Genomic DNA, 71,509 nt, shown 5'->3' with positions numbered 1-71,509 from the left:
AGGAGCGCGACGGAAGAGGAACAGCATGAGAGGTGAGCGGGAAAGAGAAGGGAGACATTCACTTGGCAAATGTCCACAAAGGTTATTGTCTAAATTTTGTCGACATTTGCAACGAAAGGAGAAGATACGCGGCCAATTTTTTTCTGTCTGCTTTTTAGACGAAGCGCCTGTTTGATGGTGCGTTTCTATGACCATTTCACCTTTAAAAAATCCAGCCCGAGCACACGGCGTAGTGAGAGGAAATAAATTTAGCCGCTCATCCTTCTGGGGAAAAGACTGCGAGATGGAAAGGGGGGGGGGGGCTTTGGAAAGACGTCTGTAAATTCGGAATAGAAAACCCAGATCCAATGCAGTCGAAATATTGGACAAAAATGCCAGCAACAATGTTGGGGCAGGAATCGGCTGCATTTTCTGGTGGTTGTTGCGACCGGGCGGGGGCACCCGATCCGAGCTCCGTGGCCTCCGACATACGAGTGGTAGCGTGTATGATGCGAGCGGCCAGCCGCTGTTGCAGCCGTGAAGAAGTCCAGAAGCCGTAGGCTAACGTAACTGTTTACTTCATAGCGAGAGGTGAGCCGAAGCCAAAGAACAATGCCCCGACGGGCGAGGTTACAATACAGGACTCGAGCAGAGCGACAACATCGATTCGCTGCTCTAACAGGAATGAGTTACAACGCTTGGGCAGCTCTATTTATACCCAAAAGCGGTAACGGTCAAACGCAACAAGTGGGAACACGCACAACACTCTTTCCAGAGTTCGTAAGCCGTTCATAGCCTCGGGCACGTTGAGTCCGAGAGAGGGGAGAGAGGAGGACTCCGTTGCGATCGACGGGGCCTCTGTGTCCTTGAAGAGCGTGGAGACGAGCCACGCAGGCAGCCGCCGAAGTTGTGAAATGCGCGAGAGCAAAGCGTCTGACGCGGCTTTGTCGCAACTTGCCACCGACATGATGGCGCCTGTTTTCGAAGGCGCACGAGTGGCTTCGCCGCACAGCCTAGGAGTGATGCGGGGAAGTACTGCGGCGCTGGCCCATTCGTAACATGGTCCACTGTGGCAAATTTTCGAAAAAGAAGAGGACGTGCAAGAAATGGTGGCATCAATTTAAATGTAGGGCCTGGTCAATCTTGTCTCCATCTATAAAACATGAATACATCTGTGCTTCAGAAGAATGTGGAGATCGCCGCGTGCCCTTGAGTGATGTGTGAATAGAAATTCCAGTTTTCGCCGGACATTCCCAGTAACACCGCAGTTAAACCCACACACACAGCGGTATATGCCAAGTGTCAAAACTGGCTCTATGGTATGGAAAGTATATAACCGTTTATAGAGAAACGGACTTCAGGCGTTGTTGTACATACGCGTGGTCTGAAACAGCTTTGTAGACGCGTGAGGATGAGGTGCAGGAAAGTTAGCACCATCCTTATTAGAGTAAGGAGAGCCGGGATGACCATCCATATGAGGAATGGTTATATTCAAGTTCCCCTCAACCTCAAACGGACTTCAACGTCACAATACAAGATGAGGTTGAGGGGAATTCAGGGAGCGTGTGTCGCTGACGCAGGGATCCAGAGAGTTATGTGACAAGTAATTAGTAAAGGTAAGGTTAGAACTGAGCTGAAATTGGGGTACAAGATTCAAAGCAGTTAGTATTCGTGGATATTTTTCGGTGCGGAAATATCTATTACATAAAACGTTTGGCGGTACAGGGTAAATACAAAGAGAGTATGCAGACAACCGCACTTACAAGCTTTCCATTTCGCGATGTGCACTATGCCCGGGAAAACTAACCTGCATCTTAAAAAGATGTCTCTTCTAATATAAGTGCAAATTGTTTGCAAAAGCAGCGCACAAAATTTTAAATTATCCATTTCTAACTGGTATGTTTGGTCCCCGAGCGCCATACATTTATATTTTTTTGTCCACCACTGCAGTACTCCTCATTTCGCAAGTCATTTTTGCGATTGAAAAATTCCGTTAAAACTTTAAACGTTGACGATGACGAGTAAAGGGTTTCTGAAATTGTTTTGGCGATACATTCACAGATCCCTCGAATTTTTACTGCTAAATTTTATAGCACGTAACGTTAACTAGGCAGGAGGTCATTCCACATGCATTAAGTGTACACGATGTCATCGGACCAGATTTAGACTAGCAAATTATTTATATGCCGGTGCTATCCAACAAGCATCCGTGAAAAAATCGGGTTCATGAGGAGTATAAACAATCAAGGGAGATAGTTTGGCTGGGTTTATCTATCTATGGCGGCAGAGCGCGCGCAGACTTCTTGAAGAACACATCCAGCGATAACGGCGGGCCGCGGCCGCGGTAGGGCTGCGGGCGTTGAAGCGTCAGCGTGGCAATGGCAAACACCGGCTGCATGCTACTTGGAAATGTCACGCGTCATACGTGCTTCCAAAGTGCAGACAGCTTAGGTAAGAGACGCCGCGCGCAGGAACGGGAGTTGGAAAAAAAAAAAAAAAAACCACCACAAACGCGCAAAGTACAACGAGAAAGATTTTAATGACGAGTAGCGCGCGGTAAACATTTGCCGGCGCACGTTACTACTTAACCGTCTGCACGGAGCGCATGGGCATGCATCTCGTCCTTGGACCTCGCAAGCTTGAAGCTCGGCCCGACGCGCATGCCTTGCTTGGGTTTGCTGTTTTGCCGCCCTTCCCCGGTTACTCACTTCTTTCCAGAGCGCGCAGAGGCGGTGGCGGTGGCGGGAGTCACGGGACCTGTAGAGAGGGCGCACAGGGAGGTGTCGCGCCGCGCTTTGACTTGACGTTACCCTGGCAACGTAGACACCGTTGCGAAGGCAGCTCTCTGTCCATGTACTGTCTTCAGTCTCTCACTCTGTGCTTTTTATCGCTCGCACTGCTGGTAGAACAACGAGGTTTGGGGGAGCGACTCAAAAAATTGCCCACATGCGCTATCTATTGCTCGCACAGTAAAACAGGCACGTTCGTGCTAGCATTTACGGTGACAATTGGCAGAGTCATAGAAACAGTATTTTCACTTACGCGCGGCAAAAATGCAAAGGCAGTGAAAGTGCTTTTACGAAAGCCCTTTCGGTGCCGCCCTGCGGTTGCTAATGAGACTCCCCCGTTGACCTTGGCAGTGAACACATCCCACAGTGAGTGGTCAGAACTTGAGAACAACCGGCAATGTGCACGCTGAAGGGCGCCGTGAAATCTGCCAGCCTCTCTCTTCCGAACACAAGGTTACGTGGGAATGAGTTTCAAAAGGCGGGGATGAAAAAGAAAACCGTATAAAGTTCATGAGCAACCATAGCGCAGGCTGATCGGTCAACCAGTATAGTCTGTTTGTACAGGCGTGGGCTGGATAACACGCACTCGTTTTTGTTTTCCAACGCTTCGCGCTGTAGAACGCCTCTCGGTTCAAGGAGACGTGGAGGCTCGGGAGTTCTCCTTGACGGGCAGTAAGAATACACGAAACCAACAGCCATGTAAGCGTCGCTTAAAAAGAAAGAACTACTACCTCCCCTCGCGGGAACCCCCTGTGTAGATAAGACGCATAGGGGGTTCACGTTGCAGCGTTGGACAGCGGAGGAACGGCGCTGGAACGATGGAGCGGAGCGGCGCAGGCACCGCGTTTTATAGCGCGCATAACGGTGAGGAGACGCGCCGGCGCCAGTGCGTCTGCCGCGGCTATGACGCAACACAATCCAACACAATCCACTTTAATCTAATCCAATCCAAATCCAATCCAAGCCAAGCCAATCCATTCGAATCCAATCCAATGCCCCTCGCTACAGTGTACTAGAACACTGTACCCTCGCGAGAGAGTGTTGGCTATCGGAGAGGAAGGGGGTGAGCGGCGGAGAGCGAAGCTGGCGCGGCGAGGAGAATGGGAGAGGGGCGGACGCCGGCAACAACGACGCCGACGCCGGATGGAGGGACAAGGCGGGTGAATGAGATGCGTGGCATCTAACAAAGTGCGGCGAATCCTTGCATTCCACGGGTGCCCTGCTAAGTATGCCCCTTCTCTTGTGCGTGCAGGCTTCGCGCTGTCGGTGCTGACGACGGTGGTGCTGGGCCCGCTGTTCGGCAAGCTGATGGGTCACCTGCTGGCGTACCTGCTGATCGCGCTGTCGCAGGACGTGTCCATCTCCTACCTGGTCTCCATCTGCGCCGTCTTCCTCACCTTCCTGCTCGCGGAGCACGCGTTCGTCGGCAGCGGCATCACCTCCATCATCGCGCTGGCGCTCACCGCCAGCGCCCACAGCGCCTCGACCATCATGGACCCGCTGGTGCTGAGGAAGTGAGCGCGTCCGTCCCGCGCGGAAGACGAGCTTTGCGTTGCGTCGAGTTCATGACGACTGCTAATTGAAACTAGAGCGTTAATGACATTCCGGTGGACACAAGGCCAGGTTTCCTTTTGATACTTTGAAACTCCAGGGAGGAAACGGACAAGGCCACCAACTCCGATTGTAGCTAAAGAACCAACTCCGATAGAAGTTAAAAAAGGAGCACCTGTATTCATATTTCTGTCACGGGTGACGCACTACGCTTAGGCAACTTTAGCTTTTGGTTTATCGTCGCCGTTAAAGCTTGATTAATTGTAGGGTTCAACGCACCGACGCAACGCAGGTGATGAGGCGCGCCGTAGTGGAGGGCTCCGGATTAATTTTGACCACCTGGGGATCTTTAACGTGTGCCGAAATCTCTAACACACGAGCGTTTTTACTTTTCGCCTACAATCAATCAAACTTTCACGGCGACGATAAACCTAAAGCTAAACAACCCCAAAGCCCAGTTAAGTTCGATCACAGCGTCTAAGAATTTTTATTTTCACTTGGGACTTTTTATAGTTCATCTTTGTTATTGATTTAACAGCGAAGCTGTTAAGCCAATCGTTGTTTTTCGTGTCCGCAGTTAAAAATATCAAGAAAATGCCGAGCGCCCATTAGCGCTCGCACGTGAGCGCGTTCCTCACGGCGACCGCCCGGCAGTAAAAAAAAATAAAATACCGAGCGCTCGTGTGTGCGTGCTTCGCGGCAACCGCCCAGCGTCCCTGCCGCACGTTTGTCAAGGCAAGCGTACCCACTAAGGGAGATTAGCCAAGATTAGCAAAAAAAAGAAATAGCGCCTGCCATGGCAACGTGATCGGAACGAGGAAGATTCCAGCGTTCAATACTTAACACTTGCTCGGAACGAGACACACCCATCATAGCCTACACCTCTCCAAGGTGATGTTCAATGATTATAACTTCAAAAAAAAAATTGAAGCTCACACTTTTCACAACAATTATAGAGCAAAGGTCGTTGTGGCAGAGAAGAAGAAGCAAATCAGCTGCAATCGTGGATTAAATTTCTGTCGTGATTGTCGCGAGGATTACGTACAGCTTTGCTACACGGCCGCATGCAGACAACTTCTCTTCAACCGAATACACAGAAATACCGCTCGCCAACTCAGAAAGGATCTCGCTTCGCGTCAAAAGTGCTACAAGGTTATCTGGGTAACTGGGCACGAAGGCATGCAGGAAATGAGAGCGCACACGCACTCGTTCTAGCACCGGGCGCCTGAGCTTGCACGTCCGCGTTGAGAGGACGTAGGACGCAACCAGGACATCAAGAACCAGTTGACACCAGAGATATCCTACGGACAGCCCGTCAAAACACACAGAAGCCCCAACACACAAAACACTCACGCGCCGTGAATCCGCTGTATAGTAAAGCAAATTGGGACAAACACGCTACCTACTGTACACCTAATCGATTTCAGCGATTACCAGGTACTCCCAAGTGTCCTAACTGCGGGGACTACCATAGCGCCTATCATACAAGTACACAGAACCCCAAACTTTCCCTTGGGGTTCTGTGTAGCGCGGAGGTGCAAAGGACACTCATTGGAACGCGCTGAGAAAGCCCTGTCGGCTATCCCGAAAGGTTCTGACTAGGGGATCCTTGTGAAAACAGTTATTTTCTTCCTCTTCTTCAAGTCTTACGCGTTAATGTGAGCTTCCTTTATTTTTTACTTCCCCGTGCATGTGGGTCATAACAACCTGAGACCTCAGTCATTGGCATTAAACCGCAAAACCAGCGAAGAACGGCCGAACGGCATCGTGAAGACCGCTGTTCTCCGGGTGTCTCCATATGCGAGCGATTACAGTAAAAGCTCGTAAATTCAAACTCGGTTAATTCGAACTTCCGGTTAATTCGAACTCACGCCCTTGTCCCAGCACAGCCCTCTATATTTGAATGGGGGAAAACTCCCTATAATTCGAACGCGTCGGTATCCAGAAAGGTTAATTCTAACTGTGATGTCCTGGTCGCCATCGCTCCTCCCAGAAGAAGTCGTCCCAGAGGAATTGCAAAAACAACAGCGTGGCGCACGCGCTATGCTCCTTCAACAGCTTATTTCGCTTCTGTATACAGGGCGCCGGCCACCAGCACCAGTGCTCCGGCGCATGCCATTATTATTTACGGGACATTATTTACGAAATGGCCTGCCACAAACGCGTAGTAGCGCCTAAATCGCGATAACGAGTCCGGAGGTGACTTCTTTGTGTTCTGCCCGCGCAGTGTGGCGCGATTTCCATTAATTCTAGCGCCCGCCCGCTAATTCGAACTCCGCTTAATCCGAACAATTTTATGGTCCCCTTCGAGTTCGAATTAACGAGCTTTTATGTATACCTGGCCGCCGGTGTTCGCCGCCAGCCGCCCCACGGGGAGCCCACGATCATTTCTGGCCGTTTTTGTGGACATGAGGAGAGGGGGAGGGGAAACGGGCGCCACCCAGAAAAAAGAAGCACGAAACAATCGCCTGATAATCAGGCTTGGCTGCAGCCTTAGAAGACTCTTGTGGGGCGGCGGTGAACTCAGTCTGGCTCGTACAGTGGGCGTTTTTTCTAAGCCTAGCTTCACCGGTTTTTTAGCGGCGAAGCCCCTTATGGGCTGCGACTGTTGGCGTCTCCTGTCGTCGTCGTCGTAGTCGTCGTTCGTCTCATGTAGGCACGGTACTAAAACACCGGGAAGCTCGTTTACGCCTCGCGCTATAACGTAACGCGTACTAAAAATTAGCAGTGGCTTAGCTCGGCTATGCCAGGATATCCGTAGCGTGATCTAAGGTTCAGCTGGTTATTCTTAGGTTTCCTGGTTGTCTAGGATTAGCTGATTATCATGCTTACTGCTGCTAAGACGACTTCAATCCAATCCAAACCAATCCCGTCCACTCCAGTCCAATCCAGTCCAGTCCGGTAAACTCCAGTCCAGTTACTGCTCCTCGCGCATGCGTAGCACGGCTCTCCAGGAGCGACGCGAAGCGGCTATCAAGCGGCTACGGCGCATCGTCAGACTGGGCTACTGCGCAACGGAGGCGCACAGCTGGGCACGTGCCGGGGCCAGTGCATCTGCCGTGGCTATGACGTCACTCCTCTGGAAGGCGCAGACCGGAGAATCATCATCATCATCACCAGCCTATCTACGCCCACTGCAGGGCAAAGGCCTCCCATTAATCTCCAATTACCCCGGTCCTGTGCTAACTGCGACTGATTTATCCCCGCAAACCTTGATCTCACGTGCTCATCTAACTTTCTGCCGCCCACTGCAACGCTTGCCTTCTCTAGGGATCCACTCTGTTACACTTTATGACCAACGGTTATCTTGACTTCGCATTACATGCCCTGCCCTCGTCCATTTCTTCTTCTTAATTTCTACTAATATAACCTTAACACGCGTCTGTTCCCTGACCTACTCCGCTTTCTTCTTGTCCCTCAATGTTACACCTATCATCTTCCGCTCCATTGCCCTCTGAGTGGTTCTTAATTTATGTTGAACCCTCTTAGTGAGCCTCCAAGTTTCTGCCCCGTAGGTGAGTACCGGTAAGATGCAGCTGTTATACACTTTCTTCTTCAGGGACAATGGTAGGCTGCCATTCATTATCTGAGAATGTCTGCCGTATGCACTCCGCCCCATTCTTATCCTTCTAATTATCTCTGCCTCATGGTTGGGATCTGGGGCCATAACTTGGCCTAAGTAGATATATTTGCTTACCACTTCCACTGCTTCACCGCCTATCTCAAACCGCTGTGGTGTGCCGAGGTTATTGATAATTATTTTTGTTTTCTGCATATTAATTTTCTGGCCCACAATTCTACTCTGTTTGTCCAGTGCGGAAAGCATGCTTTGCAATTCGTCCCCCGAGTTTCTTAGCAAGGCAACGTCATCAGAGAATCTGAGGTTACTTAGGTATTCTTCATTAACCCTTACTCCCACCTGTCCCCAATCGAACATTCTGAATACTTCTTGAAACATGCTGTGAATAACATTCGAGAGATTCTGTTTCCGTGTCTGACACCCTTTCTTATAGGTATTTTACTGCTCTCCCTATGGAGGATGATGGTAGCTGTGAACCCATTGTAGATATCCTCTAGTATTCTTACATAATGCTCATCTACCCCCTTGTTCCGTAATGCCTGAATGACTGCTGAGGTTTCGACCGAGTCAAATGCTTTCTCATAATCTATGAAGGCTATATATAGGGGTTCAGTATACTCAGCGCGCTTATCTATAACCTGATTGATCGTGTGAATATGGTCTATTGTTGAATAACCTTTACGGAACCCTGCTTGTTCTTTAGGTTGACTGAAATCTAAGGTTGCAGAGATTGTTTGCGATTACCTTGGTAAGTACCTTGTAGACGACTGACAGTAAGCTGATCAGCCTGTAATTCTTTAAGTCCTTCATGTCACCTTTATTATGGATTAAGATGATTTTCGCGTTCATCCAAGATTCCGGTACACTTGCGGTCATTAGGAATTGCGTAGACAGGTTTGCCAGTTTTTCAAGTACAATTTCTCCGCCATCCTTCAAGAGGTCTGCCGTCATCTGATCCTCACCAGGTGCTTTGCCCCCTTTCATTTCTTTCAAAGCCTTCCTTACTCCTTCGGTCGTTACTGGTGGGATGTCTATCTCCTCTGAGCTACTGTCTCGTTCGGCATTATCCTGTATGTCCCGGCTACTGTACAGATCCCTGTAGAACTCCTCGGCCACTGTGACTATTTTATCCCTATTTGTGATGACATTGCCTTTCTTGTCTTTAAGTGCATACATTTGATTTTTCCCCACGCCAAGATGCCTCTTCACTGCTTTCAGGCTACCTCCGTTCTTTAAATCTTATTCGATCCTCTCCATATTATACTTCCTTATGTCAGCTGTCTTACTCTTATTAACTTCGAAAACTCCGCTAGCTCTATTCTGTCAGCTCGGTTGGAGATTGTAATGGTTTGCCGTTTCCTAATTAGATCTTTCGTCTCCTGGGAAAGTTTACCAGTATCCTGTCTAGCCATCGTACCCCCGACTTCTACTGCACACTCCGTGATAATGCGTGTAAGGTTGTCGCTGGCTTCCTGTGTACTAAACTCTGTTTCCTCGGTAAGAGCTGAATATCAGTTCTGCAGCGCGATCCTGAATTCTCCTTCTTTACCTCTTACTGTTAGCTCATTGATCGGCTTCTTTGTTGCGGTCCCTAAGAAACTAGCTTGTTGCGGTCCCTCCTCAAATCTAGCCTAATTCGAGATCTTACCATACGGTGGTCACTACACCTTACCCTTCCGAGCACTTCCACATCCTTCACGACGCCAGGGTTATCGCATGTAGTCTATTTCATTTTTATGCTCCCATTCGGGCTCCAACGTCCACTTCCGGCTCTCCCGTTTGCAGAGACCGGAGAATGTGCAGACCCAATTCTCTACACAACCGTACTCTAATTGGATTGGATTTCCAATCCCATACAATCCAATTTAATCCAATCCAATCTAATTCAATCCAATCCAATCCAATCCAATGCTCCTCGCGCTTGCGCAGCACGGCCCTTTAAGGTCCACGCAAAACTGCTCAGCCTCGGCCAGTGTAGCTTAAGCTACAAAAAACACTGGGGCATCGCGCTGGAGCGCTTCGTAACACGTAGCAAAAAAACACCTGGACACTCGTTTACGCCTCGCGCAAGAGAGCTTCGTGCTTTAAAGAGACTGTTACAGCAAAGCTGTACCTGTACCCCCCAGTGGTTTGTTCTCCGTTGGCAAAAACGCCAAGGCACCAAGAATACACTTATACATTGCATGCTTCGCCTTTACCCAGGTTTCACGGTAGTGGAGATGGCCCGGGATTTTTTTTTTCTTTTACACCGGTTTTCCGCAGCATGGAGGTTAACGTCGCTGGCGCTAACATTCGAAACATCGGGACGCTATCGGCTGCAGCCCGTCCGACCTCAATGTGACGCTAGGGTGTGCTTTTGGCTGAAGTGTTTTTATGGCTGAAGGGGTCTATGGAGTGCTCTGTCTTATGCCATACGAGTGCTCTGTCGACGTACACTGCCGAGTTATCGGGGCGAAGTGCCCCTACATGGCTTTATTTCGGACTAAATTTAGCCCGATCGTGGTTTTCCTGGTTAAATCTGGCACAATCTCTGCTAGACGCGTTGTGCCGCGAAGCCCGAGGACGCGCGCTCGATCCCGACCGCTGTGACTGCTTTTCTGGTGGAGGGCAAAAACGAAAAGGGCATGTGTTGATATTTTGGCACTCGTTAAAGATCCCCTGGTGGTCTTAGTCAATCGGTGGCCACCACCATACGGCACACCTGATAGCCCACGTGTTTCTTGTAAAGCATATACCCTTGTAAAGCACAGCTGCAACTGCAGTCTGCAGTGAGACGACATTTCTAATATACACTAAATACGTGCATTATACGTGCACTATCGTGTACACTTTTATGCCACATTAAACATAGGGCATAAAGCCATTGGCAAATACTCTTGAAAGCTGTTCAATGTGCACGCGAAATTCTAGAGCGCCGAACGAAAGACATGGCTTTATACATGTCTTAACACCGATTTACAGTCGACACGCGTAGCAGATTCGCGGTCGTTCCACATATCAGGTACGCAAGCAAATGGGGACTGCACAGAGCTATAGGGATAGTGAATTGTATTCCTAAAAGGAACCGATGGAATTTTATTTGCGGTGATCATGATCTTTCAGCATTGATGGCTGCTTCGAATATCTTTTTACCGACTCATTCAACACCCTACAAACAGGTTGCCATCCACATGGGTGTAAAACTACGAACACGGGTTTTTTTTTTTTGTAAAGGGTGTAATCACATAGGGCGCATACGTAATGGGTGTAATTACATGCCAATCCATTCCAAACCTTTTTTGATAGGATCAGGGCGTGAAAAGTTCTGTGCCTGTGTTTTGTGCAACCACTAACTCAAACTCGGTTCACTTGAAATTTCTGTTACCTGGTAGGCCTTTCGCACGCAAAAGAAAAAAAAAATTCCCAGCTTGTTGTGCACGTCTACCCTGCAAAAGTTCAGAAAAACAGCATTACCTGGACCCCGAGCGAACTGTCTTCTCTTGGGGTCATGTCAGCACGCCAATTCAGATCTCGGGTTATTCAGATCAGGGAGAAGTGTCGAAATCTCAGCCACCAGCGCATCTACAATTTTCGTGGACACTTCTTCTCGCGCCGTGCATGTTTATCATTCATCTCTATAGCTGACCCCCTAACACTCTTCCGCAACTGTCCATATCTGCCTCTTACTTTCTAATGCAGCTTGGTTAAGCAATTCTTTAGCTGCAGCTAACGCCTAGTATTAGCGGTCATCCCGAATGAGGAGATTTAATTGTAGCTGAGTTTCAGGGACGAAACAAAAAAAGTTGTGTGGCGATTCGGATGCAGTGGCGTACGCGTGATTTAATTTGGACAGAAAAGCGAACCCAGTTTGAGGAAAAGAACACGGAAAGCTAGAAAAAGTAGAAAGAAAAGCAACGAAAAAGCCAGAGAGTCTAAACGCGGAATCCGTTCGAAATTACACAAGAAATCATAGGAAATTTAGAGAATTGTCCACTAATTCGTAGCATTCTTATACCACCTGTCTAGAGTGTGAGTTCTTTACAGCCAAATTTTTTGGTTTATCGAAATTCTGTTTGACCAATCATGTACATTTACTCTATTATAGCGATTACAGGTGGAACTTCCACCAAATCTGCATTTTTGTGGAAATGCAGGGTGTTACACGGTCCTGGCTCTGGGGGCAAAAACCTGGATTAGAACCTGGAAGTGTCGTGAGCGTAGTCTGCTTGACCTCCCGATTGCTTTGATCATTTTTGCTTTTCTTCAGGGCATTGCAAAATCCCTGTTCGTCGCTGGGCGAGAAGACATCAATGCCACGCATGCGCATTGCTTAGCTTGCGAGCAAAAATGTATTATAAAGTATGTATATCAGTATACTCTGTATTTGGTGATAGGCAGAGTTGGTGGCCCTGGCCATTTTCCGCTCCCAAACCTCCCGATCTTAAAATTATTTTTTGGGAAGGGGGAGGAAGAGATTTATTTTGCAAAATCGGGTTAAGGGGGTTTTATTGTACGTGTAAAGGGAATGTAAACTCTTTTCGAAACAGCTGCAGCCCGTACTACATGGGGCGAATTTTGGCTGCGAATTCGCAGCTGTGGCGCCACTCGTTCACCAAAACGATCTATTCTCATTGCTGTGGCGAATTTCCAAATGTTTGGAAGAGTCGAACTTCTCTTGTGAGCGCCGTTTAGCATTTGGAAATATGTCGCAGCAGTGAAAATGGGAAAATAAATCGTTTCGCCGCACGGGCGGCGCCGCAACTGCGAATTCGCAGGCGAAATTCGCCCCATGTAAAACGGGCTCTACGCATTACGACGTGATTGGGTCGCACCCGTTTGCGGTTGCCATTTCCTTCTACTCATGCCGTATGCTTAGTATATAACGTGCTGGATTCGGTATTCAGCGACCTAATAGGGTTCGGTAATATTGTCAAAAGTTGGAAAATGATCACGGAAAATGTGCTTTGAAAATGGCGCAGCTATCGATGATTTTGACCATGCTGAAACTGGCTGCCAACCGTCACTGAGCACCGAAGCTTGTTTTGTTGTTCCGACGCCACGCCAGATGCTGCACACAAAAACAGCGACGGCAATTATTGTGGTTCTCGCTTAGCTAGTTCTCGAGTCTCCTGTATCGACGAAGATAAGCAGAAGAAGCCTGTTTTCGATACTGACAGCCCTCGCGCCGAGAAGGATGACGGGGGTAGTTGGGGGTTAAATTAGCTTCCTGGCTAATCTCTGGCGACGGCATGCATTGACACCTGTTCTGTGTGCACTAGCCGACCCACTAAACTAATCTATGTGAACACATCTAATACGTTCACCATGGTCATAGTGGTCTTATTAGCGTCGCATCATGGCGGCCATCCTGTATGGGCGCAGTCCTCTTGATTTTAGCCAACCGGCCAAACCGCCTCCGTTGACTGACTAGCCAGAATCACTTTATTAACCGTGACTCGGTCTAGTCAGGCCGGCCGCCATGATGCGACGTTATTAAGACCGTTACTGGTGTATACTCTAGTGCAAGCACAGCAGACTCGGTCTAGCAGGACGGCCGCCATGATGCGACGTTATTAAGATCGTTCCTGGTGTATACTCAGTGCAAGCACAGCAGACATCATATCGTTGCAAGAAGGATTTATTCACAGCCTATCGACATGCAGATGCCAGAGAGGTCCTAGAGTGATGGCGCCAAGCCTGAGCGCAGTGTCGCTTTCGTCCTTCTCTTCGTTCAGCCTGTTCAGACGCCTGTCCGCTAAGATGACACAGGCGCATTGGCGCAATACATGGCGCTTAATGTTTGCACGATATTGTGATCAAAACAGAGGTAACCCGGTGGCACATCGCTTGCTATGGGCAGGTTTTGGACGCTGATCCGATACACGTACAACACGGTGATCGTGTTTCTGGCCGCCTTCAAAGTTGGTCGCGACGCCGTCGAGTATCTCGCCCCGGACGACCTCATCCTCCTAGGCCACACGTACGCCGCCAAGATCATCGTCAGGTAAGCCTAGCTCTTGGCGTCCGCTATGTCCAAGGCGTTTTAGATGAGTGTTAGGTAAGAGAGAAGCTTTGTACAAGAGGAAAACTTGTCTTTACTGCAATGAAAAGCGATTGACAGGTTTCGTATCTCACTGCACGGACGTGTTTAACATCCGCGAATAATAGTGGCCTATGGTGGATCGCTAATTCGTCTGTAATGGTGAACTGTGCAAAAGGAGTGTGATTTGGGCGAGTTGAACTAGTTGTGAGCGCACCGCTGTCCTGTCTACTTCTCGTCCTTTTGTTGTGCTGTTTTTTTCCGCGCTGATTTTCAATTAGCGACTGTAGGTGCTCTCTTTTTATACAATTCACTGCTTGCTAGCAAAACTTCTTTTACATACCCGGTGACCAATATTAAAGCACGTCATATCAGCGTACCATGTATACTACTATAGCATCTCACTTACCGTATCTGCGACAACAAAAACATGAAAATGGCTGGTTCATTTTTCATTTCGTTTTATTTGCTAAAACGGTATTTCAACTCGCTAGAAATTTAGTTATTTAGGTGTTTCGTAATACAGCTAGCAGTTGTTGCAAGTCCAGGAGCTCTGTAAACAGTAAAAAAAGAACAGTGAAAAAAAAAAAAAACAGAAAAAGGCACGTACACACCACTGGATGTTTTTTTTATAATACGAGGAACTGAACACTTGCAGAAAATTTCGTAACGTACAGCGGCAAACGTTGTGGGAAACACTGGGCACTGGCAAATAATGGTAAAACATCCAACTTTGTCGACAGGTAAGCGCAAAGCAATTCCCATGGCAACTTTTCATCCACAGCGGCATTTGATCCCACCAATTAAGTGTTACTGTTGGTTAGTGCTGATGGTTAGCTGCATTGGAAACAAGAGCTTATTTTGACTAAGCTTCATTTTGGAATCATTAGATTTCTTTGGAGCGAGGCTCGCATGTAGGAGCTGCTTTCCTTCGCATTTCTTCAAAAAAGCCTCCTATCTCAAGACGTTTAGTGATACTAAATGCTACAGCAGCGTGACCTCTTGCGTACGGCAATGCGACAAGCGTCAAGGCTCGTGCGCCTTTTTCCTCCCCTCCTTTATTCCAGGGGCCTGATGGTGGTGGTGCTGTATCCGATACTGTGCTCGACGGGCTACGAGCTCAACTGGCGGCAGTGTGCGGTCATCATTTGGGTCAACTTCAAGAGCGCCGTCATCATGGGCTTCTCTCTCTCCTCGTGGATCTCCAGCATCAACGTCAGCGTAGCGCTCAGGGTATACACTGCACAGCATGCTGAAAGCCAAGCCAAGCCAGAATTCCAATGCTCTTGCGACTCGCCCGCTAATAGGCAGGGGGCTATGAGGTGAAGCTGACGGAAGTGCCACAGAATGATCTAGGCAAGCCGACGCTTTTTAACAGGAGTCGAAACCACATATGAAGACGGGTTTTTCTTTTGTTCCTCGACTCTAGCAGAGAAAACAGCACCAACTGCAGATATGTGAACTCGCGACTTTGCACTCAGCAGCACGATTTTGCCACAAAGTCGTTAGGGTGGCCGCATGCACGGAGTTATAGCCTCAAAAGAAACGCGAACTGGACACTGACGGCGCTAACACACAACACTTCGGCTCGGCAAGTAACAAAATAGTGCGCTTGTCTCGGTCATGCTGATATACTCAGAGACGTACCCTGCGAATAAACCAAATGCATTCAGGCTTTGTATGTAGAAGCTCTAATTTGAAATGATTTTTTTTTACCATTCGTATTACTTGGCGAGGTTTCTTCGGATACGATATCACAGTGGAAATTTTTAATAGGCGGCAGTGACTATAATAGCCGGTAAGTCAATTACCGAAAAGGGGCTTCAGCAAGTTCATGTTTTCCGGACGTTCTTTCATTTCACCAGCCCTCACTTCGGCCAGTGTGATGGTAACAAAAGCTGCATTACTTTTCGGCAAGTGTTCAATGGGTCTCACAGTATTAGAAGAGCAAGGCGGCACGTGATTTATTATGCAGTCATCCAACACACTGAGATCCTTGTGCTGAAAAGTCAAACCTGCTGACCTGAGGAGACATGAAAGAAAACAGACAACACCCAATCCCTTGCATATGTGGATATTGGCTAAGCTTTTCAATGCTGCAATCGTGTGAATGACTGTCTCGGATGTCCAACGATACACTAACGCCCTCCCTCCAAATAAAACAAGGACGCGTCTCGATGGCGTTAATCGTTTCCATTAACCCTTGCAGGAAGATGCCATTCGGCTGGGCCTGGTGTTCTTATTGCAGTCCATTAATACGCTTTCGCTGCCGAGGGTTATGAGGGCACTCGGTAAGTGGGATCCTGCCACGCTGCACGCGAAAAAAGCGACGGATTTTATTTAATAAAATCAAGCAGGTCCTCATTGAACTTATAAATTAGCCAATATGCCTGTTTTATGTTTTAAAAAAATGGCACTTTGCAAAGCGCTTACTGTTATGAATATAGCGCAATTTTCTGTGTACAATTCTTCGCAGTAATGGAGTACATTACTTTAAGCTGCGTTTCAACGGGCTTCATATTATGGCTGATTGTCTTAACTTCGAACCGCTCCACCTGGACACTCAAAATAACTTCAACGGATCAAAAGCTTATCAAATGCTGGGATTTTGTCCTAATTCTGTCTTGGCCCTATCTTCGTTGAAAAAATTGTGTTCGTCAGCATTCGGGTGCACATTATTCTATGAAATATAACGTGAGGGACAGGCAATGCAGAATAGATACATTCGCATTGTCTAATGAAACTGTCTTTCAACAACACTGCAGTAAACACGTCCTAAGCATTTACACATATTCGTGAGAGAAATTTGACTCTGCTCTGAAGCATCGGTAAAAAATCAGCCCAGCTTCACTGACCTAACGTTGGCTTTCTCGCTGCATCCCAGCTATTATAGCCGAGTTGAAATTCCCTGGGCAATTCCATTTTACAAACAACCAACACGCCCAGCAACACGTTCTCTTGAATCCCATTTTAGTTATTCTCTTTCACAGTAAATAAAGGTGTGATTTTTTCTCAGCTTTGCTGATAGGAAATGAAGGCTTGAATTACACATATTGCAGTACGGCCTACAATATTCTCCAAATTCGTGCAAGCTGTTTGATGTAGGGGAAGTGTACATGCATGGTAATAAAGCAGTTCCTTTTCTGGCTTGTGGTTCCAATTGCATACAATCTGGCCATGTCTGCTTAGTCGATTGCTTCCACTGCTGACATACATGTACCCACGGCCGCGCTGTCAATAATAAGTCTAATGGTAGCAATTACAAGGTAAGGGTAAACAATGGTAACAATTATAAGGTAATGGTAAATAATGGTAACAGTTGTAAGTAGAGGTGTGCAAAAGTCAGGTTTGGGACCGTGAATTGGATACAAACACTAAAAACTGACGGCGCATTGAATATTTTTAAATATCAATTTCTTTGCTTCAGCGTGTAAGACTTTCTAAAATACTGCCAGTAAGAAAAAAAAGAATTAAGGGGGACTCGCCTGATAATTCTTATGATACTTACTAATTAATGACCCGCGGGCGTAAAAAGCATCGTCTACCGAGACGAAAGGTTCTACAAATTCACAGAAATATTCTTGCGGCCTAGTTTGCTTCCTTAAGAAATATCTCGCTCCTTTATTGAAATACAAAATAAACAAGAAACACATGTTGGTTTATCCAGTTTTTACTAGATGGCGCAAGCTGTCTAGAAAATAAGGCCTTTTTTTAAATTTTAGCGCAGGAGTGGCATCAGTAACATAAGTAAACCAGGCCGTCATGAACATTAATATCTAGTTGTGAAGGTTCCGTATGGGTGCACGATGATTTTTAAATCCGTGGGTCTGGCACGTCCCACAGGAATGTTAATAGGTGAGTCCCATTTAACACATCTGATTGCTCACGTACTAGTAATTGGGAAGAAAAGGGTACAAACACAACAGATGAACCAAAAGACGGACAAACAGTGGAACAAGAAATTGGCACGCATTGCCATAGAAGAATGTCAGCACAATAAGACATTTGAGTAGCGGCCGTCCCTCCAGCCGTTAGCCCTAGATAGGCGCGCCAGTGGCTGGCATGACAGTCGCGGTACCTTGCGGCCAGCATTGCCAACAATTATTCGCCCTAATAGGGAGGAAACTTCGGCTTGTATGCTTTACACAAGTAGCGTTCCACTCCAGCTAGCATGCACTTGAATTGGGCTCGTTTTGTGCAAGAGTCGCACGTGTTAGGCATTTTTGCACAGCTTCGGCATCGTGCGAGGTTGAAGTGAATAGCGGACACCATTAGCAAAGTATTCCAGGTGCTGAAGTTTCGCGCACTTACGAGCCCTCCCACAGTTAAAGAGGAAATGAAGACAAAATACAGGTTTGGTTCATTGAAAAGGGCAATTTATCCTGATAACAACAATATTTTATTGCAAACGTGGAAAATTTAATCGAGATGTTAAAACACGTGAAGCAGTGGCCACTCCGCAGCCACCTCGCGGCCATTCCTCTCTGACGTCACAGAGTCGATTGACGGCCGCCGACCTGCAGATACAGCGCCAAGAAACATCGCTGGGCAGTTTCAACCATCTTGTCACGAGAATGCCAACCAGCAGTTAACACAAATTTGAAAGTTTTTCAATACTTCCTGCGTTTTTTCGGTTGCGACGATGGCTGTAATATGGGGATCAGTGAGCTACCACAGGCGGCCACTTCCTGAACCCTATCGATCGCAGGCCTGGTGCAGATGTCCGAGGCGGAGAAGGCCAACATGAATATGGTGGTCACGGCGTTGCGCAAGACGGCCAAGGAGTCGACGAGCACGCAGCGGCGCGAGAAGAACTTCAGCGGCGCCGACTGGAAGTGGGTGCAGGTGCACACGTACATCGAGAACCCGTACGCCGAAATCGCCGCCTCGGAGGCCGCCGCCGACCGCACTACGGCGCTCATGCCACGATTCTCGCTGCAGCGTCGGGACGACACCGCGGCCGACGCCAAGCACAACGCCAACAAGAACATCTTGCGCCTGCAGAAGGTGCGTGTGCGGGCAACTGCCGCACTGTCGACACGTTGTTCTACTAGTGCGCTATCTGGCACAAATTGACTGAAGTCCCCCCGATGGAGGAAACATCGACGCCCGAATGCCCGAGGGCGAGTGGGAACATGAGTAGATATGCAAGTTCAGTTCCAGCGACAATGAATAACGGCGCAAAAGAGGTGGACACAAAAAGAATTTACACATGGCGTCCGCCCAATTTCTTTTTGTGTCCGCCTCTTTTGCGCCATTATTCATTGCCGTAATGTGTGAACTAGCCACAGTTTTTATTCTGCGTAAGTTCACACTTCACATCTGTGTGAGCGCAAGGTGAATTACCGTGTTGTTCCGAAATTCCATGATATTATTCCATCATTGTCAGTTCCTTATTTTTCTTTTTTTGAATACAACAGTTTCGCAGCAGGATTGCAACTCATCCTCTGTTAAACCCAACACTCCTGTAAAGGACATCGTGGTAACCCACGCTAACGGGCCTAATGGCCACCCCAAGACATCAGTTCACTTGCAACAAGTCATGTAGGGCCTTGTTGCAACAAGGCATGCAGGCTTGTAGCACCTTTCGGAGCTACGGAAGGTCCACGGGTAGATATATATTTACTTCCACACGCATGTGGAGCAAGAAGTATTTTAAATGCAGAGCATTTCTTTAACTCACGATGTCACCCGGCGTTGTCGGCGTTGGCGTGCCTCGGCGTCCGCAACAGCCGTTCCAGGTGCGCCCTCTCCCCCACTCTTCCTCTCCCGCATCACGCTACCCTCCTCGCTCTCAACAACAGGTCCGCACCCCTCCCCCTACACTATATAAAAAAATAATACTTACCTGCGCCTAGTTTCGATCCCACGACCCTGCGGGCGGAACGCAAGGTACATGGTGCTCTACCCACTGCGCCACAAAGCCGACACAGAATGGGAGGCTACGAACGCGCCTTATATCCTTGACTCATTCAAACTACGTCAAGAAGCTGCTGATACAACGCATTCACTACCTGTGGGCGGAACGCGAGGTACATGGGGCTCTTCCCACTGCGTCACAAAACCGACACAGAATGAAAGGCTACGAACGCGCCTTATATCCTTGACTCATTCAAACTACGTCAAGAAGCTGCTGATACAACGCATTCACTACCACCAACTCCCCAAACACTAAACGTTAACGCAATACACCCACCCCCTATGCGACGCATTTACTCGAGTCCCCCTCGCGGGGAGATGGGCCCTTTTTTTTGCTTTTTTTTTGCGTGGCGCAGCAATGGGTGGCAGCTACATAGGAGTGCATCTATGAAGTCCACGCAGTTTGTGTACAGCTTCTAGGGAACTTGTAGGTGCCTCGATTACAAGGGAGTTGAAGAAGTACCAGTGCACCCTGGCTGTCCACGGATGAAGTAACTTATGGCTTATTCGGTTGGGCGTTTACGAGCGCTCTAGAGTGCTCTGAAACGTGGCCGCGCCTTCAGTTGGTAGAATTCGAGCGCTCGGAGTACCTTCGGTTGGTTCTTTCGGAGCGCCAGCCTCCGACTCGGAGCGCTCCTGACCGCTCTGACTTCGATGTGAGAGTGTGGCGCGATCTGGCCGGAAGGACTGGTCACGTGACACGAAACGCCGCGGTTTACCCGCGGCTTCCCGCGCTGGCTAAAGCCCCAAAATAGAGGGGCTTTAGCGCTGGCTGCACGGTGGCGCTACAGGCGCGCTGCTCCGAGGTCGCCGATGCTTTTGGTTGGTACGCTGCCTCTCGCGCTCTGCCGCCTTGGCATCTGGCGACTCAGAGCCAGAGGACCGGAGCGGCCAACCGAATACGCCATTAGAAACCCGGGCCAGCTGGTACAAGTTCATCTTCACCGCGCAAAAATAACGGGACAAAGACGGCGAAAAAAAGAAGGAAGTTCACACTAACCCGTAAGACTTGACGGTGCTGTACGCAACCTTCGCGACCATCACGAAAGTTTAAGTTTACGATTGCAGCCGATTTGCTCCTCCTTCGCTGCCGCAACGACCTTTATTCCATCATTGTTTCTATAAATGGGAGCTTCTTTCATTTTTTTTGAAGTGATAATCATTGGATAGTCATTGGATAAAACTTGGAAGTGCGTACGCTATGATGCGTATTTCTCGTTCCGAGCAAGTGTTGCCCCGATTACGGCGAACGCTGGAGTTTTTTGGCCAATCTTGGCCAATCTCCCTAAGTGGCCCGCGCTGATATGCGCGCGCTCGGAAATTTCGTGGTATTTTTAACTGCGGATACAAAAAATTACAATTTGCCAAACAGTTTCACCGATAAAACACAAAACAAGCGCGTGTTCAGCGCTTGTTGTGTGTTTTTATCCTGTCTTTGTTCCGTTATTTTTGCGCTATTTGTACTTCGTCCCATTATTTCCCGTTATTTTTACGTGAAGAACGCTTCCCGTGGTGGGAATCTAACCCGGGCCTCTCCCGTTAGGAAACCGGCTTTTGTGCGATTGCATTCGGGGCGTGATCTCTCGCACGCTGTTCTTTTCGCCAGTTCACGTGCGTTCGCGCCTTTAGTGGGGAGTACAGATGCCGAGTTCGCGCTATAGACGCTGAGTACGCGAAGAAGAAGAAGGAACACATTTATTTCTGAGCACAGTCAGTTGACGATGGTGGCCGCCGTTTTGGCAGCGACCGCGGCCGCCCGCGCGACCAGTGGAGCTTGAGCCTCCTGGTCTGGGCAGCGCAACGCCTCCTCCCACTGCTCACAAGTGGTTATTTTCGGATAGGTGTCTCTCTGGCATCCCCACATAAGGTGCTGAAGGGTGCTGAGGGACTGGCAGGCTGTACAGTCAGGTGAAAGGTTTAGGGCTGGCTGAATTAGGTGTAATTTAGCGGGATTGGGAAACGTGTTCGTCTAAGAGACGCCATGTGGTTCTCGCTGGATGGTGAGCTGTGTGTGTGCCGGGGGGTATACACGGCGAGAGAGGCGGTAAGGGGTGGTAATTTCATTGTGCGTGATCATTCGGTCTCTAGCGGATCTGGCGCCATGATGCATGGGAACGAGCTGGGCCCGGCTCGGATGGTGAGTTCTCGAGCCATACTGTAGGCAACTTCATTCCCCTCCAGGTCAGTATGCGCCGGAGCCCAGATGATTTCTACGGGGGACGTTGGGGGTGCTTGTTGTAGAATTTTGAGTGCCTGAGGCGAAATAAAGCCGGAGGCGAAATTTTGAACTGCCGTTCTAGAATCGGTGATGATTGTGGAGGGGGTCAGCTTTTGCGTTAGCGCTAATGCTACTACCGCCTCTTCCGCCATGGCTGAGTTGATGGTGCGGATGGTCAGGAATTTGCACTGTACCTGATTGTAAGGGCAATGGGAGACGATTGAGAAGGCACCATGCCGCCGATATTCGGCTGCGTCGACGTAATGGATGTCACGTTTGTCGCGGTAATTTTTATGTGATGCTTAGCCGGTTGCCGCGGTTTCTAGCTAGCACGTGCCACCGCGGTCCACTTTGGGGATATGTGAAAGGCTGCGGACAAAACGATTCGGGCCTGCCAGTCATGGAGAACTTTCAGTGGCAAGTTCAGGAATACATGTGCGGTGCAACAGCTGGGTTTCCGACGATGAGAGAGGGTCCACCAGCTCTGCTGTTTCTCCAACCTTGCATCACTAGTGTTAGCTGCATGCGCCATTTTTAGATGCGAACGCATCCCATTCACTCACCTTGTCCCTGCATCCATCCGGCGTTGTCGGCGTTGTCGACGTCCACCCCTCCCCCATTCTCCTCGCCGCGCCAGCTGCGCTCTCCGCCGCTCACCCTCTCTCCTCTCCGATAACGAACACTCTCTCGTGAGGGGCATTGGATTGGATTCGATTGGCTTGGGTTGGCTTGGCTTGGCTTGGATTTGGATTGGATTAAAGTGGATTGTGTTGGATTGTGTTGCGTCATAGCCGCGGCAGACGCACTGGCGCCGGCGCGTCCCCTCACCGTTATGCGCGCTATAAAACGCGGTGCCTGCGCCGTTCCGCTCCATCGTTCCAGCGCCGTTCCTCCGCTGTCCAACGCTGCAACGTGAACCCCCACTGCGACGCATATTGCGTCGCATCTACACAGGGGTTCCCGCGAGGGGAGGTGGGAGTTTTTTACTGCGTCTTTGTCGAACCGTACCTGTCTAATTTTTATTAATTTATCTATCTCTTCGTCTCCCTCTCACAAGCAATGAACGTTAAGTTCGAAGAGCCTGTTTAGTACATTCAATAGGGCCTTATATATAGGCGGCGTATGACGAACAAGGGTTGTACAGTGCACTCAATAGCGTTCGTCACATGCGGAAATCTTGTCTATTCCACTTCTAGGGCTTGGTGTAGTGAAGGCGGCGGGGTATGCAGGATGCCACCCATGTGGAGCTACCGACGAGGTAGTTTCGACGTATAATTGGGGCGCGTTTTGCAACTGTTGTGCAGTACATCTCAGACCTCAGCTCACCTTTGAGACACCCGCCTTTTTGAAAAAAAATTGCAAGTACTAGGGTCAAAACACCAATCGTACCACACAAAACTATTAACGGCTCACACATTTTTTTTTCTTTCATTACGAACAGCTTAAACTGATTGGCAACGCCATCACTCAGTGATGTCAACCTGATAGCCCATCCATCGGTTGACTGTCAGGTTGCGGAGTTGTGAAAGTGTACACTCCTCCCTGCGCCTTACTCACAGCTCCGCAACAGACATGAAAGAAAAGCAGGTTTTGCTAAACTGTAAGCCGGGCTGCCTCCATGAACTTGTATGGCGCAGAACGGACAGTCGCACACCCACAGAAGTGAGAACCACACAGCGGGTGACGCTCTAAAACAGGCTTTTCAACTTGCTATAGCTACAATACTTGTTTCATAAAAATGTCTCAGCAGGATGTTATATTTCTGGCGTGTTTTTACGTATTGCACAAGTGGCGCTCCTACGCTAAAAGACACAAGGACACCACTACGCAAGGACACCACAGAAAAGCAGGATATTTGACACCTCCTGTGGGACTGTGGGGGCCAACTACGAGCCCCGACACGCTCAACATATGACGTCATATGAAGAGTGGGCGATGCCGATGCATCCCAGTCATGCCAAGGAGACGTTACTCTCCCCGTGAAAGTTCGCAAAAGAATCAGGCGCAGCCCGAAGAATTCAGGGCTTAGAGGAGCGAGCTCTGCACCCTTTCCCAAACAATCCCCGCTTTTCTTGGGGCACTGGCCACTCCCTTTGGCCAATAGAGACTTACACGTATACACTCCAGCACCACTTTCGAATCATGGGCAAGTCCGTAAAAATGCCCGCGAACGGGCAACTTCCCGTAATAAAGCCTCATTTTGCAACGCGATGTGGGGCAAAAAAGCGAGCGTCCAATCTTTTGTTTTGACAGGTGTGCTACAACAAGCAGTACGAAGACGGCATGATCCACAAACGGACCAAGACCACCATATTGGCCGCTCTTCAGTACCCGCTTGAGAGAGAACTGTAAGTCGCTTGTTGAGCTCACCCGTGTCTTATCAAGTCCGTATACGTAAGGAACCTTCAAATTCCTTCACGGTGCCTTGGTAAGGCACCGTGAAGGAATTTTCACTATATACATATTTTTTGGATCCACGTACCAGCCATTTGACGTGGTCTGGACTAAAGATGCCACGCACAGCCTAAAGCGGATTATATTGAAGTCTTGCGTTATCCCTGATGGCATTAACGCTGCACCACACTCTTGCGAGGCATTTTTCAATCGGTGACCCTCATCTAGCTCGCTCTGCTTGACTTTCTTTCAGGTACCTGAACATCGACATGATGACGCCGTACATAACCGTTCCTGCTTGGATCTACTCGGTGGTAAGCATGACCGGTGGTCATTATTTTTTTTTTGCAATCTGCTTAAGAGCAAATGCAGGGCTTGCAGCTGTTTCTCACCGGTCTCAGCGGGACTGACTAGTTTTTTTTGTAACCAAAAACTTTGAATATCCGCTGGGCGTTGCAGTGGTGCCACTATTCCACACCAATGTCAGTGGCCTACCATTTGCTCATATATTATTTAGTTGGTGACCACGACTTTTAAACGACCACCTGTGATGTAGCTGATGTAATTACAGTGAAGTCCCGTTAAATCGAACTCGAATGGACCATTATAATTTGTTCGTCTTACAGAAGTTCGTCTTATCAGAGGCCCTCCCAAAAAAGAATCGGCAACAGGCCCAGGTGCTTGCAAACATCTTGCTTTTAGACGGTGAATAAAGCAGACTTGCAATGAACAAAAAGACAAAAAGATCATTTATCTAAATGCGCCACATGATAGAAGAATGTCTTCAAGTGCTCTTGTCTGGTTTTATCCAGTCCAAGCGGCGACAGAGAGCGTACACCCGCAGCGACCCGCTACCACCTCAAGCAACAACGCAGCAGATACAGACAACGCAGAAGAGAAACTCCTCGCTTTGTCGGCGGTGGCGCGGTGCGACTCGCGAAGCGAACCGACGCGAACTCTCATTATCCTGCTGAGAAACGGCATGGGTCAGGAGGGCTGCTACGTTCGCGAACAGGAAGTCTCCGTCATCACTTTTTTAGTTTTTTCATGCGCCTCTGTCCTCCAGAGCAGAGCAGCCACAAAATTCGCCCTCGCTCTTTATTTTTCTTTCCTTTGCCGCTGGCTGCGCGGGTTAAAGGGTGTAAGAAGTGGTAGCTTTATCCGTGTGTCTCTTTTTTCTTCTCGCTCCCTCCTTTCCTCCGCGGCGCGAATTCGCTTCGCACTGCGGTTTCCTTTTACTTTCCTTTCCCTCTGGTCGCGTAAATGCCCCGCCGCACCCCGCCGAGACTGTCATGTTCGCCACCCAGAATCGCCAACAGTGGTATTCACCCCGAAATTTGTTCGCCTTAACCGAAGAGTACGTGCAAGGCTGCTCGTCTTAAGCGGATTTCTTTTCCATTGCGTCTAAGGGAAATTTACCAAACCACCTTTCCTACGTTGTTCGACATAGGCGAGAATTCCTCTTAACCGAGTTCGTCTTAACGGGAGTTCACTCTACTGTAAGTGCCGAATACTTTGACGGCCACGAATACGATCAAAGTTGGCAATGAGCAGCAATACTGTGAAAAATAAAATGAGGCGACTTGACCAGGGACCTGAAACGTTTCGCGAACTTACTTTGTCAGTTACATTCAAAGCCGTTATAACTAAACAGAACGATCGGCAACTGATCGCTAAATTCAAAACAACGGGCCGCGTAATCACTGACGTTTGTCACATTACACATTACTCTAACGGCCACTGGTGTCTTCTATGTTCTAATGAACTCGTACTTCTAGCGAACTTTAGCATAGGACGAAGAAAGAAAAGACGAAAGACGGCGTGTGTTTCGTCTTTTCTTTCTTCGTCCTGTGCTAAAGTTCTCTAGAAGTATGAGTTCATTAGTCAGTAACCAACTCGCCCAACTCTCCGCTTTAACTGCTATGTTCTATCAAGACAAGTGTGCTTCCGCCCCAAAAGAACTTCAATTTTTATGCGTTATTTTCTTGGGTTTTTTCCTTCAGAAAAATATCCTGCAGAAGTTTGCCGGCAGCGAGGTAATAGAGCGTCGCAGCTCTGGCCGCGTTAGCACCCGCCTGGACGAGACCGAAACTTCTATGGTAGAGCTAGACCTGCTCTCCAACTCCATCTCGCAGGCAAGCCTGATTCACGGTGTTCTTAAAATTTGTACAAATGTGTTGCTGAATTCGCAGGCACAAATCTAGATATTTCCCTTCAAAAGAAACTGGGTGACATGATTCATCTTATCCGTGTTATCATTCGATGATAGGGAAAAAAATCCCGGGCCATCTCCACTAACGTGAAACCTTGGGAGGGGCGAAGCATGCAGTGTAAAAGTGTATTCTTGGCGCACTGGCGTTTTTGCCCAGGGATATGAAACCATTGGGGAGTATAGACGTATGCAGCTTTGCTCGAAGCATGAACCGTTCTTGCGCGAGGCGTTGGAAAACGAGTGTCGCGGTGTGTTGTTTTAGTACGCGTTACGTTCTAGCGAGAGGCGTCAACGAGTGTCCCGGTGTTTTAGTACCGTGACTACATGAGACGACGACATGCGGCGCCGACAGCCCAAGCACTTCTGGGGCTTGGCCCTTAAAACGTGCACGGAGTATGCCAATCAGTGACAAGAAATGTTGATGCAACCCAAAGTAATTATCAGTGTCACCGCAATTTCACAGGTAAAAAATGGGCTGGTACCGCTGTGTCAAAGCCCTATTGAAAAGGCATGACCCTTAAGAGGGCAGCTCTGGTAACTTTAGGTGGTTAATTTCACCAATAAAATAGTGCACGCCCCTCTTCCAGCACTTTTCGCTTATGCCCAAGGGCAAAATGGGGATAAGTTTCCTCTGCAAATTAATGTTAATTTGCGGCAATGCCAAATCCGTATTGTTTGTTCGAAAAGACGATCAGGTGCACGTAATTAACAGTTTGCATGCACATGTGTCGGAGTCATTTTGTGCATTGCGATCACCGCCAAGCCAAATAATTTTTTTTCATTTGTTGAAGAAATACAGTTTCAGGAAGGGTCAATATATTTATATTTTGAAAAAAAAAAAATGCAGGGCCTTAGCTGCTGAAGCTACCTACCCCTGTGATATAATGTGCGCGAAGTAGATGGCCTAAGATTATAAATGTGTGCCCATTGCAACTTTCGAAACATTGGCACATTTGTTTATTCCCTCCAAAAAGAAACTTGATTGGTTGGTTGGTTGGACCCTTAAATCATCAAGAAACTGTTGTCAAGGCCAAGATCAAACTGTCGTTCTGAGCAGCTCTACATCTTAGGGAGCGCAACAATGTTTGTAATTAACCAATACTTCTTTTGTGAGCAAAGTTGTTTCGTTAACTTTTCGATGCGTCACAAGGCACAGTTTTGCCATTCTTAGAGCAGATGATAAGGTGTCCTATACTGCAGGATAAGTGCGATTTGTTCTCAGTGTCATCATCATCATCATCATCATCATCATCATCATCATCATCATCATCACCCGCCTATTTAGGTTCAGTGCAGGACGAGGGCCTCTCCTACTGACCTCCATCCTGCTCCTGTCATTTGCTGGTCGAGTCCATCCCTTTCCTCCGAATTCCCTTATTTCTCCCCTCCATCTATTTGTAATGGCCTTACCGTTCATCTCGCCCCGTCTCTCGGCATCCACGCTGTAACCTGGTGGTCCACCGGCCTAACTCTGTTGCCAGCCTAAGTCCATTTCTTCTGCTTAATTTGAACTCTAATATCATCACTCGAGTTTTCTCCCTGATCCAGGAGGCTCGTTTCCGGTCCCTGAGCGTTACACCTATCATCCTTCGCCTCCTGGGCCCAGCTAAGTTCGCTTTCCAGTGTATTAGTAAGGTGCCCAGTTTTTTTCCGTTTCATACATCATTATCGGCAGCACGCATTGGTTGTTTACTATTCTTTTCAGTGACCGAGGTAGTTTAATTTTCATTACCTGGCAGTGCTTGCCGAGTGCCCCCCAACGCAAACCTTTTCTTTGCCGGTACGCTTCAACTAGTTTCGGCGTTGCATTGCCTAAGTTGAAGCGGGCGCTTTCAGCATGCTTATTAACAACAGAGCCGTCCGCCGTATAGCGTTAGCAAAAACATTCACAGCATATCCACGGGGTGAATGATGATGAGTGGGCGAAGCTCCTGAGGGGAAATCATCGGTAAAACCGTGACTCTTCAGTGAAAGTTCGCCCACTACATCTGTGTCCGAACGTAGCGTCTAGAAAGTCTCGCTTAAACTGCGCGTCGGTACCTTGGGGCTGAGCTCGCCTGATGCGTTTTGCAGACGCCTCACGAGCTCTCACTGCATCGGGGTCTGCCTGCCGATACGCGCGCTTTCTCGCCGCTTCCCGTTCTCTGACGTTTTGGAGATCCTCTTCGCGCCGCAGCCGTGCCGCTTCGCGTACGGCAGGGTCCTCGCGCCGTTGCCGTGACGCTTGGGCCTCTCGTTCTCGAACGCTGGGATCTTGGCGGCGGCGTCGCGCAGCCAGACGACACGCTTCGGCCTCCCGCTCTCGTACGGCAGGATCTTGGCGGCGGCGTCGCGCAGCTTCACGGAGCGCTTCTGCCTCGCGGGCTCGCACATCCGCATCCTTATCCATCGGGCGACTCCGAGCGCGCGCCAACAGCGAACGGATTTTATTACAACGCTCCCCGCCATCTAGTAAACAATCCAAGAACTAAACTAGAGGTAGCCACGCCATCTAGTAAACAATCCAAGCGCATCTTTTCATCATATACAAGTACCGCCATCTAGTAAACAATCCAAGAACTAAACTAGAGGTAGCCACGCCATCTAGTAAACAATCCAAGAACTAAACTAGAGGTGGCTACATACATAAGTCGAGGATGGACAGACCCACGCCTTAAGGAGCTTCGCCCCTAAAACATACCAAGAAAAAAGACCGAGCGCACGTGAGCGTGCGCGCAGCGTCGAGCAGGCTTGCGCGTGGGTTTGCGCCATTGGAAGCTCGCAAAAAAAATCTACCGAGCGTACGTGAGCGTGCGCCTTGGGAGGAGCGCCCGGCGTCGGCCAGCTTGACCTTCGAGAACACTCTGCACAGCGTTCGTGGCGCAATCTCTCGCGTGCTCTTCTACTCGCCAGTTCACGTGCGCTCACGCCTGAAGTGGGGAGCAGATACCGGCCAAGTTCGCGCAGCCGGTTGCCGCGGGTTCTAGCACGTGCTAACGCGGCTCACTTTGGGAAAGATGTGAAAGCCTGCGGACAAAATGGTACGGGCCTGCCAGTCGTGGAGAACTTTCAGAGGTGAAAGTTCGGAAATCCATGTGAGGTGAAACAGCCGGGTCTCTGACGAAGGAAGAGGGGCACCAGCTCTGTTGTGCCTCCAGCCTTGCACCACCAGGACAAACTGCGAAATTTTTAGATGTGACGCATCTCTTGCTCTCGGGCTTGTCCCTCCTGCGTCGTCGTCGCGGCGTCCATCCGCATCCCTCCTCCGTTCTTCTCTCCCACAGATGTGTGCAACACTCTCACCCCGGCTCATTAGCATTCCACAGCTGGCGCGCTTGTTTAACGCGCGCTTCACTGCGTTAACAACTGGTTCGGTGCGCGCAAGTGCGCGCATGCGCGACTGTCCTCCGTTGTCTCCTCTCCTTCAATCGCTGTGAATATAAAGCGGGTATCGCGCCGCGGCGGTTCAGTCAAGCGCTCGCTCTCGCACTGACGTGACCTTGCTTTGACTACTTCGTGCTTGACTTGATTCTTCCGATGGAGACGTGATGGAAGCGACGGTCCCTTCAGTGAGTGGTGTGACACAACAATTACGCCCATCGTCCCGCGTATAGGAACACCCGCATGTGATGGAATTGCATCATACGCGTTCACAACACGTTTTACGCGATTTAGAGAATCAACCCAACGGAAACACCAATCGAATTCCCCGATGCGTCGCATCACACCAGGGTTCCCTCGCGGGAAGATGGGCGTAATTTTTTACCATTACTTTAGATTTACTCATATTTATTTGTAGCACCACGGCCAAGCTTTTTGGCGGTAGTTCATCAAGCATTTTTTGCAGATGCTCTGCCGACTCACTAAGCAAGACTATGTCGTCTGAAAACCTCAAATGGCTAAATTATTCCCCGTTAATCCGCAGCCCAGCGTTGCTTCAGTCAAGCTTCCTAAATACCTCCTCCAGACACGCTGGCGAGATCGCATTTCCCTGAAGTACTCCCTTTCCGATCTGGAACTTCTCACTTTCCTTTTGAATGGCAGTCCTGCCCGTACATCTTTTACAGTATACCTGCCGTCTAGAAATCTAATGTGGTTCTTATCTAGTCCCTAGTCTTTATGCTTCCAGCACTGCTGCCTTGCTTAGTGAATCAAAAGTTTTGTTTTTGTAGACTATAAATGGAATGTAAAGGGAATTATTATACTCCGCGGATCTTTCGTTGATGATATGGATGTGATCTGTTGTAGAGTATCCATTTCTAAACTCAGCCCGCTTCCGGGGTTGTCGGAACTCTAGGCTGTCGCATATGCGGTGAACTAGTTCTTGGAATCTGCTATTAACTTAAACAGCTTGTATACAACTGGGTCCGTAATTCTTGAGATCTTTGGTTATCTCTCTTCTTATGAATCACAATTATGGCCGCATTTTCCCAGGCTGTGGGCACCTTTAAAACGTTTAAGCATTTGAAAAATAGGTCGCCAAGTTTTTTTTAAGATCCACGGGTATGATGTCGCCACCTGCAGCCTTTCCTCTCCTCGTGCTCTTGAGAGCCCTTTCTACAAGCTTTCTCTTAACTTACTAGTGGGAACGCTAGCTAATCTTGTAGGCTGAATAGTTTCCTTGAGTCTACCGTCGCTGGCGTAAAGTCAGGTGCTCGTCCCGCTACTTTTATTACCTCGTTCATGCCGTGTGTAATGTTACCTTGCTCATCTCTGACTGCGTACAATCTGTGTTTTCCAATAGCTAGCCTCTTCTCAGTTGCTTTTAACTTCCTCCTGTCTCCAGAGCTTCCTAAATCACTGTGATGTTTTAGGCACGAATGTCGTTCATTTTACTTCTGTTAAGCAGTTTAGACGCTCTTACCAATTCAATTTGATCCACCGTACCCGACAATTGCATGCTCTCGCGTTTCACAATAGGTTCCTTCGTTTTACGAGCTAGCTTGGCAGTCTCTTTCTTGAATGCTGCTTGTCCTACAGCTGCTGCTGACTCTGTAATTAGTGTTGTTAGGATCTCCTTTAGCATGTCCACACTGCTCTCGTCCACACTGTTTAAAAGCGCAATACGTCAGTAGGATTATTATAAACCCCTTCACCCATTCTATGACTGACTCAATGTTAGGTTTGCTACTTTCCGCTAGTTTCCCCATTTTACTCTTGAGGTAAAGCTTCATTTTGCACCTAATCATTCTATGATCGCTGCTTCGAACGCTGCCTAGCACCTCCACACCCGGCACAATACTTCTGTTGTCACATATAACGAAGTCAATTTCGTTTTTTTTTTGTTTTACCGTTGGGATCTTTCCATGTCTATTTCCTATTCTTCATTTATGTGTTTATCAACCTCAAGTTATTTCTCTCCGCAGATCCCACCAGTGTATCTTCTCGACTGTGGCAACCGCCTATTCCAAAGTTTCCCATTTGTTTCTCAGCTACTTTTGCGTTAAAGTCTCCCATCGCAATTGTGAACTGTGTTATCTGCTTCATTGCCGGTTCGGCGTCCTTTTAACAACTGTCTACGTCCTCATCATCGTCACTAGCTCTTGGCGCATAGGCTTGTACTGTCTTTAACCTGGGTCGCTTGTTTAGATTGATCACGACTGCGACCATTTCGTTAATACTGAAGAATTCCTCTACATTCCGTGCTAGCTACCTGTTGATCAAAAGTCCCTCCCCGTGCTTTCTTTTCTAGAGTTCCTCGGTAGCATTGAATATACCCGGGACCCAACTCCATTAAGCCGTAACCTCACTTAGCCATATGATATCGCATTTAATGTCCGAGAATTCCTCTAATAGCCCAGCTAACCCAGTTCCCATCGAGCGGCCGTGTTTGGCATGACCGCCGCCGATGTCAGGTGCTATACAGCTGCTGGGGACGGAGGGCCGAGAATTGGGTTGGCCAAGTGCATGCTTACTTTTATATTGCTAGGTGTGTAAATGGTGGCTGCTCCATGAAGTGAGCGTACTACATATAGGGACTGCTTTACTTGAAAATTAGTCTGGGCACTGAGGTCTTCTCACGTGGTTTGAATGCGAAAGCATTGTGTCAAAGAAAATCGATGAAGTGGCCATGACCCTCTGATGGCAGCCGTCACCTTCACTGGCCAATGCCCCTGAGTGGGTATGTAGGAATAGAAGTCCCAGCCGACTGGGAATATGCGAATTAGCCCTGACTCTTCGACGTCACTTGCCATTACAATTGGCCAATCTGCGTGTGTGAAAGTCGAAGGTCATTTGAAACTCCGCACTGAAGAGCTGCGAATCTGCATTACGGTACCTTCATGCGACCGACATGAGGCCGCAGAATATCGCCGGGGAAGCCACTATCCTTCCGCATTCAAAGCTCGTTTTTCATGTGGTGTAGCGTGTCCCTGGGTTCGATTTCTGTTCCCGTCAAGTGTTTTCTTCAGTTGAAGGCACTTAGGGTTTCGGGGCCGTGCACTGCTCGCAACGCCGGGTTTTTGCCCTCACGCGGCATATAATGCGTTCCCATACTAAGTGCAAGGTGGCTGTTGTATTTAGGGAGTGCGCAGTTGGGAATATTCTGCATGCCGTAGCGAAGAACGTGGTACCTGCAGGGCTGGTACCACGTGCTGGTCGGTCTGGTGGCGGTGGGCTTTGTGCTGCTGCTCGGAGGCCTGGCCTTCTTCTCTCAGTACAAGATGAACGACGTCATCATGTCCGTCGTGGTGAGCGTGCAGGGCGTCTACGTCCTCCTCTACGCCCTCGAGATACTCGTCGTGGTGAGCTGTTTGCATTTTGTTTGGACTCTGAATTGAGGGGGGGGACAGAGAAGTGCAAGTACGAGGGGTACTCTAGCGTAGCCGTTCACAAGTATTGGCTATTTGGTTTTTTGTCTGCAATCTAGCGACTCTTGAGTGAGTTTGAGCCCCAACTACAGCCACGTGTTTTAGATTATTTTCTCCTAATTCACTGCATTTCTGTTATAATTTGTTAGGAGCATATATTGATGAACCCCGCATATTTCCGGGCGCCGGTTTTTATACCGTCGCTTTATATAGACTGCCAGCAATCGTGGCATGGCGTATACATGCGAAAGTTGCTCGAGCAACATGACCCCTTTCGTGCGGCGGTTCGGCCAAGCGGGCCAAGTCTTCCTTGCACTTGGAAGTTTGGGTCACGCCGGGCCTCCCAGTGCTCCTCACTGGTGATGGAAAGCAGGGTGGGATGGGATGGGAGCCCGGGCAGTGGGATGCTATCACCTGCAGGCCCATGTGATGTGGTGTGTGAGGGGCAGAACAATGCGGAAATGCGTCCAGTATGTCAGGAAAAATCGTGGACATGATGGCAGGGGTGCGATAGCCAGAAAGAAAAGACACATCGACAACGCTGTGCAGTGTCTTTCTCTGAGACCGTGTCGTTTTTGAGCGCACTTGCTGGTAATCCCATCGGACCACCCATCCCCTGACATCCCACCGGTGAACCAAGCCTTGGGCCGCAAGTGTAAACTAAGCTTTGAGCGACTTTAGTGCAAACGGCGCACTGTCTCCCCCTGGCGGCAGGTGTACTCGATGGGCATGTTCAAGATGGGTCGCGACGTGTGGCGCCAGCTGGACCTGATCATCTTCTGCCTGGTGGTGTGCGAGTTTGTGCTGACCAGCTTCGTGACGGTCAACATCGAGAACAAGGTGTACGCGCTGTTCCTGCAGATAAGCTTCATCCTCCTGGTCGCCTGCCGCACCATCAAGACGCTCCAGAAGCGAGTGGTGCGTGTTGCACTCCGAAAATCACAATTCAGAGTTGTTCGTCTCTGCAGCGGGCAGGGAAAAGAGTTTCAAAGGGACAGACAACCGATTCTTGTGCAGTGTGTGCTCCCTATCACAAATGAAAGGGCATCACTTGAAACACCCTGAACCGAACCGGTTTCTAATGTGAGCTTCTACAACGTTTGGAAACAGAATTTTTACATCTACTAGCCCTAAGTATGCTGCAACATGAAATAAGGAATGCTGACAGCCATGACAGTTGCGCGGCAACATGCGCTTGACTCTACGTGAGATGAAAAGAGGTGTTTGAAAAATCGTGGGAGCTGTTTGTACACGTATGACAGTTCCACGTTCAGTCATTACGTGACGCTACCTTTCAGATTTTCGAAAATTTACGGCCAAATTGAATTTATTGCCGCCAATTATTTCTCAAATTCCTCGTGGTTATTCCACTATATAAAACGTTGGCTTCCATGAACTAAAGGACAATGCGCTTCACAAAAATTGCTTGTCTGTCCCTCCACTTGTTTAAAGGGACAGACAAGCAATTTTTGTGAAGACGTGAAATCCCCTTTCAAGGGTCCGCACTCGACCAGGGACGGCTGTACCCGTTAAAGAAACCGGTGGGTGCCCGGCGGTGCCAGGATTCGAACCCAGTACCTTCCGCATACGAGGCGAGTGCTGTACCTCTGAGCCATCGCTACAGCATCGCTACCCTACAGCATGACTCCATACAACTGCGGTGGTGCAGGCATCCGACTGAATTCAGAGTAACAAAATGCACCAAAAAATTAATCGAATACCACCCAGTGTGAAATCTGCTCAAACAGCGTAGCGCCGTTTCTCTTGTGTCGGGTGAAACGTTAACAATGAGCGCTCGCACGCGGCAACGGCAGTGCTGTCGCCGCGCGAATTCTACTGTTCGCGCAAAGAAATTGTTAGCGGTGCAAGGCCCCCCCCTCTCCCTCTCCTAGCTGGAGGGAGAGGAACCCATGCACTGCGAAACCACTGTGCCCAAGCTCTACCGGTGGGTATGTGAACCGCCAGCGAGGCGGTTCCGAGACCGAGGGAGGCCGCCAGCGGGTCTGAGAATCTGTTCCTACTCTATAGCTGCGTAACGCGCGGCCTGTCGTAGACGGACGAAAAGTTATACAACAGCCCTGCTGCTAAAAATGAAATCCAGGCACTACAAATAATGCACTACCCGGCAAAATACGAGTAACTGAACACAAATTTAACCATGTGCGCTGGATTAGCGGACGACACCTTAATTAACGCCGCATCCGCAAGTGTATACGCACTCCTGCCATTTTATTTGGGAACTTGTACTGCAGGGTCTACACAACCCAGTTGTTGAAGCTTAGGGAATAGTTTCATTCGATAGAGACCGAACTGGTTTTAAAAATCGTGTTCGGCGCTGCAGGAATGCTCGCCAAGTGGCGCAGTGTTTCCCAGTCACCGGATTGCATTGCAGGTACTGTTCGTGTGGCTGTGGGACCTGCTGGATGGTGTGCTGAACCGCAAGCTGTTTTACGCGTACGACGTGAGCTGGGCTTACATCACCGCCGAGGATGAGGCCATGGCCAAGTCCGGCCGCTTCGTCAAGAACGCGCAGCTCGCCGCACGCATTAGGGACACGTGTGGACGCAACAAACTTCAGGCAAGCGGATTAATATCCTGTCTTCGTTGAAGTTCTTGCCCCGTTTCTTTTAACAGTGCAGCTGTTGTAGCTGGCCGTAATGTGGGGCACCTAACGCATTAAAATACCAACAAAATGCCGAGCGCTCGTGAGTGTGGGCTTCCCGGCGAAAACCCCGAGGAGCGCTTCGCGTTGCCTAGCAACCAACAACACAGCTGGCGCAACACCCGCTCCACGGAACCTCGACGTGACTCCAAAAGCGCGGCGCATGCGTCGTCCACATACGCGCTGCCGCTGCGCTCCAGCTGTCGCCAAACGCTACCACGAGGAACACGATGATATCAATGCCTATAGCGATGACTGCTGCTAGCACAGTCCAAAGCGACGACGAAAGATGTAACTAAACAATTTCGAACTTTTACAAATGCGTATTAATGTGTCCTTCAGAGTTCACGTAGAAAGAAATCCTGCAGCTTCGCTATGGTTCAAGCCTTGCGCGACTTTGTGCAAGCTTCGCCCGCTTTTATCTGTCTTCCGCTTGGGAATGTGACCCCCAATATCAACATTAAAACTTGCATTCTACTTCTAAAAATCAGAGACGTACCATATTTCCCAGTATGAGACGCCCCAATCGGTTTCAACGAAAAAGACGGTATGCAAGACCCGCTCTTCTGTGATGTGGGCCTCATTTTATCCATTTATGGCAAAGGATACTTGACTCTGTATGGTTATGCGAACACAGAGAAATGCCCCATGATAAGAAAAACGAGATCAAAAAAGGCTTGTCCCTAAATAAACTCTCGCATAGGCACAGCAGCACACTATATTTTTACTCAAAGCTTTAAACGGCTTTGTGTTCCAATGCGCTATTTAAAAGTTTGCTGACTCATTTTTCAAAAAGTACGCCGAAGCATTTCACCACTCGAAAAAACAAAAAAAAAAAAAACGAAAACGACTATATAGAAAGCGAACCGTTTTATTGAACACATTGGCAAGATTTTGAACAAAGAAAGTATACACCGAGAAATACGATAATCTTGCCAAGAAAGACATGTCTGCTGAAACTATGTGCTTTCAGCAAGCTTTCGCAGACCTGTAGAAATGGCGTCGATGTCGCAGAGGCAACTACATTTCTTCGTGTAGCCAGCTCAATTGGGCTACTACGCATTATTGGGGCTTCGATTCCGCTTAGATTTGTGTCAAAACCTACACAAGTAAAACTATTTGCGGATGATTGCATGTTATACCATGAAACCAAAACTTCCAGCGACAAAATTATTTTAAGCTCCCCATTAAACCAAATACAGGAATGGTGCTTAACGTGGCAAATTACTATAAATTTTGAGAGAACGGTTGCAATGACTAACTCGCAGAAAAACATCCGCTCGTATTCCAATACCATGTCAATAATCGGTGTATAAAGGCAGTAACTACATACAAATACTTAGGCGTAGTCTTTACCTCTGACTTTCGCTGGAACGAGCACGTAACACACATTGTGAATAAGGGAATAAAAAAAACTTGGATACCTTAAAAGAACCGTTGGAAAATAAACGTGCTAAATTAAGCTATTAGCATACAAAACATATATCAGGCCTGTGTTAGAATATGCAGCAGCAGTTTGGGATCCCTACACACAATCTAATATTGATAAGATAGAACATGTGCAGAGGAAAGCTGTTAAGTTTGTTTTTAACACTTATAACTGGCGCACATCTCCATCGAGCCTTTTACAGTCAGCAAACTTGGAAAAAGTGCAGGCCCGACGTTACCGGGATAGGTTAAAACTATTCTATCTCATATATTATGATAAACTCGGAATACCCAAAACTAAGTACATTGAATGGATCCAACCACGCTCAACCCGGTCATACCACTCAAAAAAGGTCGAGGAATTGTCATTTCGTACAGATGCTTTCAAACAGTCCTTTTTCCCGCGCACAGCAGCTGATCGGAATGCTTTACCGTTTAACACGGCTAACTCCAACTCTGTACCCGCGTTCCTAAATGAACTGCCATAATTGTTTTTTACAGTTTGTATTGCGGTAAAAATGTTGCGGTCTGTTTCTCTGTTGTTTTACTTTGCAGCGAGAACGTTGTGACCCTACCTATTACATTGTTTCCATAAGTTTGTCACAACCATGCCTTGTAACTAGCTCTTCCGCGGATACAAGTGTGTGTGTGTAAAACTATGTCGATATTGCATAGTATTGTCCGTTGTATAATCACGCGACCTGTCTTTCTCCTCGCTCTTATTTTGATGAATGTTCTTGTACTGCTTCCCCCCCCTCCTGCTTAAAGCCTGGCAATCAGGCTAGCAGTATGTATGTAAACAAACAAACAAACAAACAAACAAACAAACAAACAAACAAACAAACAAACAAACAAACAAACAAACAAACAAACAAACAAACAAACAAACAAACAAACAAACAAACAAACAAATAAATAAATAAATAAATAAATAAATAAACAAACAAACAAACAAACAAACAAACAAACAAACAAACAAACAAACAAATAAATAAATAAATAAATAAATAAATAAATAAATAAATAAATAAAACTTTTCCATTCACACTTGATTGGCTCGGCTACACCAAAGTCTGGTTATATGACATGTAGCCCCATATCGCGTGCTAAAAGCGCGCTAGATGATATGCCTGATCCGGCATCAATTGTAAAAGCTGAGTGATTTGTCATGAAAAATTTTAGAAAGACACACTATTAATTTACCCGGCATTGCCTGTTAACAATGAGAAAACCGAAGGGAAAACGCCATAACAAAATGAAGAGGTCCTTTGAGGAACTCAAAAGATTTCAAATACATAATGGCGCTTATTTCCATGTTGCAGAAGGCCACAGAGTAAAAAGTGTCCTATCGAGTAGGAAAATGACTGGGGTGCAACAAAGAAATCGGGAGCGAGAACACGTCGAATGTCACAAGCGGTGTTGGGCGGCTGCGCAGTTGATGGTAGGGGCAGTGCTGTGATCATGACCAGTGCGTGGGTCCGCAACACTGAAAAAAAAGGGAAAAAAATTAGAATTCCCACACAACTTTGTCTCCTCAAACGCACAATATTGCAACCTATACAGGCCAGAGCGAGACTATATAATAAATGCGGGAGAAACTTTTGCATGCGTCTGATGACACCTGGCTGCCTCCTCTCGGAAATGACAAAAGGAAAGCACGCGCTTACGGACAGATTTTGATATCGGCCAGATGGGGCACGTGCAAATGCTGCTCACATGGTCCTTGCGTTGACAAACAAAACTTGCAAATTTGCTTACAGACGCTGAAGAATGTGATCGACATCCAGCAGAAGTACCCGAACATTGAAGTGGCGACGAAAACGCGTCAGGCAGCGCGCAAGACGCTCAACAAAGCCCTGGATGCACTGCACGAGCTTCACGATGGAGGACTGCTGGACGACAAACAGTTCGCGATGCTCTACGAAGTAAGCTTGTTCCCTTCAGACCATCCTAGCAATTGTTGTGTACACCACCACTCTGCGTTCACTCCTATTGGTAACAGTGGTGTGGTGGCATCAGCTGGCGACGTCAAGTTGGAGTAATAATATATAGCCACTGCACGATATTTCAGTCGGCTCTTAAAATTAAGGTTTTCCCCTTTTTTCTCACCTTCTTTTTTATATTAAGCGTCACACCAACCGCTACTCGTGGAGCCATTCATAATTGTCAGGCTTTTCATCACCATCAATCAGTGCAACACTTAATTTAGAACGAGAAAGAAAATTTCCCTGTATTTGGCATCCATCCTAATTAGTGACATTAATTAGTTGAGCAATCAGATATGCGGTGACTTGTTTGCGGACCTCGGTGTACTCATCAGTTTGGGTACCCCCTCCCCCCCCCCCCCCCCCCCCAAAAAAAAAAAAAACATGGACTAACTCTCGATTGTAAAGCAAGTATGCTACTACTGTTCCACAGAAGTAGGGTGTTTTCAGTATGCGCAGATTCAGAGGTGTGCGCTGCATTGCTATCGATATCATGGTTGGTAGACTGCACTGTTGTCGGGGATGAGCACAAAAGTTGTTTGGACAAGATTGGACTGGACTGGACTCGAGTAGCGCATGGATCCCACACCAGCAACGATCGCACAGTTAATGTTTCGGCGCAACAAATGTTGTGAAAAGTGTTAACCGAATGATGTTATGAAATACGCAGCAATTTGCCATTATTTTTTGTTGCTTCTGCCGTGCCCAGGCTGGCTGCTAAAATTTCCGCCGTTCATGCAATTTCACTCTTGTGTGTTGGATGAAGTCATACTTCGACTACACTGAACTAGAATATTTCGCTGTAGTTTGACATTCCAAGGCAACGTTCTTAGAACTTAATTGTTGTATTCGTTTTGCTTGGTGGCGGTCAGCGAAACCTGCTGAACGCACTCCCATTGCGTTTTGGTCCCGTGCGCCTCGGGGCTTCGCCTTCTCAATTTCCCCACATGTGTAACCCAATCTGGATGCCAAGAGTTAAACACGCGCTTGTCAATAAGCGCTGTCGCTCTTTGCCCGACCTTCGTACTTGCTGCTGAGCCGTGCGCGCTCGGGTTCATGCTTATGGAAGAGCTACCTGTACATGCAGTGAAGGCAGTGGGTAAATCGGTCAGCTTAAAAATTACAATTCAATCGAAGGTCCGGGTACCTTTGTTTTTTTTTTGTTACATCTAGCGATATCCTTGCGTTTTTTTTAACTAATTAGGTCACATGCGAGTGAGCTACACCAAGGCACTGGGGGCAAGTTTGATGCTCGTTTTTTTCATCCCGTTCCATGCTAACAGGGAGCCATTAGACTGCTTCCTGCTTGCTTAAAAGGAGAGACAACTTATTTTTGTGGAATATATGCTCTCTTAATGAAGATTAGAGCGCGACTAAGACAACGACAAACACGGAGGCGACGGGACAAGCGCTCATGCTCTCTTTCCCAAACGAAAGGGCATCACTCCAAACACCTTGAACCAAAACAGTTTTCCTGATAGGGCCCTGGAATATTTGAATGTGGTACTTTGAGATCCACCAGCCTTAAGTATGCTGCCAAAAGTAATATGCTTCTAATCGTAACAGTGATCCGTGCAGCGACATACTTCTAAGTGTACGTGAGATGAAAAGAGGTATGTAAAAACTTGTCCCGAGCTAAAGCAATATAATACAACGCAGACTTTCCTACTTCTTTATGCGGTTTTTAAATGACGCATTGAAACCGACGCAGCTAGCCGCTTGTACACGTTCGGTAGTGTCACGTTTAGAGACGACACCTGTCGGGTTTCGGAAAGTTCAGTGCCAAATTAAAATTACTCACACCAGTTAGTTTAAAACTCCTAGTGGTTGCCCCACTGTTTTATAAAACGCTGGCTTTCATATGAGCTAGAGCACATGCACTACACAAAAAGTCAGTTCAGTTCTATCCCTTTAAAGGGTACATGAAGAGAAAACACTACTTTTTTTAACTTTAAAAAGTTAGGCTTCAGTACCTCACTCAGCTCCATTCCGGCCACGAAAGACGTTTTTTAACCGATAAAAACGCAAGAAATACTTTCAAATTTCGCGCCACAGTGACGTGTTATCGGCGCGAGTGACGTCATATGGGCCAGCACTAAAAACAGAATTGTCAGTGGGTTAGGTGCACGTTAGCATTCAAGTGATTAGATCAAACGGAACTAGCGGACCCACTACAATCGTACAGTAATGTGTCCTGGCGATTGATTAGTTCGGCCGCCGTCAATCGCCGAAACAAGATCCCGTGACGTCATAGAAAAGTTGCTGGAAACTGGCTAGCGAGTCGCCACAGCGCCACACGTTTTCTTCAATATCTCCGTTATTTTTTGGAAGTTTGCGATGAAATCGGTATCATTTTTATCAGGACAAAGCAGCCTTTCTAATGAACCAAACTTGTATTTTGTCTTCATGGTTCTTTTAAAGTGCCTCAAAATAAACAGTGGCTGCTTGCAGGACATGACGTGGATGATCCACCGCGTGGACGGCATGCCATCTAACATCATGGTAGGGGACACAGCGCACTGCATCCTCCTTAGCATCAGCTGGCTGCCCAGGGAAGAGGTCTCCAAGCTTCTCAAGGTACGGACACGTCTTGACGTTTCGCTAAACGCGGGGTGAGTTCATTACCATGGCAGACCATCTTCATCCTTGTCCGCACGTGACTCGCTGCTAGGGTCAGAGAGAGAGAGAGAGAGAGAGAGAGAGAGAGAGAGAGAGAGAGAGAGAGAGAGAGAGAAGGGGGCTACTGCCCTTCCTTGAAGTTTTGTACCTTTTTTTTAGTTCGACCATGCACTGCTAGAAAGCTGTTCAATTTGCAAAGAACCTGAAATCAGGAGCTGACAACTCGAAATCGGCGCGCGCGGAAGCTTTCAGTCCCGTTCTTTCAAACCGTGTTTCGTTTCCAATATTAGAACACAACCCTGATCGTTTTTTTTCTCTCTTCCTGTGTTGAACGACATTAATTTTCAGAGCCTTCCGTCGGCCAGAACTGAAGCCATGACAGCTGTTTTCAGATTTACAGACGCTAGTATGAGTACTAACGAACGATTGCGCATATGGTTTTGTGCGAGCGCAGTATTTTCTTTATTTTACTTAACCTTCCGCCCGTCTGGCCTGAGTTACCGTGTCTTTTTTTTTTTCTCATTCGCGTGTGAGCTCACTTTCCCGAGACTTAGAACTCCTGTGCGCAACGTATGCGTATTTTTTTATTTACACGCCACGGTGACTCTGCGGCTACGCCACTATGCTGCTCAGCCCAACGACGGGGGTTCTATTCCGGCCGCGGTGGCTGCTTTTCTGGTGGAGGCGAAAAGGGAAACGCCCGTCATGCGTTCAGATTTCGGTGCACTTTAAAGATATCCCGAAGTGGTCGAAAATAATCACGAGCTCCGGCCGCATGAAACGCCACAATCAATGGATGTCTTTCTTTGCATTTGGACTAAACTTAATGTTTTGTTCGATACAAAATCCAGTGTCTCTTTTCAAGACTGGCAGTAACTTGCGGTTCTAATATTTTATCCTAAAAATTTAGATCGCCAATCGTGTATCTTCAGCGGTTGCTCCCCCTTGGACATGTGCCCCCTCCCAAGGTCCTAAGCACCCCCCCCCCTCCTATCCCTCGGAAAAAGTGCGACGCCCATGTGCACCTTGCACTTGTGCCAGCCAGCGATGATGATGGTATTGCTGTTCTGCCGACGTAATGATGGCTGCAGCTGATAAAATGATGTCTTAGCTTGGACAGAACAAAGCATATAATAAAACCGTTGTCTGAGCAATAAAAAAACCGTGAACCTCAGCAATATGGCCCAAATGTCTGTGGTCAAATCACGAGTGAATTCCGCAAACATTGTGCAGCACTTCTGCGCGTTTACATCCTCACATATACGCAAATTAAGTGTCCTTCGCAATTTAAAAAAGAATCTCGGCTGAAAGTGTGCGTAAACATGGACGCAAACAAAATGTTTCAACGCGCATTCAACCTAAATTGGCTGACCATAATTTTCAAGGTGAAAAAAGGCATCAACGTAATAGTAATAGGGGAAGGAAACTGACAGGGAGAAAAGTTTGGCTTCAAGTTGGCTGTGTAACTGCTGCTTAAATGTCAGAATGTAAATCAACAACTGCCGTGATGTAAAAATATTCATTGCGCAAATGTGCAGTCGGGCTGAATACAGCAGTGTTTGAATTCAGTAAGGTCATACTCCCGAAGCTAAATGCAATCGCTTCATTAACTAGTGGCTGTGCGTACGAGTGTATATAGCCAAGAGCAATTACCACATCAAGCGGCTCCTGCGAGGAATGCCAACAGCGAGTGATGCTCACCGCGGTAACCCGCGCACATTTTCTCAAGAAGCGCGAGTGGAACTCGCACTCGCGAGTGGTGAGTGGGGCTCGAGCCCCACTCGCACTCGCACTCACCAGACCGAAACGATGTTGAGGCTCACTCACCACTCACTCGTGAGTGGTGAGTAGAGGGTGTGTGAGCGCACTCATAAGTGAGCCTGCCGACCAATGGATGTGGGGTGCGTTGACAAATGAGGGTCAGAAGCGCCAGTGACTTGTGCGGCCGCGACTCGTAAGTCATGGGCGAATGGAATGCCGCCCGCCTCTTCTTCAGTATTGAACAAGGCGAGTAAGAGGCTTTCCCCTACGTTCACTCATTAGAACAAAAAGTGCTGTCTGTCGCCTTCAAGCACAAATGGCAGGCTGAAGTCATTTTCCACTATCGAGTTGTTGACATGCCCTACTGTTTCCTATGCACCCTGTACAGCTTCCGCTTGCAGTTCAAATTAACCAGCTTATACTTTACTACGGGCGTTGCGTGCGGTTTTTGTGAAATGGCCTACGTGTGTGCGACACTGCAGGCGTTCTTTGTGACCCAGAAGAAGGGCAGCGTGCTGACATTCGTAGGCCACGAGCACGACCGGGTCGCCATCATCTGCTCGGGAATCGTCAAGGTCAGTGTCATTTCTTTGTTAAAGGCGAGTTTCGAATTTCGACCGCGCGAATGTCGACCCGCTCAAAATTTCGACCACGCGAAATCTCTGTCCCTGCATAGTATGACTAAAAAGACCGCGATGTACGAATTATGACGCCTGAAATGTGCGTAGTTACGCCGCAAGCGACCAGCAAAACTCGACGATTTTGAAAACGAAACTGGGCAGAACGCGGCCATTACGGGGAGGCGGAAGTGACGTATCAGCCGTCGGAGCGAGCGGCCACCCACTGCCAGCGGCCTGGCCTGACTAGAGTGTCTAGCCTGACGGCGCGAGCTGTGCGGACCGGCCGACGCGGCTGGCTCGGCAAGCCAGGAGATGAGTGTGAGCGCGCGCGTGCGGGGGGTGTGGGAGGCGCGCGGAAAAGCGAGCGCTTGTCCCGCAAGCACGACACTATTCGTGCCCTCCGACGATGTCGCGACGACACTCGCGATGTCGCGACGACACTCGAAAAGGACAGAACCGTACGGTTAATGAAGCCTCTTCGGAGCCATGAAAGCCAGGCGTACCGGCGGCGCGAAATGCGAGTTTCCTGGATTCTTCAGCTGCGAGGCAGGCCGATCGGCCTGGACGGCTGGCATGTCACTTCCGCTAAATCGCTGTTCGCGCGACACGCCGGCAGGAGCTGTGTCGTCTGCAAGGGCGTTATTTTGAGTGCCTGAAACTGAATAACCACCATTGCACAGAGCTACCGGTCGCGTCGCAATAGTTCTCATGGTACCTAAAACACATTTATTTAGCCAGGGTTAAATTTGAGTCCAGTTGGCCTTTAACGAAACTTCTTCCCAGCTGGCTACGCCTCAAAATTTTTTTTCCTGAACTTTAATCACACTCAGTGTGATTAAAGTGTGGGCTTCCATTCTTGCGCCAAATGCGCCAATTTGCGCCAAGGCAAATTCTCTGCTCCAAACTGATATAAACACAAAATATTGCGCCAGTATGCTCCAAAATGACTGCCTGCATTTTTTTTTTGTCAGTTGTTACCGCCCCCTGGCGGGTGTACCAAAACAGCGCGAGAATGGCGGGCCTTGTATGCTTGTAGGCGTTGCTCTTCGGCGCCATTTGTCGCGCCATTTGTCGTTGGACCTGGACAGCGGTCTGCGTGCACGGATGCAATGAAGAAAGGTAAGCCTTTGTGAATGATATGTTCGCAACCTTAGTGCGAAAGCTTATTCCGAGTGCACCTGTCACAATTAAGGCACGTGTGAATGACACTCGCCGAAAACGCGCACTATCGAGTTCGTGCGCATTTCGTGTAGTCCCGCCCGTCGAGTAGCCTAGTCATCAGTGGGGAACCTGAGTTCATGGAACCAAAAGTACCGTAATGCTCATAACCCGCGCACCGTGCCAGTGCCCCCGCTCCCCCCCCCCCTTTTTTTTTTTATGGCTGGCGCCTCGTAGGCGTTGTGAAATCACCCCCCCCCCCTACCCGCGATTTAATTCCGTGCAGTGAAATCACCCCCCCCCCCCCCCTTTTTTTTTTCCCCTACCCGAGCGCGAACGAGAGCATCAACCCCTTGAAATATAAAATGCAGGCAACACCATTTCGTTGTGCGCCGAGTCGCAAGGGCAGAGCTGATTACTCGTGTAAATAGCAGCTGGGTGTTTATGCCAGCGGCGGCCACTTTTTGATCATTTTGACGCTCGTACATGCTCGTTTGACCTTGAACGCAAGCGCGCTCACCGTGGCCGAGCTGAACATCGAATTTCCGTACTGCATATGATACTAAGCCGTCTAAAATAGACGGCAGGAAAGATGTCATTATGGCTGTGGAGACGCATGCTTCTGTGACCACACTCCGCAGTGCAGTGAATGTGCACGTAGTGACAAAATTCGCGTATTTGGTTTATCAATTATTCGCGCGCAATATATGCTAGAAAATACTGTGTGTATGTAAATTGTACACCACCTGATTGATTTTAAAACTATTGTGCTGGTTTTCATGAGCTGTCTGGCTTTCCTTAATGTACCTGTTATTGTTATTTTTTTTTTTCAGCTCGACTCACTAGTTTCAACGCATCTGTCCTTGAAGAGGTCGACAGCAACGGCGATCAAATCAAAGTGTGGTGTCAGGCTGGCCAAAGAGCTTCAGAAGCCAGATGTATTCTCTGCAACTTAGTAATTTCATGCGCACAACATGGCACATCTGCTGTGAAGAGACATGCCTCTGCAAAAATGCACTTGAAGGAGGCGGAAAAGCACCGTGACGCTGAAGGCAAGCTGGTAAAGCCAACATCTGTTCAGCCAACGCTCAGCTTTGGTGGGGATGCAGCAGCCACATCTCTGAGTGACAACATCACCAAGGCAGAGGCACTGTTCACCATGTCGCTGGCCGTGAAGGCAATACCTTTTGCCTATGCAGACACCGCTTCCAGGACCTTCCCGTTGATGTTCCCCGACTCGAAGATTGCAGAAAGCTTCTCATGTGGAAGAACCAAGGCCTCGTATATTGTCTCAGATGGGCTGGGACCCCACTTCAAGAGTAAGGTCATAGACGAGGTTTCCTGGCCAGACGTGTACTACACCATACAGATAGATGAAACCCCAAAACCGGAGCAGCGTGTTCAGCAACTGGATATCCTCTTGCGGTACTTTTCGAGAGCCCAACAGAAAGTTGTCATTGAACACTTGCAGTCTTTTAACTTGGGTCGTGCCACAGCCAACATTTTGGTTGACTGTATTGAGAAAAGTGTTGCTGACCTGCCAAGGAACAAGTTCCTTTGTTTTTTTAGTGACGGCCCTAACACAATGAAGAGTGTCAAAACAAAGCTGAAGGAAGGAGTCTGTCCGAATCTTTTGGACATCGGTGAGTGCAACTTGCATAAAGTGCACAATGCCTTCGGCACAGGCCTCAACTCTTTCGGCAGTGATGTCGAGCTCTTGGTGTTAGATGTATATTACTACTTCAAGCATGCCGTTCGATCCTCGAACCTCAAGGAACATCAAAAAGAGCTGGGAATACAAGAGCACGTTTTCCTTCGACACGTCGGCAACAGATGGCTGACATTTCAAGACAGCCTGGAACGAGTAATTGAACAGCATGCAGCACTAAAGGCCTACTTCAACACCCAGACTGATTCTCGGCCATCAGGTGCTGTGCTCAAGACTAGACTGGCAGCTGCGCTTGCTGACAAGAAGATGCTGTTTCTGCGGAACACTGCTGAGATATTTATAGTATTTCAGGCAAGTTTTCAGAAAGATGAACCGCTGATTCACGTTGTGTACTCCGAGTGTGTCAATCTCGTGAAAAAGTTGCTGAGCCGCTTCGTAAGACATGAAGTGTATGCTTCTTTGTCTGGGTCAGAGCTTAAGCGTCTTGATGTGGGTGCAGCTACTGGTCTCAAACAAGCCCCCGAGATTGGTCTAGACACAGAGAGAGAGATGAAGGCTTGGGATCCACAAGAAAAGAAAACCTTCAGGACTGGTGCTCAAGCTTTCTACATTGCAACAGCCAAGCATCTCATCAAGCAGCTTCCACTTGACAACAAGTTGCTTCTTCACTTGCGCTTTCTCGATCCATCTAGCCACCTGACCATGGAAGAAAGAGTACAGTCATTGAAGTACGTTGCAGCTTGTGTGCCGCACATTGTCAAAACGGAGCAGGTGACTTGCTTGATTGACGAATGGCATTCGCTTCATTGCCGGCCTGTAGTCGATGGGGCATCATCCCTCAGTAGCAGTGTTGACAGCTACTGGGCTTCACTGCTGGCCACTGACTCTGCAAAATACCCTCTCCTCTTAGTGCTTGTACGTGCTATGCTACCGCTTCCCCACGGCAATGCCGATTGTGAAAGGGGATTCAGTGAGAATAAGCATATTTTGGATAACCGGTCAAGCTTAGCTATCACAACCATCAATGGGATCCGCCAAGTAAAGAGCTATTTGAAGCGCTACGAAAGCGAGCCTTCCCGTGTGCCACTGACAAGAGAGCTAATCAAGTCAGTCAGAAATTCACACAAAGCCTACATGGAGCGCCTAAAACGAGAAGCAGAAGACCGGGAGGCACAAAAAAGAAAACCATCGCCTGCTAATCAGTCCACTGTTGAGAAAAAGCGGAAGCTTTGTGACGAGAAAGAAAGGCTTGAAAAAGGACTGGACTCGTCAAAGGCAATGCTTGAAAGGGCCCAGGGGCTCATCAAGTCTGGTGTGACTAGGAGGAACATGGATGATGTTGAATGTGGCCAGGTGCTACTTTCTGAGGCTAATTCTAGCCTTTCCGAGAACATGGCCAAGCTGGCAGCTATCAATGAAGAATTGCAGAAGATCTAGAATGCGGTGCAGTGGAGTCATCAGTTTCATTTCTAATAAACAAGTTGTGATCATATGCTGACTGTGTTCAGTGTCCCAATTTTACATTTACTAGTTTTTCTTAAGGCAGCATTTCATTCTTGATGCAACGCATTGTTACTTGCGATTTCCCTCCCAAAAAACCCTCCTATATGTCTCTATACAATTCATAATTTATTGCTCCAAAGTGCTCCAAAACTTGTATTTGGCTGCTCCAAAAGTGATCCAAAACCTAAATATTTGTGCTCCAAAAATTGCTCCAAACTGCAATTAGTCAGTAGCACCCCTGACACTGGAATGCCTACGGTCTGGACGAATAAGTGGTCCAGAGATGTCGGGTGATAGTGGGCAGAGGCAAAAACAGCTACCACTTCATGACCTGAATTGCTCCACCGAGACTATAGGTGCTGGACACGGTGGAGCCTTTACACGAGTAATGGCTTCTCATATTCCTACACTGGTAAAAAATGCGCCTACGCTCGATGGTTTTCCCTATACATGCAGTTGCTTGCAAAGGGAAAAATAGACACCATAGATCCTCTTGCTGGCATGACCACATAGCTGGAGTGTCAACAACACAGTCGTCATTATATGAAACGTCATAGGATGAATACGTTTAGGGCTGTGTGAAAAAAGACCTCGCACAGCAACAGCAAGACCTCAGCAACACTTCAGGCATACTTGGTTTACTGAAGACACCACTAATTTTCTTAATTTAGACGCGATCTGATTTTCTTAGTGTAGCCAGAACTATAATTCTGGGAGGATTATTCACAGAGGGTTGGAGATTATGAAGGGTGACGCTTGTCTGCCGCTTTCAGTGCGAGAGCGCTAGATGCACCATCAGCGCGAAACTTTAGTCTGTGAAGCCTCCGGTACGAACAGATGCTCATAAATAGGGGATTTCCATTAATAGGCAATGCAAAGGGACGTAGGTATGCAAAAAATTGACGACTCCCATGCATATAGGTGAAAATCGATGTGAAGTGAAGCTTAAATTGCAGGTAGTCCTGAGTTCGTCCTTGAAGAAGGGCGCCGGAAAACACGGCGCGTTGCTCTCGCAAAGCCACGGGACGCTTTCCTTCGCGCTGCGAACCGGTTTAGTCAATTGTAAGCAGTGTAGTCGGCGGTGTTTCTTTTGTCGGCGCCGCGAAACAGCACTGAGCTTGATAGCCAAAGGAACGCTACAAGGTGTTTGCATGCTTTGTGCCTACAGTGATAAGCTTCACTTAAAAGCGGCTCGTCTGCTGAGTGAAGCAAAGCACAGCCAACAAGGAGGAGGAGGGCATGTCTCTCTTGTTGGCAGGGGCATTTGGTACTACGCTGTGTCGCTGTGTTCAGCGGTCACTGCTCGCAGATGTATCTGTAGTGTGTAGTGGTGTTGGTGTGCGCATGAGTGAAAGACCATCAGTTCCTTGTGCAGCGTGCGAAGAAAGCAGAACAGCAACGACCGGTCTGTGCCTGTTGCTGTATGAGTGTGTGTGTCTCAACCTTGAAGTGTGAGCTGTGTCAGTGCCATTTCTAACTCACTTATGCAGTACCATCTTTAACACAACCAAACACCTTAATCAACCAAAAATAAGCAAGAAACAGCAGGTTCTAGTGCCAATTTCGAATTTAGCATGTGAAACCCGCTAAATTTTTGCCCTGAGAACTATTGATGCTTTCATGATTCACAAAAATAGGGACCCGGAGAAATTGTTCCAATAATGGGGGAGTATAGGAAAGGTATAGGAAATATCCAGGCAAGGAGTAAATGAAGTTCTTGTCTTTGGAAAATAAAACAAAAATAAACCAAGAGGAAACACTAAACAATTGTATATAGGGCATTTGTGGACGTTAACAGTAAATCAATCAATATCAGCAAAATCTCAAGTAGTTTCCATTTGTAGTGAATAATGTTAGGAGTAACACTTAGGGACAGGAAAGGAGCTACCTGGATCAGAGAACAAACTATAGAAGAAGATATCATAGTTCAAATAAGGAAACAGAAAGGGATTTGGGCTGGCCATGTAGTGGGACGAACCGACAACCGCTGGACAATTAGGGTAAGAAAGTGGATATCAAGAGATTGGTCTAGAAGAAGGGGAATGCCAGTAAATTGATGGAGGGATGAAGTAGAGAAATTCGGGGGTAAACTGTGGACTCGGGCAGCGCTGGACAAGAGTGGTTGTGGGTGAATGGGAGACTCCGTCCTACAGTACACATGAGTAGGCTGATGAACTGATGTCCCATTTCGCTGACTTCTTCCTGTGCCGCGTGGCATAAAATGAGGCGCTTGAACAAGCTTTGAGCAAGAGCTTTTGTAAATGACACACAATAGCAACACAAAGCATTTTTCAAACATGTCAGCAGCTAGAGAACCCCAGAAGCAGAGGCGGTGAGTCGCTGCATAGTTTAGTTTTCAGCCGCTTAATTAACTGTGTCATTCCAGCACTTCCAGATGCCCTGACAACGAAAATCGCAGGTTGTGTAAGATTTCCACTTGTTGCAACTAAACCAGAAGCTTAGTCGAATTTCACTGGGTGCACGGCGCGTGCCGGAGACGCACTGCAGCAAAGCTAGTTCCCAGCAAAGCCAGCAATGTCCACTTATGCCATTCCAGGGTCTATAATCGACGTTTCCCCACAGAGTACCACAATATGTCGTATCAAGGCCAACGTAAAAACGCTGCCGTGTCACTGGTTTTAAGTTTGTTATAGACAAATGGTGAAATGTGGTGTAGTGCTCGCTCAATGCGGCGGCACGGGAGTCAGCAGCGATGTGATCGAGTGATGACATGGTCAGCGGTGCAGCTTCCGCAATTTTAAAGCGAAGGTTTGGTGTTGTCACTGGTGGCATATGTAATGCGAAAACGCCCAAGTGAAATAAAAAAAAAACGCGTCCCGTGGCCTGAACCGAACCTGGGTCGCTTGCGTTATGAAGCCGGCGTCTGTCCGATCGCTTCTTTTCCACATGGTCGAAGCAGTCTGGAAAACTCAAACAGCAACCAAAAAATCCATCAAGAGTCAAAGAATCCGTCGCGTTCAACAATCGTCGTCGTTTGATGGATGGGTGCGTGATTTTCTTAACATTCGGGCATACCTTTAAAAGGTTTCATCCGAGTAGATGGAGGATGAAAGTGCACCAAATATTTGTGATACCTGTTCTTTCTTTTTCGGGAGGGGGCTGTTCAAGACAAGAAAGAAAATAAAAAAATAGAAGGTCTTGCCGTGAAGTGAATCCGTATGGTATATCATGTTTGCATAGTTTGTCTGATACCTGCAATCATCAAATTTTATTTTGATTATTCTCTAATTTATTTCTGTTATTTTTTAGCCCAGCTGAAGCCAGCACAACTACTTAGACCAATTACTCTTGTGTGACAGCTGTGCCACAACCTTATTTTTGGCACAGCGCCAACATTTATCGCTGAGACATTTCCGACTTCCCAAGAATTGTTTGAGAGAAACTTTGTATTCGTTCCAATGGCAAAGGCGTAGTCCTTGTACTGCTTTTGGGCAGTTCTTAATTAAGCAGTCCACAACAAAAAATCAGAGATACCTCAGATTAATGCAAAAGTGGGCGCTGTGGCGGAACTGCATTAGCGGCATGAGCTTGCATCAGATGCTTCGGTATCTTCATATCATAAGAAGCTATAAAATGCCAAAATTGACTCTTCTGGATGATTTTCATTGGTATTAATGCATGCCTGGTGTCACGCACGAATTTCTTCTCAGTTATGCCAGGACAGACTTATTTCCACTGCCTCTGAACCTCGGCAGGTGAGTTCCACGAACCGAGGTACATGCTGCTTGCCTACAAGCAAGGGGAGAATAAAGCGAATCTCAATGGCAGATGCCAAAACACCATCGGAAGTGGCGCATTACAAACAGGCTTCGTATATCTGAAAATGGGCAAAGAAAAATCAGAGAAGGCGTGGCAACATTTTCCGGTAGTTTAATTCCTTTAGTGTAGAACTCGGGCTGGCGAAATAAAACCCGGGAACCCCGGTAGTCACGTAGGCGGCTCTGCAGGTCTACGGCAAGGGCACCCACCAGACGACCGACGTGGAGGGCCGGCTGCAGAACTCGGACACCAACCAGTTTTACTTCAGTGACGGAGACTTCAAGGACTACCTCGTGTCGCCCGACTGCATCGGCATCATCGGCTTTCTCACCGCACAGCCGTCCGTCTGCCAGGCCGTCTGCGAGACCGATGTCGAGGTTCTAAGAACGATCGCTCTTTCGCGTAGCGTTCTCTCTTCTGCCGCCGATTACGGGTGAACGAAGGCTCTACGTTTCTATCCAATGAACGAAAATATTGATAATATGGACCACGCAGACGAGATCTGATGTTTGTTTCACTAAAAAGACTGCTTTGTCCCGATGTCAATTACAGCCAATTTTATCCCAAACTTGACACAAATAATCGAGGTATTAAGGAAACGGCCTCTTCTCTAGATCCCAGCATCGTGTTTGTGCGATTGGCGGCTGCCGATCCAAGCCACGGCCGAACAACACGACTGGGCGATTAACTAGTTTTGTTTGATCTTATCACTTCAATGCTAACACGCTGATAACTTTTTAGTGCTGGCTCGTATGACGTCACTCCTGTCCGTAAAAGTTGAAAGTATTAAAATGCTTTTTGTTAAAAACACCTTGTGTGGCAGGAATCGAGATGAGTCTTCAAAAGGTATCTTTTCCACAACGAACAAATTTGTCATTTGTCTTCATGGGCCCGTTATACAACGCAAGATTTTCTTTTGGTGACCCCTTAATGAGAGGCACGCTTGTTTTGTTTCTAATCTCTCAATCTTCACCCCTGCATTTTCCTCATAGAGACGTAAATGGGGATCAACACGACGCTCGTTGCCACAGTTGTGCAGCATCCCGATGGAGGTGATGGAGCGCATTGCCGAGCTCCATCCGGACCCGCCCACGGTCATCTATCGCATGTGGTTCTCCGTGGCCGTGCGCATCGCTCTTGGCGTGCTCATCAACCACAAGCGATATCAGGTACTGTATAGTGTACTGCTGTCGTCAATGTTACCGTGTGGTTGCTGCTCTCGTCAACCATGCACGCACGGCAACAGGTACAGTCGTGCACAAACGAAACGTGAACACAAAAATATGAACCGGAACACACAAATTTATTTATTTATTTATTTCACTTACTCTCAATCGCCGAAGCATTGTAGACAGGCGTGGTTTACAGAGTACACACAAAAAAAGGACAGATGCGGCAAATTACACAAAATCTCTTAAATTGGCTAACTATACGTGGTCGCGACATAAATAACATAATCAAGAACAATTAGTAAGATAAAATATATTCACATCAGAAGGGCATAAAGCAAAATATATGCACATCGCAAAGGAAGGAAAAGAAAATAGGAATGGAAGGTGGCAATGTTGCATGTCCCAGACACAAGCATTGACAGCGAGTGGTATATGCTGAACAAAGCATACAAAATAAAAAATAAATGCAGATACAAGGGCAACAATGCGCGAAAACTAGAAGAAACAAATTATGATTGCTCATCTGGAACCAAATACGCATATAACGAGCGTTGAAAAAGTGCATGATCTGTTATGGATGCTAGATCTGCAGGAAGGCGGTTCCAATCATTTGATGTGCGGGCTAGGAATGAGTGAAAAAATGTGTCAGTTTGTCAATGAGTGATTCCAACTTTATGCATGTGATCAATACGGGACGAGCGATAGAATGGTGGCGGTATAAGAAAACTGCGCAGCTAGTTATGATTAAATCGTAAATAGCACGATTTCTTTCCATTCAAGTCAAAATGACGCGTTGCTAATAAAAAAAAAACAAAGCTGGGAAATTTGGCTTTCCCAATATACCAGTAGCGCAGAATTATTGGACCTCCGCAAACAGTATTTTTTTTAATTTTGCATCTCCTGGTTCATATTTTAGTATTCGCATATCATTTGCCTCTAACTGTACACGCCAATAGACTCTTGTGGATGGTTACCTATTGTTATCGTTATGTAGCATTGTGCTACCCTCTTCAAGCACAGATTATAGGAGGTACACCCCAATATACTCTTCATATATTGTTGTTATCCATTGTTACCATTAGTATTATTACTGTTATGTTACTGCGTGGGTTTTGTCCTACAATGGTGCGCCCTGACTAGTGGTTGCGATGTCCACTGGCAGATGTAAGCAGAACAATGCAGGAAAGGTGGCACAAGGGTGAGTGGCGAAGTACTTCGAAGAATGTACCGGGGGGAAACCAACGGATCTTTCAAGCGAGCTATAAAAATAGTAAAACAGAAGACATCCATTAAAAATGTGCTGCAAAGGTCTGCAGCAGCTGTGGCCTTGATGGAATATGCATGTTGGAATGTTTGGGGCGGCCATTTTAACACGAAAGTGTTTTACTCCCGAATACACGAAGATTTCGCTGACGTCATATCCGTCACGGAAATAACGCATGTACAAAGAAGCAAGCGGCCTGTAAAGGGTGCACCCCTGCACACAGGGTCTTCTTGCGTGGAAGCAACCTTTAGTACTAAAAAAGTACGTTATACTTCACGAAAGTGTTTTATGCCGCGATACCTCAAGATTTTACTGATATCATATCCGTCACGGAAATGACGCCAGTGCCCCTTTGCCGAAGCGACCCGCAAGCAGGACGTCGCGCGCCAAGCACACCCGCAAGACATCCCCCGACCCACACATTATGCTCAGCTGCACATTTCACGGCACATTTAACTTCCGTGTTTTACTGATTCATATGACAAATGAATCAACCACAGTTTTTTTTCTGGTGGCGGGGAAACACAGCCTGCTGTGTGCCGAAATTTTGGCTCACATTGAATATCCCCAGGTGCTTGAAATTATAGCAGCATCATTATCACCACCGCAATGTCTATCATTAGCGCCTGCACGCCACCATCATCATTAGCCACCACGCTGGTCTCGTGTAAGGCTAAACCACGCACGCAGAATGAATAAGGCTTCCATTGCGGAAGACGCCTGGCGCCGTTGCTCCCTTGCCTGGAATGCGTTAGACAATCATTCCTCATAACCGCAGCACAACGCACATCGAACCTCGTAGCCAAGGCAAGGGTAAGCACTGTCCCGTTAATAGCAACTGTGATCGCGGCATTGCGCTTTGCAACGCGTTGCCACGTGCTTCACGCGGCAGAGCTAAAAACAAAATGCTATACGTAATAACTACAGACCCGATTTTAGGCAAATGCCGATTCTGTTCCTTGCGCGCCTATTGGGCATCTTGATATATCAGCACAAAAACAGGCAAAGAAGGGCTTTGTGGTGTTTAATAGTTCTTACAGGTGCCTATTTTCAAGCCTATTTGCACTACTGGCGCTATATGAACACTACGTAGCCTAAATTTTCGCTTTCGGGGCAACTTGAGATCGTTAGGTTACCGGACAGAATTGATTATTCAGAACCAATAGCGTTCTACCTAGCCCTCTGGTTCAACCAAATGCCGGAAAACAACCGCTAACACCGGTAGAGTGGGACGCTCGTTCACCGCGACAAGAGGCACAACTTTGCTATGGATGGAGGCGGTGGTAGTTGTTTGCACAATTTTCACAGTGATTCTTAGAGTACGTGCCGCGTGTTCTAGATGCGAACAGATTTCTTCGAACATGAGCGGTCGGATCCTCGTTTCTACAGGCATATGCTCTAATTCAACTCTCAAAACAACGGCTGCACAACAAAACAGTCGAGCATCCAACAGTTAGCAGATCAGTCCCATCTTGAAGAGCCAACGCGAAGCATCAGTGCGTAGCTGCATGCTGCCGATGGGCTCTAAAACGTGCTTTTCCATCAAAAATCTGTTCGGTTGATAAAACCATTAAAAAATAAACACTCTTCAGATGTTTGAAAATGTATGTGGCAGTGTTGGTACGTCTTGATTGTTCAAGTGGGGTATCATCGCATATGAGAAAACTGCTGGTGTTTTACCTAACAGTCTTCGTATAAAAGCTGATTAATTTCTTGGTAAATCGCAGTACCTCTTGAGTTTATTATTTCTGTATGTTTCTGTTCCATCGTGATTAAACTGCGCCGGGCAGACGTCAGCTGTGCAGCTCAAGAACGACAACGGAAGTTTCCAATGCGCCTCATCACAGCAGGGGGCTGTTCCTCCGCGCGGCGGAGGAACCCGGCACGCCTTACTACGAGTATTTTGAAAAAGACGGGAGTCCTTTGAGTGACTTATCGGTGATTTTTCTGCGCATAATTTACTGCAGCGACGACAGACCAACTACGCGATAAAAAGCCGCCGATTTCACGCATTAAGCGCAATCTCCTTTCAAAACGCGCGCCTGCGCTGACATCCGGGGCCGTCGCTTCGGCGGAGTGATCCGTAATCCCAGGTCTCGATTACTGTTTTTCCTGCCTGTTTCGCTATACGCAACGCTCGGGCAAGCGACGGTGGCCATTGAACATGACTGAGCACTGCGCTTGTTGAACCAAGTCAATAGATCGCCACTTGTTTAACAGTTTTATGGGACAATTGAATGGCCACTTTGAAGTGATGGCGCCTTTGTGCCACCATAAACAACAACGATATTGGTTTTCCTGTCGTAGATAAAGGTCGCGCACGTCTTTGTCTGAAATTATTTGCATTTGAGTAAAAATTTATAGCGCCTATATCTCCGCCGTTGGAAGCCTGAAACGTTGTTTTGACTGCCTGTTCTAGGCGCCTCAAACGCGGTTTTTTAGTGCCTAAAAATTTGCGGTAATCCCCGCTGTGAAGGTGGTTGGAAAGCAAAGCTGTGAATGACACCCACAACAACTGCCCATGCAACGTCACTTGAATCACACACGTGGCTCCACAAAGAGTTAAATAAGATATTCTGCCAGTAGTTACCTGGGATTCGCTCCAAAAAGCGCCCTCCCCCTCCCTAGCCCCTGAATCAAAAGCAGCGTCTGTCTCCCCTGTCTCCACGTGTGGGCGTAGCTTAGTCGCTAAGACGACGGGCTCTCGCTCCCCTTCTTTTCGGGCCCAGGATCGATCCCTGGAGGTACTAGTTGTTTTATTTAGCCTGGTTGGATGTTTCTTGTGGGGCACACGACAAAACCGTTGGATGGAAGAGGTAGAAAGCTTTGCTTCCAAATCCGGCCTCTAGAATAACACCAGCTGCGTTTCACTCTCTTCAGCTCCACGACAGTAACATTCACGTTTGAGCCCAAGGAGGCGGGTTCGATACCGGCCGCGGTGGTTGCTTTTTTCGACGGAGGCAAAAAAGTGAAAACGTTCTCCGCGTGTCGATATTTCAGCACATGTTAAAGATCCCCGTGTGGTCTGAAATAATCCGGAGCCATCCACTATGTAGCGACTCATAGTCTACGTGTAGCTTCAGCGTGTTAAACGCCGAAATTAGAAAATAATTTGACATTCGCGATGTGCAGGAATGGACCCACGACAAGCTGAAGCAGTTCCTGGAGACGGGCACACTACCGAACCTGTACGGCGCCACCGAGTTCTCGCTGGATGACGCTGCTCAGGACGTCATCCTGGTACAGGGCTGTGTGGAGTCGTTAGACGGCGAGCAGCGCTACTACGCGCCCAGCTACCTACCGCAGTCCGTGTGGCAGATGAAGCTGCCCGTAAGTGTACCGACGGAGTTGGCGCAAGAGTCACTCATTATTCGCCCCCCCCCCCCCGTATGGCCATTTGCAAAGCATTGCGTGTTTGGGAGTTTCATTTTATACTACTATGATCTGACTTCCGCGCAGAATCGTCTCTGGGTCTAACATGTTCATATCATCACAATGCACCGCAAAGGCACGGCGTTCCTGTTATTTGATGTGCCACCCCTCGAAGGAGTGACGAATATCTCTGTCGCGCTGAGGTTGCAATATTATCGGGAAAATTCGCGTATGAAAGAGTGATGAAGTGAAGTAAGGCCTGCCTGACACACCCACACACTTCTTTCTATCCTGAGCGACAGCTCCTCAACAAAATATCAGAACATCTTTCGGCAGCGCAGAAGTTGACGCAGCACAGTTAGTACAGTGGAACCCCGATTATGCGATTTTCAAGGGACCGCGAGAAAGCGTCGTATGTCCGGGGTGTCGTACGGCCGGTGTGCGGGTAAATGCCGGCCTGGTAGACGGTCTTGCTACCCTACTTCCTGTGTGCTACCCTTAAATCCTAGGGCTTCTGGAAGTCGAACATTTCCCTCATGTAGATTTGGATGGATACCCTCACATTCTAACACTATGTGCCGCATAGTTTCTGTTTCTTTTCCGCAGACCACGCATACCCAATCATTTTGTGAATACTTCCTCACAAAGCTCTTAGTTCGCCAGCAACCTGATCTAGCCTCAAAAAGCAGAGCACTGCCTTGGGAATTATCGTAGAAATTTTCCTTTCTGATGTCCAATTTCTCTGCCCTGTACATGTATAACGATGTTTTAGCTTCCATTTTCTCTCTACATTTATCCGTTTCTATCTGCCTTGCTTCTTTTTTGGTTACCTTGGCTGTTTTGGATTCTCCACTGTTTTTTCATCGTTAACCTTCTAGTCTTCCTTAACCACTGCGTGTCCACGCTTTCCAAGTATAGGTACCTAAAAACTTTAGCTGCCCACCTTCGTTGATCCATTGCTCTAAACCTCATCTCAAAACATATTTTACTCTGTGCTCCTCGAATTTCAAACGACGCCCAGCCCATATCTCCCTGTACTGCTTCGTTAGTTGTTTTTCCATGCGCGCCTAAGGCCAAACGGCCTACTGTTCTCTGGTTCACTTCAAGGCCTGATAGAACGCCTGATTTTAAGCAGAGTACAGCAGTCGCAAATGTGAGACCCGGAACCGTTATTCGTTTCCACATTCCTCTCACTACTTCATATTTGTTATACTCCCACAGAGCTATGCTTCATTATAGCTGAGTTTCGCTTTCCCTTACCCTTGAGTTGCTCCCCGTGAGTTCTTAAGTAGTTATTCCTTTCGTTTATCCACACTACCAAATATTTATATTCCTTCATTCTGGGTAATTCGCCATGCTGGATAGACACTGCGTCCGTGATAGTGTCATTGAAAACTATTATTCCCGATTTTTCTGCGCTAAAGTGTAAACCGATGTCGGTGGCTTCCTCGCCGCTAATATTTAAGAGACGCTGCATATTGGCCTGGTTATCAGCTAAAAGAACAATGTCGTCTGCGTATAACATTCCCTGAATACGCTGTTGTACGACTTCGCCTTGCAGCAAATACGTTAGGTTGAACCCTATTTGACTTCCTTCCGGTTTTTTTTTTCTAACCCTGCCATGTAAAACAGAAACAGTATTGGGCTCAAATGGCATCCTTGTTTCAGTCCCCTATGGGTGCTGACCTGCTGGGTGCATTTCTGTTCTTCCCATGTAAGGTGCACTCTATTATTTATAGATTGCTATAAGGAACTGTGTTAACTCATCTAATCCCTGGAGTCCGGGAGGCAAGTTCACTAGACTGCAATCTGTCGACAAAAGGTTGAAGTATTGCTGAAGTGCTTTGTCTGGGGCTGTTGCCGTATTTGATGGAGAAGCCGTGGAAGCATAAGTAAACAGCACCTAATTAACGGTTTCCTTATGCGAAAAGTCAACTTATTTTATAAAGTTGTGTGATTACGTAACTGTTCAGAAATGTTCACTTTTTGTCCCCTAGGGACTGTGCCAATACACTTAAGTGCGTGCTAGTGGGCGGCAAGTCCGTGCCGCCCGTATTCTGAAGCAGAGTTTCGCGACTGGTGTACATTGAAGAACTTTGGACGAAAGAGTTTCATACTAAGAGTTTTTACTAAGTTTCATAATAGAGGGAAATCTGGAGCACTGTTAGCCACCATAGCACTGTCTAGGGGAGCCAAGCTTCAGCGAGCGTTGCTTCATGTACCGAGCAGGCACGTTCCACTTGTCCTTGGCATGGCTCATGAACAGGCTGAAAAGTTCCCTCTGTTCGCAAAAAAGCAACATTACCAGAAAAGAATATTCAAATTTGTTTTGTTATTATAAAATCGAGGCTCCAAAAATGCTTAGTTCTCAGTGATTATTTAGAAACTTCATGCGCGATGAACAATAAAAATAAACCTTACCCTTTTTGATTTTGGCTTCGCGACAAAAGAGAGCTCAGCCAAGTAGGCGAGAACGTCTCTATTTGCAATCGCGCCGCCGACGACGGGCCGAGATTGCAGCGCCAGATTCCTCTCTAGTATATATTATATATGGGAGTATAAAATCACAGTCACTGACAAAGTTGGGAGTCATATTGGAATATGGCTCCAAAATATGACCCCTGACCAGGCGAAGTTCCGTCGAACGCTTCACTCCAAATATATTATATTTAGTATAGTATAGTCCAGTGCCACAACCAAGCAAGAGCGGCGGCTGCGCGCGCGAGCCTCCGCTCTAGCTCGGTTGTGGCACTGGACCAACATCAACTACCAAGGTGGTCCCGCTTGGGACGCAGCGTAGGTGGCGCCATGCTGCATCCGTGTTTTCCCTGCACTTCAACGTCTCCCTCTGCCCTCGTAGCGTGTCGGCAGCCTTAGATGATTCTTCACCGAACGAAGTGTCGCCACACAGAGTCAACTTTGTACGATCGCAGGGCGCCGTGGCGACCAGGCCGAGGCCCGTGCTTCTGATCACGACACTGGCACGGTACTACCTCCCCAACGACCTTGACTGGTTCCACCAGCCACTGCACCACTACGACTACATGCCACGTGCGAGGACCGACGAGGAGTATACCCACTGGTAGGAAAGTATTTGATGAAAGTATATGGGCACATGGCAAGAAAATGTCGCTTTGTGGAGAAGTGTATACAACATGCAGGTGAGAGAGAGAGATGAAGGAGCAGGGGTGCATCATTAAAGGGGCCATGAAGACAAAACACAAGCTTCGTTCCGTAAAAACACTCTCTTGCCCGATAACAATAAGGCCGATTTTATCACAAGCTTCAAACAAAACGTCATGCACCCTCCCATCTAACGACAACGGTGGTTGAACGCGAAGGTGGTTGAACGCGAAACGCGTGAGGGACCCGTTGATTGCCATCTTAGTTGGGACTTTGACTCGTTGAGCTTTAACTTGGACGCTCTTGCAGTTTGTAGTTTTTATTGCAGCGGCTTTGAATGGTCAAAACCATTCACCATTGGATTTCACAAGAGGAAAGCTTTGCGTTCAATCATTGCTGTTGTTAGATGGTGGGGTGCGATTTCTTGTGTTATTTTGCTTGTCCATGCGCTCTTCTGCAAATTCAAACTGTCTCGACCGTGTCGGATGGCGGAATCGTATAGACGTCAACTTCATAACGTGAGGGATGTAGGTTTGATACCTACCATGAAAACCATTTTTTCTCACTTCCGCCATTAACATCATCATTGTCACAGAAAGTTTGATTTCCTGCAGTGCGTTATTAACGCTACATATGCCATCGGTCAGACATACAAAGCTTCGCATTAATAATCGATGCTATTAAGAAAAACATGGCACAGTGGCGACCCCCGGGCTACTTTGCGGCAACCTTTTTTTGCGACTGGAGATCGCCGAACTATAGCCATGCACAGCCGAGAAAGAAGACTGGGTGATTGTAGTCTAGTCCTCGCCCAGTCCCACCTTACCAACCTCGCCCACAAGAGTCGAGCCCCTCAAATTCGCCCTCCCCCAACCGGTTCCGGAAACACCAATTTCAATCAAGACGAGGCTGTGGATATCATACCCGATAGCCTGATGTCTTTCGCCGAAATCATCGAGCATTTTCGGTCCAGGCGGTGACGGCTGCCACATCCCCATCCCAATCTCGCCAAGCCACAACAGACAATGCTAAGGCGACTGCAGACAAACAATCTCATGTGTTCAGTCAGACTCCACCAGTTTTACCCAACGAAGTTCACCAACCCTCAGTGCAAGTTCTGTGGAGGCGACGGAACCGTGGAGCACATGGTGTGACTTTTCAGTCACACCCCGGGCCTCCTGCCCGCCCCTCTTCCGGTTCCTCGGATCGGCACTCCTCCTCCCTTGCTTTCGGGACAGGCACCCCAACAAGCCAGCAGTAACAACAGCATCCCTTTTCCATCCCGTCATGCTCCTAGGCCTTGGAGGCTTATCCTGGACTTCCCCTCCCTCGAGGACCAGCTCCTACTGGCAAGCAGAGCAGAGGCCGCGTCCATGGCATTCGGATTCCCCTGAGCCGGAGTCCGGGCCTCATTTCCCCAACCGTTTCCTCCCCTTCTAAAGGCCAATAAATTGCTTTCCACCACCACCGTAATGTAGTCTGGCTTGATCGCATCACTTAAGCTGATGCACAGTTAACACACTAATAACTGCGTTTTTAGTGTGGGTCCAGATGACGTCACTCCAGCCCATACCATGTCACTGTAGAGCAAAACGTGAAAGTTTTTCACTTCTGTCTTTCTTTCGGTTAAAGAGTATTTTTCGTGGCTGGAATAGCACCAAGGGCTAGTCCTTTGAAATGAAACGAAGTTGTATTTTGTCTTCATGGACCTTTTATGCCACTTGGGGATTCCAGGGGGAGGGGCAAGCCGGCGATGTTAAAGGGGCCATGAAGACAAAGTACAAGTTTGGTTCCTCAGAAAGACCGCTTTCTACGGATAACCATGATACCAATTTTATCGCAAACTTCGAACAAATAATGTACATATGAAAGAAAACACGAGAAGCAGTGGCGACTCTCCAGCCACTTTTCTACGACGTCACAGAATCTTGTTTTGCGATTGGCGGCCAGTGAACTAACCCATGTTTTTATACATGTTTTTATACCTACCTTCACTTCGCTTCATTATATAACTTCTTTTCTGGCGCTCTTTGCCCTCGTTGGCCTTGCGCCATGAAACACCAACCATCATCATCTTCATGAACTAACCCATCGCTAAAACACGACTGGGCGATTGTAGTGGGGCCTCTAGCTCCGTTCGATCGCGTCACTGGGAAACCAATGCGTAGCATATGGGACTCGTGAATAGGGTTCCACCCCGTCTGATGCCTGCGAGCGTCACCTGAAATGGGCTCAGCGAAAGTTGTTTCTCTCTCTCTCTCTTAAAGATGATAGCGGTGGCCCATATGACGCCACTTCTGCCCATAACACGTCACTGTAGCGCGAAATTTAAAGTTTCTCACTTAAAAGTCGCCAGCTGTTCCAGTGCTCTTGGTTTAATTAGCCCGTCGGTGACCCAACAGAACAAGTCACCCGTGATGATGATCATGCACAGATGGGGCTTATAATGGGTATGTACAGATAAGAGATTTGCCCCACCAACTGGTGGCGATTGGCCGCAGCGTATAAGTATCCTACGGCGCAACAATTGCCCAGTAATGTTGACTGCGCTCAGACACGCTCGCAGGCTATACTTCTTGCGTTTCTTCATTCAGAAAATCTTTTTAGTGGCTGGACTGAAGCTGAGTGACGTACGCCAGCCTAGTTCTTACAAATTAAACCAAGTTATGGGCCCTTCAAACAGCTCAACCCTCAAGCATCTTCAAAACTAACGCCTTCCCGAACAAGATCATGACAAACATGGACTATGCCTCCATAGAAGCACTCACCAAATTCTTCAATCAAGTTTGGAATGACGACCAATTCCCGGAAACATGGAAGACAGCCAACATAGTAATGATTCCCAAACATGGAAAAAAGTGACATCTTAACAATCTTAGACCAATCTCGCTCACATCATGCTTCGGAAAGCTCCTCGAGCACATAATCCTTAAGACTCAACAAAAACATGTAGTCAAACGGTCTTTACCCAGACACGATGATTGGCTTTAGAGCAAACCTCTCGACGCAGGACATACTCCTACAACTAAAACAAGTAATCATATACGGAGAAGAAACTCGAGAGCCCTTTTCGGACTTTAGGACACGACAGCCCTTTAGGATACGAGAGCCCTTTTAGGACTCGACATCACCAAAACTATCGACAGGGTTAGCCATGAGGCGATACTAAATTCCATCGATAAACTGGGACTCCGAGAAAAGGCCTTCAACTACGTAGCAAATTTTCTCAAGAACAGAACTGCCAAGATAAAGATTGGAGAAATTGAATCGAAGGAATTGGACATCATTAGTAGAGGAACACCGCAAGGCTCGGTGTTATCACCTTTTCTTTTCAACATGGCGATGATAGGCCTCCCTGAGAAATTTAATATAATTAAAAACCTCAGCCATACTATATATGCGGATGACCTCACAGTATGGATGACAGGAGGCAGCGATGGGAACATCCAGAGAACATTACAATAAGCCATAAACAAGGTTGTGGTGTTCTTATTTTCGAGAGGCCTGGAATGCTCGCCCAAGAAATCAGAACTACTTGTTAAAAAGTGCCCAAAATCGACCAAAGAAACGCCAAGGGAACGTGAGATAATCACGCTCACCCTACAGAACAGACCCATTCTGAAGGTGAACGCTATCAAATCATTAGGCCTCAGAATACAACAAAACGGTTCAAACACAGAAGCAGTCAACGACCAGGAGAAAAACGTAAACCAGACCACCAGGCTCATATCCAGAGTAGTCAACTGACACCACGGCCTCAGAAGGCAATATAATAAGACTCATACAAGCATACGTAATATCAAGAATTGCGTACATAACTCCCTTCCTCAAACTGAAAACAGAAGAAAAGACCAAGGTAAACAACCTGATTAAAAGAGCGTACAAAAGGGCATAGGAATACCGATCAGCACCGCAAATGAGAAGCTGGAGGCCCTTAAACTGCGCACGTATGCACGTTTGTGTCGTATTGCTATAGTATATGCTTGTTGTAGGAATATACAATCCGTATTATTCTGTTATTGTATAAAAATGCACATTCTCTTGTATTTTACCACTCCTCTCTGTTATACTCCACAGCAGGGGCCGGCAACCAGCGGTATGTGGGGAAGTATTATGCGGCCCCGGCACGATGTCAGAACCCCTCTCCTCTTGTCACTATACATCTCAAGGCTGACATTGAAATTTTAACCTCAAATGGGGTTAGGCAGGAACAAAGCAAGATCGCTTCCAGATGGCATTTCCCACATCTTCACACTTACCCAGATAACCTCTTCACTTCCGTTCTTTTCAACGGTCCAAAAAAAGCCTCCCCCCTCCTTATTTGCCATCCGACCCTTGCCGTGTCGGCTTCGTGCAACTCGACCCCCACCTCAAAAGGTTGCCGACCTCTGCTCTACGGGCCTTGAAAGTGTCTGTGATAAATATTAAGTACTTGGACAGGTGAAATGAGGGCACACCTTGTGCATGGGAAGACGTGTTCGTACTCTCTTAGCACAACGTCCCCTATCCACTTGGCAGGTCGAAGTAACAACGCCATAGAATGAAAGACATGGGCACACTCCCTGGCGATTTAGCGAAAAATTTCTTCCTTAAGTGAATACCAATTCAGAAAGTCAGTGAGGATTCTGCTTTTCCTGAGGCTTGTGCCTGGTCATTGTTCCTTTTTTTTCACTAGAGCCAAACATTGCAAATGCAATGAGCATACAGCCTTTCGTAGATAAAAAGCTTGTCCCAGGAAGATTACTACGTTTCTACTAAATGCCTACTAAAAAATGTTGACCATAAGGTGAAGTAAAACAGAGGAAGGTGAGCTTAGATTCCCTGCGTTAGGCTTGGGAAGGGAAGGTACAGAAGGTACGGAACCACTTCAGGCCGCTTGTCGGTTTTTTTATGCGCATTCGTCCTAGGCTTACCCTTCACTTTTTGAAGGAAGGCTTCCGCCACCGTATTTACGACCAAATTACCTGGCTTCCGCATTTACTGGCTTCCCTTTTTCGATCGTAAATGCAATGGCGGAAACCCTCCTTCAAACAGGAGGGTTTCCGCAGGACGAATGCGCATCAAAAAACTGACAAGCGTCCTGAAGTGGTTCCGTACCTTCAAGGTTTCGCACAACCTGAAAAAGGTTGCGACGAGGTACGGTGTACTTGTCGTCTTTTCAGCCCCAAGTAAGCTCGGGCAACTTTACTCTCGCATTTTTGGAAATAGCAAAAGGAGGGCCTGTGAAAAACGATATGAGAAGCCGTGCGATGGCTGCGCGGTGGGGGTGGTTTATGAAATCCCCCTCTCCATTGGAAACTCCTACACCGGGCAATCTGGAAGATGTCTGAACGACCGCCTCAGGGAGGATGCGCAAAATTTAAAATCTAATAATGGCGCGCATTTGACAACGCATTGTATTTCCTGCACGAAGTGTGAGCCACGATTTTCAAACATCAAAATACCGAGGAAAAGCAAAAATCGAAAGGCACGTGAACTTCTGGAGGCACGTGGCATAAGATTGAAAGGGACTGAATGCATTAGTGATACTTCGGCGATACTGTTCAATGCTGAGGTGCGGTTTTTAGATAAATTCTCTCGGTAACAATCGTTGGCACGCCTCTTGCGCATGTCTGGAGTTAGCTATAAATGTACGATGCTATCTTTGCTAATAAACCGTTGGAAGTGTAGCGCCTGTCCGCTGTCCCCTTTCTTGTGTGTGTTTCTTTGCGGTACTCAGTGTGTCTCTTAACATGTACCGTTTGTTTAGCTTGGTCACAACTACTTCTACTCTTTTGTTAATACTGAAGGGTTCGTTCACGTTCCCCGCTATTTTCCGGTGGGTTAACAAGCCCACCCATCTCCGTGACTTGTTTGAGATTGACGATAAATTTGGTATCGCTGTTATTGGGATAAATGAGTCTTTTCAATGTGCCAAACTTGCATTCTGTATTCATGGCCCCTTTAAAGACATGATGCTGTGTATTTCCTGGATCATGGCAAGTTGTTACCTCTGCCTGTGCCCAGAAGGAGCGTGCTTTTACAGCAATCTTGTGCTACAGTCTGCATCAATGGCTTGTACATTTGCTGGCGGAAATGATTGATACCAGCCATAATTATACAGAAAGTAAAGAGTGCTGGCACGTGAAAATAAAAAGGTAAAAAATACAGGCATAAAAATTCACTGGAACAGACAAACGAAAAAAAAAACGAAATGCGCAATAACCGCAGGTGGTCGTGGTGGATGTATACACGTAACTAGGTGTTCTACAGGCTCCAGTGAACTTTTTTTTTTCAAATATCCATTTACGCACTGGTAAAAAATTGGCAAAATCTTGTCAGCTTTGCCGGCTGAAAATGGTGACAACCATACCTCCAATGTGGCTAAATTTTTATCTCTTGTTATGTATCATTTCGCACCCCCTGGCGCCATAACTAACGTATTTTGCTTGCAATTGTGTAGTAGATGCTGTCAGGACCTAAACGACAGGTGTGGCTTAACAACGGCTGTACATTCTGATCTTACCACATCGCGCAAAGAATGCTGGACAGGCCGCCTCAGAGTGCGCTTTATATTTACAGGTAAGGGGACCAACGAAGAGGCGAAACACACGGGGCCCCGTTCGCCAATGTGCCAAGGTACCGGTGTTGTCCCAACCATCGGCTTGAGTGTTCCCTGCACCAGAGTGGCGTTTGGACAATTGTGATATAAATGTTTCCCTCACAAACTGGACATGACTGTGTTAGTCTCATACTAGTCTCATACTCATTGCCAACACAGGCACTAGGATACAAATGCAGAATTAAATTTTGAATGCTGCAAGCTTACATCGAATTTCCCGCCCTTCTGGCTTTGATGCATGCCAAAAGGGTTAAATACAATTCAGTCGAGTGTCTGCTACGCACCGTTCAGACAAATCAAAACCAAGTTGTACTCTTTTGTTTTCATGACTGGTAACAAAGCATGTTCATGAAAATATTAAAATTTATTTAACGAAAGGTATGCATTGGTGAAATGGTTACCTTTGTAGTGGCAGGGTTCCTATTTGAGGGCGCCACTCAAAGCGCCCATGCCCAATTTTCTTCCCGTTAACCAAAGCTATAATAATGATTATTAGAGAGAAATGTGTCACATCTGACTAGCCCTTCATTACTTTCTACACCACTAATGCATGAGTACAATGCCATCGCAGTAGCATTTAGGTTTCAGCAGAGTGTGAAAGATGAAAATGTAGAAAAGGCATGGAGTACCCCGGCTACACTGGTGTTCCAATGTAATTTAAACTAAATGTCATTTTACTCAAATGGGATGCTTCGAATGACATTCAGAATCCGCCGTGCTCCACCACAATTTCGATAGCATTTGAAAGCTTTAACAATCGATCACCGTGCTGCACGGCGCTGCTGCTGACGAGTTCTGTTTTTACACAATAATGCAACAATCAAATTTAGCGCAGTCTTTGTCATTAAAATGATATCGAATTATCCATAACGTAAGCCTTGACACGGTTTTTGCTCAATTCTGAATCGCAATCGAAGTTTTCGAGGCTGTCGAGCTGTCGAGGATCGAGGCTGTCGGTCACAGTAGTTTGTCGCTTGCTCTCACTGGCGCTGAGAGTACGGAATCATTACATCTTGATATCACGATTTAAGTGAACGAGGAGGCCTCGCGGACAGAAAACGACTGACAGAGGAAAACTGACCAACACACCCGGTAGGGACCGAAGTAACGCTTCAGAAGCTTCTCCGACATCCCTCGACGTCGTACTGGAGTCTACACCCATACACGGTCGCCAGGATCGAAAGCGGCATGTCTGTGGCGGGCGTTCTACTGGAGAGAATCCTGCAGCTGCTGTTTTGTGATTCGACGGTACGCTAGCTGCCGCGCTTCATCGGCTTTCTGGATGAACCTCTGGACGTTCTCCTCGCCGTCGCCACCGTTGTGAAGCAGCATTGCATCAAGCATGGTTTCTGCCTCACGTCCATGGACAAGTGCAAACGGTGTCTTGCGCGTTGTTTCTTTCTGGGCGGTAATCAGCAAATGTCACATAGGGAAAAATTTCGTCCCAGAATTTGTACTCCACATCAATGCACATGCTCAGCATGTCAACAAGGGTTTTCTTCAACCGCTCGGTCAGGCCGTTTCTCTGCGAGTGGTAAGCGGCTGATTTTCGGTGGAAAGTACCTGTGAGGTTCGTTATGGTGCGTACAATTTTGGCATTAAACGCGGTTCCCCTGTCTGTAATAGGAATCGACGGAGCGGCATATCGAAGAAAGATCTTTTCAATGAAAAACTGGGCCATGGTGAGTGATGTGCAGCGGTGAAGCGCTTTCGTTTCTGCGTGCCGCGCTAAATAGTCGGTGGCGACAATTATTCACTTGTTGCCTGCGTGAGAGGTTGGAAAGGGTCCCAAGAAATCCATGCCTATCTGCTAAAACAGCCTTTTCGGTACTTGAATTTGTTGCAGTAATCTAGCTGGTCGGCCCTGCGGAGTCTTGCGTCGCTGGCATTCTCGGCAGGTCCGTATGTACTGCTTTACGGTGGCGGCAAGGTTCGGCCAGTAATAATTCTGTTTTATCCTGGACGTCGTCCGAGCGTAGCCCAGGTGGCCAGCCGCTGGGTTGTCGTGGCATGGCCGTAGTACTTCGCTTTGGAGACACGCGGGGACAGCTAGGAGGTAGTCCCTTCCGCAAGGACCAAAGTTTCGCTTGTGCAGGCTGCTGTTGCGCAAGCAGAAGAACTTCAACCCGTGTGCGAAGGGCCTCGAAGCGTTGGCGTCCCGGCCTTGTAAAAAGTCTAAAACAGGCCGCAACTCCTCGTCCTCCATCTGTTGCTGAGACAAGATGGTAGCGTCCAGCGCCACGAGGAAGGCCCTGTCGTCATCTTCATTGTCGGCGTGCTCGACTGGCGCTCGTGAAAGGCAGTCGATCAGCGTCGGAGTGCTGCTTTACCGACTTATAAATCACCGTGTGTGTCGAACTCCTGAGGTCGGAGGCACCAGCGAACTAAACGTCCCGTTGGGTCTTTTAAATTGGCCATCGTTGATTGATTGTGGGGTTTAACGCGCCGACGCAACGCAGGCGATGAGGCGCGCCGTAGTGGAGGGCTCCGGATTAATTTTGACCACCTGGGGATCTTTATCGTGCGCCGAAATCTCGTACACACGGGCGTTTTTGCTTTTCGCCTCCATCAGAAAAGCGGCCGCCGCGAAATTGGCCATCGTTTGAAGTTCGTTTGAATAACAACCTGTATGAACTCACGGACTAGTGTGGACGTAATGGAACATAATGGAATGTTAATTAACTTCTCTAAACAGTCTCTAAATAACAAGCATGAAAAATCCGTTGATTCATTGTTATCAAATCGGAACGTGGTACATCTGTATCTTCTGTTAAGTATTTGGGCATAACTATTACAAATAACCTTAACTTACGAACCTTACGACATTTGCAACAGAGCTTTTAAAATGTTCTGCTTTTGACGGAGAAAGCTGAGACGGTCACCCCAAAGAGTTATAGTGGCTTACCGCACATTAGTCCGAGCAGTCTTCGAGTATGGATCCATTGTATGGTCAGTAAAGCATGTAGTTGGGCTGGTTGGTTCATCATACTCATACTTAAAACTGCGCATTCGGACGGGACAAGGAAAAGAAGAGACACACGGGCACCATTGTATGGTGTCCACACTACACAAAACATATTGATAAAATAGAGTTGATCCGACGGCTCGCTGCACGGTTCATTGTTTCTGATTACAGACTCCGATCATCCGTTACTAATACGTTCAAACAGCTAGAGTTAGAGCCACTCCAGAAGCGTCGGCAGATTGCCAAGCTGATAAAAAAATTGGCTTGAGCAGTGATACATATCTACTCCTTGCCCCACGCACTCCAGCCAGACTGAACCACTCAAAACCGATACGACCGTTCTTTGCCCATACTAAAATATTTCAAAAATCCTTTTTT

The 71,509-nt window shown here is 47.6% G+C and overlaps 3 protein-coding genes across 3 annotated transcripts; all 3 read left to right on the top strand.

Annotated features, from left to right (window-relative positions):
- Positions 1–18,578: 18,578 nt before the first annotated feature.
- On the top strand, positions 18,579–26,653 carry LOC144166005 (uncharacterized). Its single transcript, XM_077695677.1, has 5 exons — positions 18,579–18,925; positions 24,309–24,403; positions 24,703–24,763; positions 26,453–26,584; positions 26,642–26,653. Exons 1-5 carry the CDS (start codon positions 18,638–18,640, stop codon positions 26,651–26,653), a joined length of 588 nt encoding a protein of 195 aa, XP_077551803.1. The 5' UTR covers positions 18,579–18,637.
- A 10,007-nt stretch (positions 26,654–36,660) lies between these two features.
- Positions 36,661–68,245, top strand: LOC144166004 (sperm-specific sodium:proton exchanger-like). The gene is made up of 9 exons (XM_077695676.1): positions 36,661–36,684; positions 39,300–39,464; positions 41,976–42,101; positions 44,387–44,479; positions 52,823–53,011; positions 53,666–53,803; positions 58,203–58,400; positions 61,376–61,524; positions 68,127–68,245. Exons 1-9 carry the CDS (start codon positions 36,661–36,663, stop codon positions 68,128–68,130), a joined length of 1,086 nt encoding a protein of 361 aa, XP_077551802.1. The 3' UTR covers positions 68,131–68,245.
- LOC144165996 (uncharacterized) lies at positions 45,413–49,030 on the top strand. Its single transcript, XM_077695665.1, has 2 exons — positions 45,413–45,643; positions 46,516–49,030. The coding sequence occupies exons 1-2, from the start codon at positions 45,634–45,636 to the stop codon at positions 48,786–48,788; spliced, it is 2,283 nt and encodes a 760-aa protein (XP_077551791.1). The 5' UTR covers positions 45,413–45,633; the 3' UTR covers positions 48,789–49,030.
- Positions 68,246–71,509: the final 3,264 nt, after the last annotated feature.

Source organism: Haemaphysalis longicornis, unplaced genomic scaffold (genome assembly GCF_048455015.1).
Source record: "Haemaphysalis longicornis isolate Haplotype H1 unplaced genomic scaffold, Haemaphysalis longicornis Haplotype H1 scaffold_154, whole genome shotgun sequence".
In the NCBI taxonomy this organism is placed as follows: Eukaryota; Metazoa; Arthropoda; class Arachnida; order Ixodida; family Ixodidae; genus Haemaphysalis; species Haemaphysalis longicornis.
Note: the sequence above shows the minus strand (reverse complement) of the source record. Positions and strands in the feature narration are given on the sequence as shown.

Coding starts and splice junctions, on each gene's coding strand:
- LOC144166005 (XM_077695677.1), top strand. CDS start 18,638: ATGTCCGAGGCGGAGAAGGCCAACATGAATATGGTGGTCACGGCGTTG. Junction 24,404..24,702: donor TACCCGCTTGAGAGAGAACT/GTAAGTCGCTTG, acceptor ACTTTCTTTCAG/GTACCTGAACATCGACATGA. Junction 24,764..26,452: donor CTGCTTGGATCTACTCGGTG/GTAAGCATGACC, acceptor TTTTTCCTTCAG/AAAAATATCCTGCAGAAGTT.
- LOC144166004 (XM_077695676.1), top strand. CDS start 36,661: ATGCAAGACCCGCTCTTCTGTGAT. Junction 36,685..39,299: donor AAGACCCGCTCTTCTGTGAT/GTGGGCCTCATT, acceptor ATTTGCTTACAG/ACGCTGAAGAATGTGATCGA. Junction 53,804..58,202: donor TCAACCACAAGCGATATCAG/GTACTGTATAGT, acceptor CGCGATGTGCAG/GAATGGACCCACGACAAGCT.